The sequence below is a fragment of the Arvicola amphibius genome, chromosome 11, assembly GCF_903992535.2.
Source record: "Arvicola amphibius chromosome 11, mArvAmp1.2, whole genome shotgun sequence".
In the NCBI taxonomy this organism is placed as follows: Eukaryota; Metazoa; Chordata; class Mammalia; order Rodentia; family Cricetidae; genus Arvicola; species Arvicola amphibius.
This window is the reverse complement of record NC_052057.2, coordinates 37,046,595-37,118,683: the sequence shown is the minus strand read 5'-3', so window position 1 is coordinate 37,118,683 and position 72,089 is coordinate 37,046,595. Positions and strand designations below refer to the sequence as shown.

The window sequence follows — 72,089 nt, the reverse complement described above, 5'->3', positions numbered from 1 at the left end:
CTGGGCAAGTCTCTCAAAGACAAGGCAAAGGTTGAGTGCTTTCTTTCCTCACCGACTCCCTCTTTTCTCCCAGCCGAACAGCTCTAAGATGAAAATTTAGGTCTCACACATTTGAGCCCCTCTCATTTGAGAAGTGTTGTATTAGATCCCATCACTCCTGACTGGAAATTCAGATCATTGTCTAATTGAAGACGACATAAAATTCAGACAAACAAAGATACAGAAATGTTTGGGTGGGAATGGAGGTAGGGCCCTCGAGCCTGGCATTCTGTCTGAACTCCCCGTGGATCTGTAACTCAGCAGTTTGTGTTCTCACTGTATCCTGTGGCGTGTTCCTGGGTGTTCGGGTGAATTTAGAACTTAGTCACAACCCTGTGGGATCTTTCACCCTGAAAGGCTATTGCATTTTGTGTTAAGTGGTAAAATCTTATAGACAAGGCAGGTTTTTTTTTTTTTTTTTCCATTTTGGCAGAGGTGGTGAGCCCTAAGACGAAGAGGAGGACATAATTATTAAAGTCACAGACCTGCTAACACAGGTGAGCTTAAGAGCTTCAGGCGTGAGGCCTCAGTTGGGGACATTGGGTCAGCCTTTGAAACGTGCAAGGCCTCTTCAGACCTTAGCCAAGCTGGAGGCCTGGCTTAAGAAGCCTCTTCTGTGGTTCTCCTCGGGTCGGCCTAAGTGATACAGGATCTACATGCACAGACCTTAAGGACGGAGCCACTGTTCACTGTGTTTGCTATGGATGAAGGCCCTCCTATTCCAGCACTGGGAAGGAGGTGGTGTGATGTCGGTTATCCCTGTCACAGAAGCCAAGAGGAGGTACAGGGAGAACATGACCTCCAACTCCCGAGGCCCAGACTGATCAAGAATCACACTTAGCCACCATCTCATGTCGCTCCAAAGCCACCACTGTCTTGGCAACCATCATAGCATTCAGAGTTCTTGGGAGAGGTTAGGGTTCCTTTCAAAAAGTCAGGGAGGGCTTACTAATAATTCATCAAGAAGGGCCTGGATCAGTTACTGCAGGACCTGGAGGCGTCTCAGAGCTTTGCAGCTCCATCTTGCGACTGGCCAGCTCGGGTTCTGCAGGAAGCCCAGAGGAAGCAGCTTCATGGAAGATGCGGACTCTGTGAAGCTGGGTGCAGGGTGCCTGAGCTGCAGCATTGCTTGTGCTTGTGTGTGTTCCACACATCCTGTGACCCCCGTCAGCCATTCTCCATAGGGTCAGGTCATTGGCACTCATGGCGGGGACCGTCTAACAAAACAAGCTGCGTGAAGGGCCCTGCTTTTCTGTTATTGTCATTGTTTCGCGCCTTCGATTTGATTTGGTTTGTACCACGCACCGTCCATGGTTCATTCCAGATATGGCTCACCTCCTGATTGAAGTCTAGGAAGGGCCCTGCGCACTGACATTTGGAACTGAATTAACGCCATGTCTGCAAACAATAAGTTAATTAAGTCTCCAGAGGAGCCAACAAGACTCAACAAATTTTGAGACGCTGAAGAACAAAAGATTCCACAGCCATTGTTCCTCTACTGTGTGGAGGGCCTGTTCCGGGCTTCGCTTGAGAGCTCCGGTGTTAATGGTGCTTGCCCAGTCCCTCAGGCCCTGAGCAGAGATGTTGAAGGCACTAATGACTGGGGCCATCTGGTTTTTAGCAGCTGCTTCCAGTAAAGTCATCAAGAAATGGAGTCATTCATGACTGTGAATCCAGCATTTGGGATGCTGAGGCATGAAGATTGCTCTGAGATTGAGGCCAGCTTGGGCTGCACAGTGAGTCCTAAGCCAATCTGGGCTATAGAATAAGGCTTAGTAAGAGAGAGAGGTTGGGAGGGCAAAGAGGGAGAGGAAGGAAGGAAGAGAGGGAAGGAGAGAGGAAGGAAGAAAGAGAGGAAGGGAGAAAGTAAGGAAAGAACTCACTATTTATGTATGCTGGTTCTAAGTTTAGTTATGATAAGCTTCCCCACTGTTTCCACAGATAAACTCAAGGTCTTGAGGGCATCATTTCTGTGAATGTGATGGCGTAGCTATGACTATCAAGCTATATTCCTAGAAACCAAATTCTTCTTAGTCACTTGAGTATTTGAAAAATATTCTATCATCTGGCGATGTTTGGAGATAGAGACAGAGACCCACACTGGAGCACTGGACTGACCCCAAGGTCCAAATGAGGAGCAGAAGAGAACATGAGCAATGAAGTCAGGGCCGCGAGGGGTGCGCTCATCCACTGTGACGGTGGGGCCAATCTAATGGAAACTCACCAAGGCCAGCTGGACTGGGTCTGATGGAGCATGTAATCAAACCGGACTCTCCGAACATGGCTTACATGGAAGGCTGACAGAAGCCAAGGACAATGGCACTGGGTTTTGATTCTACTCCATGTACTGGCTTTGTGGGAACCTAGTATGATAGGATGCTCACCTTCCTAGACCTGGATGGAGGGGGGAGGACCTTGAACTTCCCACAGGGCAGGGAACCCTGACTGCTCTTTGTACTGGAGAGGGAAGGGAAGGGGGAATGGGGGAGGGGGAGGGAAATGGGAGGAGGTGAGGAGGTGAAAATTTGTAGTAATAATAATAATAATAATAAATTAAAAAATATGCCGCTACCACCAGGGATACACTTGGATCTAACCCTGGATGGAATTCTCCAGAAGCACTAAGTGGTAGAGCTGTTTATTCATAGTTTCTCCTTTCTAAACTGGACTCAGATCACAGCGTGTTGAGGATGAAGGGCTGCTGCCTTCAAATACTGAGCGGCCGTCTGAGAAAGCTTCTTTGTTCTCAACATCTGCGTCCATTTCAGCACTTGGAGTGCTCTGTACAGGTGACAGGACCCAGAGGGACAAGGTGATCTTCGCCTTCTCACCAGTTCTTGGAAAACAGGCTGAGGCAAAGGTCATTCATTGGTGGCGTCTGGGGTCCACACCCATCTCTCTTGCTAGGTCACCTGACTAACCTGTCTTTACGTTTGGGGCTCCTCGGCCCCTGCATCTTCACTGCACACGTGGAGAAACGAAGTTTCAAGGAGGGTAGAGTAACCCTGCCCCAGGTCCCACTAATAGTGAAGGAACAAGGTAGCCTCTGCTTCAGGCTCGAGGAGGCCGAGGAGTCTCTGGTAACATATGTTCTCATCCACGGAGTTTAATGCTTTTGAGAGGCTCTGACTCAGCAAGTTTCAGACTGGCTGGGTCCCACCTCCGAAACCACCATGTACATTTGGCTTCAGAGAACTTACGCAGAGGGTTTGCCCCGGGAAGGATAAAACTTAATAATTTTGATGCAGCTTAGAAACAAGAATTGACCCATGATATACCGACCTGAAAATGTATGTTTCTTTTCTCTATTTCCTTTTTTTGAATCCCAGGGTCTTCCGTAGCTCTTTTCCTGAGATGGAGTTTAGCAAGAGTTGTTCTTTATGGCTATTCTAGGAAACAACCTGGTCAGATTGGTCAAAGAGGAAGAAAGTGAACTGAGACCCTGTGTGGGATACTCAAAAAAAGAGAGAAACCACCTAGAGAGCCAAGAGCTGGCATTCTCTGCTTGTATAGAAGCTTCCAAGACCCATGAGCAGGGAATATGTAATGTATATCCCTGCCAGCACTCCTTGGCCTGTGCCTAGTAAGTGACCAGAGCTATACAGTGGCTTAGTAGGGATGGTAAAGCCATAGGCAAGTCAACCAGAGCCTGACTCCATGCCAGCCAACCAGGGAGATGATATTGGAGAAGCTTTATAGTTCGTTTCTGGCTAGATGACTGACTGCCAAGTATAAAATATTTTCAGAATGTCTAGTGTTATCCAGGGCACCCAACAGCCTGCACTGCAGGGGCACCTTCTCTTGTCCTGATTTTCTGGCATTTCTGTTGCTGAGTGAGAGGAGCCATTGTAGTCAAATTGAAGTGAGCAGGCCCACAGAGACTGTTCTGAGAGACCAATTGGGCTGCCATGAACCAAATGTTTGAGGCCTCCATTTCTTTTTGTTTTAATTGAAAAAAAGATTTATTTGTTTTTCATTTTATTTGTGTGTGTGTGTGTGTGTGTGTGTGTGTGTGTGTGTATGTATGCCTGAAGAGGATATTGGTTCTCTTGAAATTGGAGCAAGAGATAGTTGTAAGCTGCCCTGTGGGCGCTGAGAACTGAGCCCAGGTCTTCCGGAGGAGGAGTTACCGCTCCTACTGCTGAGCCCTCGACCTCCATTTCTATGACTGGAGTCTTTGGCAAATGGCTAGGTCCGGAGGGCACAGTCTTTAGAGATATAATTTGTAGCCTTTTCCCCCTCCGTCATACATAGAACAGATAAAACAAACAAACAAAAAAAGGCCCTTATCATTCATGACCCAGGACATCAGTCTTCCCTCACCAGGCTTATCTTCTAGGGTCTTGATCTCAGCCTTCCTGTCCCCCAGAACTGAGGTCTGAGTGGTTCGCCTGCACTGTCTTTCTGCCCACAGCAATGAAGGAAACTTTAGAGGAAGATTTTGTTTCTGACCTGACGGGAATCAGAACAAACATACACAAATGCTAAAACTACAATTTAAGAAGTTGTTTCTGAAAGTGTTTAAACTTTTCTAGCATTTGAGATGTAGGGATTTCCTTCATTCTGCTCCACTGTTTCTTCTGTAGCTGTTATAATAATAAAATATCCTGATAAAAAGCAATTAGCGGCGGAAGAGTTTGTTAGCGCTCACACTTCCAGGTTCCGGTCCACTGCTGCAGGGAAGTTGGGGCAGCAGATGCTTGAGATGATGGGTGGGTCCTATCATATCTGTAGTCAAGAGCAGAGAGAGATGGGTGCATACCTCCTGGTCAGCTCACTTCCTCATCTCTGACACAAGTCAGGGGCCAGCCTTTCAAATGGCTCCTTTGTCTTCAACTCAATTAGCCCAATTAGGAAAAATCCTTCACAGGCACACCCATAGGCCAACCCGACCTTGGCAATCCCTCATTGAGCCTCTTTCCTGGTGCTTCTATGTCATGTCGAGTTGACAATTCAAACTAACTGTCACACTTCCCCGATGTCTAGGGATGTGTCTGCTGGCTGCCGGGAAAGCTGGGTCTCCCGAAGTGGCTTGTCTCTGGAAAACACACTGGGACTGGATACATATTTGTCTCATACATCTCAGTCTTGGCTTCCTTTACCTTTCTTACTTTTCTGTTTCCTCTCCTTCCGTTTTTCTTATCCAATAAATATTAACGTGCTTTAATGTGTCTTCAAGTTGCTTCAAAAATCTTCCTGGAATAATTAAAGCATGATTGAAGAATTTGTTTAAAAAGTTGCTTGGCAGGTTTTTTTTTTTTTTCTATTTCCATTTCCTGGATGTCCAAATGCATAAAGCCATTTGATGACTGTTGCCATCTGTGCTTTTTCATACACAGGACCCTTTGCCTTGCCTGCCTGAGTAGTTCATGTGGGAAAAACAGCTCTGCCTTCGTAATAAATTTTCTCAGAGTTTTGTCCTGTTGAGTCATCTAAAGCTTCTAATGTGGACTTTCTTACAGCAATGGATTCACAATTTCAATATTTTTAATTTCCTGGGAATTCTCTTCCAAAGGGGAGGGAAAACTAGTCAGAGCAACAAACAAGGACACGGGCGAATACAGGTTAAGGAAAATTTTACCTCAGGAAGGCCCCTGCCTCAGATTGCCTCATTCTGAGAACCCATTTGGTATGTGGAAAAATTCATAACCTGGCAAAATCAAAGTATTCCTGCTCCTCCAGGCTGTGTGCCAAATCAAACCACTCTTTTTAATTACAGGTGAATAATAATACCCTTAAAATATCTTGCAAATGACATCAGCTTGCTTGGGCCCTGTGGCTGAAGGCAAGTATCGAATGAAGGCCTTAATTCAGCGTAGCCAGCTGTGTCTTGTTGCCCTTCCTGTCCGAGGGGGCTGGGCAATCTGGCCTGTTTTGTCAAACACGTTGACTGGAGGTGGAAGCGGCTTTCAAACAAATGACACCTGTGTGATTGAGTGCCCTGTTGGCAAGGCAGCTGGGGCTAGGTGTGCAAGCCGGAGATGTGCCATTTGCTCGACGGTTAGAGCCCACGTGTGAGAGCATGCTTTGATTTGTTCCTTCACCCAGGGCCAGGGCCGGGGAAGGCCCCTCTCAGCAACCCGAGGCTGGTGTGAAGCTGTTGTAGTGCTAATGCTTTTGAAACTAGCTTTGTAGCAGCGAGCCTGATGCCTTGGTTCCAGTGTGGGGAGCAGAGTACGCTGTGAGCTAGGCTTTCCCAGGGCACAGCAGGTCTTGGGGACATCTGGATAGGAGCTGACTGCTGGCTGTTATAAATAACTCGACCTTTTCTAAGAATGAACTAATTGCCCTTTCCTGGGAATATGGGAAAAAGCACTGCTGCCCTTTGCCATGGCCTGTGCTTGCTGCAGGCTTGATTAAAATGAGTCTCACGTGGCAGAGTGCATCTGGGTCCTATCTCAGAAGGCTGACCTGTGTCCCTGGGGGCCTGGATCCGGACACCTGGACTGGCCATTCAGCCCTGGCTCCAATTTGCTGGGAAAATAGGCTTCATCCCACTACAGGGATAAAGCCACAGCTGACAAATTAGTTTCCCAAGATGGAATGGAGACTGCCTTAGCTAACCCTCTTTAGGCTAGAGTAACTGAAGGTATTTCTCAAGTGTTTTCTGGGAGAAATATTATCTGTACTTCCCAGACCAAACTATAAAAATACAATGAGGTCTCTGTGAGGGATGGGAGGACAGGATAGCAAAATTAAGAGAATGAGGAATGACGGACTGGATAGATATTCACACCATGTCTAGCTTGGAATAGTGAGCTCTTTCCCAAAGCTGAATTTATTGCCACACTAACAGTGTATCTAACAAAGCTTAAAACAATCCTTGAAAAAGAAAGCCATTTTGTTATAATTTTTAAATGCAGGGCAATTTTCTGTGAACTCATTTAAGTTATTAGCATTTCTTTAAGATGCAACATTAGCTACTAATATGCACGATTAAACCTTAAATGCAATACAATTGTGCTGAGACATTGTTTGTAACCTCTTCTTCTATATCTTCAGAAGGAGGGCACCAGTAGTCACTAGATGGTATTTACAAACCGGGGGGGAAAGCAGAGAAGAAAACAGCTGATCCAGGAGCTGCCTTTGTTTGGATCTTTGGATTCTCCCAATAGCTTTAAAGTCTTCATGCAGACAGCATGACTGATTTCACTCAGCAAACTCAGTGAGTGGCTAAGCTGTTAGCTAATATGTGCCTCGCATGAGCTCGGGGGACATAGTTCTTTGGGTGAGAATGCGAATGAGTTTGTTTAGGCCAGAAGGGAACAAATTGTCCCAGGGTTGAGAACAACCCTGCTTAACATAACATAAAGCATGTTATGTCTATAGAAAGGAGAAATCAAAGCATGAAATGGTACAGTTTATCGCATATATGCAATTTATGTGTATTATATATATTTATTATATATATTTATTACCCACTTTGCACTGTCATGTTTCTTAAATATTTACATGCCATCAAGTGCTCCCCTACATGTTTATAAATACTTAGTGAAGGGTATTATAATTATAAGAGCAACAACTTAAAATGCAAAAATATACTAAAAAAGCCGATAGAAACATTTTTATAAAGAATGTTTAAAGTAACTGACTAATCTACTCTAAAACCATAAGGAGCAAAGGACAAGCAGGAACAGCAGACGGAAAAAGACAACAAAGAGTAGCCAGTGTAATTCTAACCATGCTCATGGCTACACTAAATACAAATAGATTAAGTTCTCTGATTAAAAGGCAGCAATAATGTATATAAAACAAGACCCAATTATGTATATACTACCTCCAAAAGACACATTTTAGCTAGATGGACACACATGGATGAACCTACAAGCGCCAAAAATAATAGCAAGGTAGAGTGGCTGCATAAGCTCCACATTACCATGGTATTATTTACATGTGTATGTTATTTTTTTCTTTGAAAATAACTTTTTTCATACAATATATTCTTATTGTGGTTTCCTATCTCTCATATCCGTCTAGGTCCTCCCCATAGCCCTACTCATCCAACTCTTTCCTCATTCTACAATGTCTTCTTTCTGTTTCTCTTTAGAAAGCAAAAAGGCCAAAAAGCACATGAAACACACACACACACAAAAGAACAACAACAACAACAACAACAACAAAACACCTCATAAAAATAAAAACAAAAAAAAACCCCAGAAAGTATAATATACAAACAGAAGACCAGTAAGGTAAAGAATGCAAACAAATATGGAAGCAAAGCAATATGAAACAGAAGATTCTCCAGCGAGCCCACCGAGTTCACTTTGTGTTGGTCATCTACTACTAATGTCTACTCTTAAATGAGACTACCATGGAGAAAACTGATTTTTCCTTGGCAAGCAGTTGCCACTTGGAGATAGCTTCTTGGTTAGGAGTGGGAGCTCATGTCTACTTCCTCCGCTCAGCACTGGGAGCCTGTGTGACTTGAACCTGTGATGGCCCTGTGCATGCTGCCACAGTCTCTGTAAGTTCATACGCGTATCAGTGCCGTTCTGTCTGGAAGACACTGTTTCCTCGGTGTTGTCCATCCCCTGTGGCTCTTACAATCTTTTCACCTTATCTTCTGCTTAGTCCTCCGAGGAGAGGGGTTTGGTAAAGACATCTCCCTTAGGACTGAATGCTCTGCAGGCTGCCCAGTTGTGGGACTATGTATTAACCCCATCTACTATAGTAGAAAGCTTCTCTGATGATGGCTGAATGATTCCTTGGTCTATGACTGTTGCAGAATATCTTTAGGAGTAATTTCATTGCTCTATTTCTTTAGAAGAACAATGGGATTTGATTTTCTCCTCGGTCTATGGTGCATCTACTTTCAGGTTCTGAGTCACCGAAGCGGTATCAGACATGGATTTTTATCTTATGGGTGGGCACTAAATCCAACCAGAGAGTGGTTGCTTACGTATACAACGTTTGTGTCACTATTGCAGGTCACCAGTGTCCATCTCAGGGTTTGTAGCTGGGTTGGTGGTTACCTGAAACAGTGAACAGAATGAAGAGCCAAGCTAGAGACTGCAGAAAGTCCTTCCCAACTACGGATTCGACAGATGGTTAATATCAAGGATTTATAAAGAACTCTATAAACACCAAAGACATGACAATTTTCCAATTCATAAAAGTGCAACCATTTTAACAGATACTTTCCAAAGAAGAGCAGCAAATGCTTGGAAAAAAATGTAGCGTGTAGAATATCTTGTAGCGTTATGAACTGCAGTTGTAGGGGGTGACGCTTTAGTTAGGCACCTGCTCAAACTCTCTGTGTTCTTCTGTGAGATATGTGAGTGTTATCTTCAGCGGTCCAGTGTTAACCACTGGTTTGTAGAGAGCGGCCAATAGCTTAGGCAATAGCCTTTGTTGTTTGGGGTTTTCATAAGGCTGACAACTCATTTACATATAACCCATTCCTGGATCAAGAGGTTTCCCTTGATGCTGAAAAAAGTCTGGTTGTGGCTTGTCTTCCCATTATGTGGTGACTTCATTTAGATTTCTTGCATATCCATGTGTGTTTTAAGGAGCTTCTACTGTATTAAGAGTCCATAAGGTTCCTCAAATGGCCCCTAGTGTTAGCTGTGCCTCCCCATGTTCCCTCCCTTACGCTCCTCTTCTCCCTGTAGTTAATCCTCCTAGCCTGTCTTCCGTCTGTCTTGTGATAACTATATACTCTATTTCCCCTCCCTTGAGAGGTCCTCTCCTCCGCCCAGTCTTTTACGCTATGCTGTTTTGAAATACATAAGCGACAACTGGCAGAAAGAAAGGAATGGAGGGATAAAAATAATTAAAAAATGCAAACACAGGTAAGACTTTCTGGAAACGACTCCAATAGCACAGAAAACAATCCCAAGAATTGACAAACGGGATTACTTGAAATTGTAAAATCTCACAGCCAAGGAAGCAATCAGCAGAGTGAAGATCAGTCTAGAAACTGTAGACAGTCCTTCCCAACGATTCATATGGCAGATGGTTACTATTGAGGGTTTATAAGGAAATCTATAAATTAAATACCAAAATGTAACAATGTCTCCAGTCCACAAAGGGGCAACAGATTTAACAGACATTTTCGAAAGAAGACCAATAAATGCTTGAAAAAAAAATGCCCCATATCCTTTGCCTTCGGGGAAACATAAACTATAAGCACACTGAGAGTCCATCATACTTCAGATGGCTTTTATCAGAGAACAACAGCCACCCTTGGTACAGCCGCTACGGAGAACAGTAAGGACGTTCCCTAAAGACGGCAGCCCTGCTCTATGAGCCAGTGCGCCACTCCCAGAGTCTGGGTGAACCTGACTGCTGCTGTGTTTACAGTGCCCATGGATGAGCTGATAAAGACAAAGAGGGCACTGAAGTGGGGGAGGAAGAGGTCTAAAGGGATGGGAGAGGCTACAAGCGAGGATGATGAGGGAAGAAAAAGAAAGTAACCCATGCTTTCTTTCAGATGGGTAGTCTTGATTCATACATGCTTAAGCGTACTTTTACATGAGTACACACATGTGCACACACAAGTACACTTGAAAGCAGGGGAGTATCTGGGAATGTTGGGGCCAGTAAGTGGGTTTCTACAGAAGAGAGTGGGCAGGTGAATATGCACATGCATGAAACCAGCAGAGTGAAACTCATGATTCTGTGCACTAAATGAGTGTGGGGACCACAGCAGCACGAGCTATCAGATTTTTCTATCTCCGTGGCGCCCCAAGATCACCCATGCTTATCAAACTGATTGGGCAGGATATACACTAGAAACAGTTTCAGTTCCTGAAACCACAACCCACATCGTTTCTGGCATCCGAGTTTCTATAAATTACATATTGTACATCCAGAGCATTGCTTTCATATTCTTTCAGTGGCACGTATTTCTTTTTATAAGAAAATATAAAGCCATTCAGCAAAAATATTCTATTCTAAGTGTTTTCGAGGACTAGGACCCAAGTTTTAAATCCGCTCAGTGTATTTAACACTTCGTATAGAAATACCACGCGCTTCTCATCAGTTATGCTGCAAGAGCCAAAGCAAATCTGTTCTTCCTTAAACTGCTTATGTGGGGTACTTGGTCATAAGCAAAGTTACTAAGGCATTAGCACATTGCCTTTCTACACTTTTGCTTCCTTTGCAAAGAAGTGTGTGTTTGTATGTAAATGAAGTTGTGTGTGTGTCTGTATGTAAATGTGTCTGTGCATGTGTGTATGTGTGTGTTTGTGTATGTTCATGTGTGTGCATATGTGTGCATATGTGTGGATGTATGTGTATGTGTGTGTATACAGAAAAGGGAGAGACCATGTCTTTGTCCTTAATTCTGCTTTCTTACTCAGTTTGGCACAGCTGCTAGAGACAAATTTCATTTTTTTTGGCCCAAATCTGTGTTATAGATATGATCCCAAGTATGTATAGAATAGTAATGACAGAACTCATTATATCTAAGAGTATTTCTTTAAATAAGCTAAGGTCAGTACACGGACCCTGAATTCTGCCCAGGTCTTTCATTCTTCATCATTGGGCACTTGCCTTGTAGTGTCGTGAACAGAAACCCGTTCTCTCCCATCAGACAGACAGGACTTATTTTCCATTTAGAAGTGAGGATGCAATGTGCATGTCACGAATCTACTCAACAAATCAATGAGAGACCTTTAAAAATAATTTTATTTTCTATTTATGAGTAATTTGCCTGAATAACGTCTATGCACCACAAGCATACAGTCCCCAAGGAAGCCAAAAGAGGGCACTGGATCCCTTGAGCTAGAATTATGAACAGTTAGAACTACCATGTGGGTGCTGGGAGCTGAACCTGGTCCTCTGGAAGAGCAGCCAGTGCTCTTAACTGCTGAGCCATCTCTTCAGCCCTCACAAATGTGTCTGAAAGGAACCCCTATGTTTCTGACTTTGTGTTGTTAGCTAGAAATCAGCCCTGTGGTTAGGTGGGCCTCCTGGACAGTCCATGGGGTCAGCAGCTTTCTCTGGACACATGGTCTGTCTCAAACAAACTTGGAGTAAGAAGAGCTCTACTACGCAGAAGACGTTAGAAGATGTTTGCTCATACTAAAAAGTGTGAATGATCTCTTTAGTGGGAATGGGAGAAAATACAATGAAAACGGCACAAAACAAAGACACCCCATTCTATTTTTAACAGACAGCAACCTGGGGAAAATATCAGCCATTGTTTCAAAATGCCATAAAGGGTAAAGTGGAGACAGATTTTTTTTCAATTTCACATTCATGAGAAAAGCTTCTTCCTCTCCTCTCCTCTCCTCTCCTCTCCTCTCCTCTCCTCTCCTCTCCTCTCCTCTCCTCTCCTCTCCTCTCCTCTCCTCCCCTCCCCCCTCTCCTTTCCTCCTTCCTTACTTTCTTTGAAAATGAAAAAAAATGCTAAGGATTCTCTCTCTCTCTCTCTCTCTCTCTCTCTCTCTCTCTCTCTCTCTCTCTCTCTCTCTCTCTCTCTCTCCTCTTCCTCCTCCTCCTCCTCCTCTTCCTCCTCCTTTATATTCCATTGTGTTCTGCTGCATTTCCAGCAGCTGCCGTGGAGCAGAGGGCACCTGTGCAGGACTCTGCAGGATCCTCAGATGGGAGCAACAGCTGCCTCTGGTTCTGACCCAGGCTCTGCATTTCCTGATTGGCCAAAATGGGAACAAGACCCTTGCAAGAAGCTGCCACTGCTGCCAGGGCCACCGAGCCACCACCCAAGGTACTATGCACTTGAGAGCTGTAAGCCAGAATGAACAAACCCCTTCTCAGTCACGTCTCCCAGGTATTTTGTCACAGGGAGGAAAAAGAAGAGACACAATGTTTTTATTTATGCAAAAAATTACTCAGAAATCCTATGCATCTGGATATTATCTGTGTGTCCAAGACTCCCGGGCACTTTGAGTCAAAGGCTGTGTTCCATTGTGACAACAGGCAGCGCGAAAGTGTGGTGTGGGCACCGAGCCAGACAGCCCTGGCCCTCCTTTGGGGATCCAATTGTGTCTGGAGGCTCGGCATTAGATACATGCTGTGTGAAAAGAAGATACTTTGCCCTGTGTCCCCCAACTGTCTTGCAGATGTGGGGCAGAATTGGTGACAATTTTTTGTCGCCAGCTGCCATAGTATTGATGGGCACAGCCAGAACATTTTTCTGCCGTGCATTTGTTATTTTTAACCTGTATTGGCTAAAATGCTTTCTGCTTGAAATACCAGTGAGGGTTAAGCCTATGGTGTTCTCGATTTCCCTTGCTTTGATTTTAGTACAGGACCCAAAGATGAAAATCACACTGGCTTTAATTTATTCACCTCATGAGTTTAACGATGCCTTAATAGCTTGCACCTGCTTATCATTTTCTCTGGATGGCCAGAGAGGATATGTGGATTCCTTCCTAAGATTTGCTCTGAATTCTTCATTTATTATTATTAATAACGTTTTGAGAATCATAATTAGAAGAAATCACAGAATCAAGGACCCCAGCCCTAGCTGTGACATGAGGAACTGATTTCAGCACTAGGAAAATATGCCGAGGGATAAGCCCAGCAAAGACAGGGCGGGGCTTCCGCGGACTGTACAAACAACAGCTGGCTGCATCTGCTGCACCCTCTGAGGTGGGAGGAGGTGGAAAAACATTGTTTTGAGTGTTGGGCCGTTTCCAGTCAAACCATGATGTCACCAGGGTATGTTTTGTCTGTGACTCTCATTTGCATATGTTTCTTCCCACGGAAACGAACAACGCAAAGGAATGTTCTCGGATACATTGCCCTTCTATGCTCTGAGCTCTTAGGAGTGTGTGAAGCCGATATCATGGGCAAAGAATTTCATTTGCAAATTTCCTCCAAGCCAGAAAGAATGGGCAAGGAGAGACGTGAGATGTAAGACGCCACAGGCTTCACTGTGCGCTCACGCAAAGAAGTGGTTGTTTTACTCTCCAAACCACTGACTGATGTGTTAACTGCGAACGGAGCATTTCCCGCCCTGGGGTTTACGTTTCGTTCATATTTAGAAGTCGAGAGTGAGCCCGTGAGCTTATCTCTTCGGTCATAATGGTCCCACGCTTCCATCACACACTGAAATGTCTGCGGGGCTAGTGTTGGAGCACAGTTTCGGCACCAATCAAAGACAGAGGCGAGTTAGTTCGTGAGCAATAGAATGAAATCAGGAGGGCCTGAGCTTGGAATTCTTTCCACACAGGAGTCTTCATTCCAAAACTCCACTCGCCCTGCTCACACCGCTGGAGCTAGTTCAAGTTGGCTCGCCAGGGTCTGCTAAGCCAGGGGATAACGAAAGATATGGAGGGAGAAGGTCACGTGAAGTGCCTGAGCAATCTGTTTCAAGCTTATTTAATGTTTCCATAAATCCGATAAGTAAAGACAATAATTTTTCTACTTATGGATGATTTTAATTTCTGGTAATATGAAAGACTACGTTATATAAACTAATAGACCCACTGAAGACAAATTAAGATTCTTGGGTAATTTTTAAAAAATCTTAAAAGCATCAAGTATTAGTATTGTCAAAATAAAATATAAGAACCCCAGAGTGGCACTAGTAAAGCTACTTTTATCCTGAAAGCCTTGGTCAGAGAGAGAGAGAGAGAGAGAGAGAGAGAGAGAGAGAGAGAGAGAGAGAGAGAGAGAGAGAGAGAGACTAAGCCTGACTTGGGACTTTTGAAACCTCAATGTCCTATGCCTAGTGACACAGCTCCTTCAACAAAGTCGCACTCCTACTTCTTCCTAAACAGTAACTAACTGGGAACCAAATATTCAAATATAAGAGCCTATTGGAGTCGTTCAAACCACCTCACACAGTCTGACAGTTTCTTGTTGCTGTTTTCTGCTGCCCCTGCTGTCCTGCTGTGACAGTTTAGATAGTAATGCAGCCTTTCCCGAAAGTGGTCCAGGCCATTGGGATGATGACAATCAGAGTAAAGTTGAATTTTATTCAGGTTGTGATTTTAGCAAAACACAAACTCAAGCCTGGAAAGCTTTATTTTCATGTCATTGAAATATCTCCATATGGAGAAGTGTCAAGACATAAAAAGTGTTAGACAAAAATTTAAGGTTAGAACCGCATTTGGGATCCAAAGATCAATTTCATTTATCACCCTATTTTCTTTTATTAAATACAGATTAGTTTTTAAGTAACAAATCCCAGTAACAAAGTAGCTACCAACTAAAACTCATTTTCTTACAGTTTTGAAGGCAGACTGTCCAGGATCAAGGGGTCAGCACGGCTGGGTTCCCTGGCTTACAGACTGCTACCTTCCTCCTGTCCTCACATGGCCTTTCCTGCCCACAGCTCATGCCTGGCACCCCTCCTTCTCATTAGGATGCTGGTCACAGGAGATCAGGACCCACCCAATGACCTCATTCAACCTAATTCTCCTCTTAAGTCCAAGGGAACACAGTTTTGCTGCGCAACTGTTTTTCTCTGAACCTCGTGTCTAAGCTTCCTAATGGTCTCCAAATGGAATTCACCAGAGGTTGAAAAATCCAAACTGGAGCAGCGACAGAGCATTGCTATCAAACCGAGGAACTAAACATAGGTGGAGAGCAGTTTGCTCCCAGAGATAAAATTGGCCATGCTGCCTACCTTTCCAAAGCCAAAGGCATTGGCTTAGTAACTCTCAACTCAGCAGTCAGTTTGGGGAGCAGAGGAGAGGGCAGAGTCCATGAGTGCAGTGATCATGTATGTTTACACAGGCATGTGCACATGTATGTGGAACCTTGATCACTCTCCCCTGTGCATTTTGAGGCAGGGTCTCTCACTGAGGTCTCTGTCCTCACAGCACTGGATTCCCAGCCATTGCCGTCCTGATCTGATTTTTTACGTGGGTTCTGCTCTGAATCCAGGTCCTTAGCTGGCTTGGCCACGGATGCTTTAGACCCAGAGCCATCCCCAGCCTGTTATTTTGTTGTTTATCCAGCATGTCTTATTGGATGTATTGAAGACAGACACACTACATGTTGGTTCATTAAACCATCAAACCACAGATAACTCATTTGGGAAGAAACCCCAGACTTGGAGCTGGACTCAGGGATTGGATAGACTCCAGACTGGCCTCCTGGACCTGAGATTATCTGGCCTAGCATGGGAAGAATGTGACATGTCTGCTTTGCGACTGAAGGGGAATTCTTATCAAAGGAGTATGACTCGCTATGTGTCCTGTAACATTCAGGTTACGCTGTGTCCCCAAATGCTGTCCCACACCTCTCATGAGTTTTGAATGTCTTTTACATCAATGTATGTGAAAACCTGTTTACAATTATCCAAGCTTAATATCTAACAGTGCTATAAAAATCATCTCTACATTCTTGCATGGTTTTCATATGCTCTGTGTGATCCAGAAACAGAACCAGCATGGAAATTGAGAGATGATTGCACTTCGCATTGTTTGGAACATTGACAAAAACAGAGTAGCGTTTCAGACAATCCCATCTCATCAGAGAATGGTGACTGTGTGTTCAGAGGGTCAGTCCCCTGCATCAGTCCCCTGCCATTCTCAGGCTAGTACAAGCAAGGCATGAACACTGGATTGCTTCATTCTGTCTCCTGGTGTGTTTGTGGCTGTGTTAAATTCGTACAGCAGACCCCATCTTCATGTCACAGACGGCTTAAAGCTGTTCCTAACGGTGGGCTGTAGCAGAAGAGGTAAAGAGTTTCTTGTTAGAGAAGGCAATTTAGGCACGTCTAAGTTGGAATATGGTGAATTTTAGAAATATTAGGGAGTAGGGAGGGGAATAGGTTCTTAATAGGGGTGAGCATGGAACTCTGCTGGTAGAGAGCTTATCCAGCGTGAATGGAGCAGAGGTAGATCCTCTGGGATAATTTACAGTAGGCGTGATGCTGCAGGCTGTAATCCTAGCTCTTGCAAGATGGCGGCAGGACGATTAGAAGTCCAACGTTATCTTCAGTTCTGTTATCCTCATAGCCACTCCTGAGCCTCTGTCACAAAGAACAAATTCAGGTTATTGATAAATATTTGACCAAGCAAGCTGTAGTCTTCATCGGCCATTTGGGGAAAAGCAGTCTCCAGTAGAATTCCTCCTCAGACAGCAAAAGCAGCCACGTGTCTGTGGCACACGCTCAGCTTTTCCCACACGCTGTGCGTTGATAGGCACGTAGCACGGCCCCGATTCTCTGTGATTTATTACCTTCTACTTATCTCCTTATCGAATCCTCAGTTTTCTTATTAATTAATAAAACAGAGAAAAACAATGCCTGCGATTCTGGAAACGAAAACCCACCATAGCCGTCCAGGGAACCTGTGGGGTGTGAAGTTACACAAGGACTTTTGTTCTACTCTCGGGGGGCCTCTTCTCACCCAGGGAATCTTTGCACAATCCCAGGTACAAAACAAAGCAGGGATACAAACCAAACATTTACTAAGGAGGTTTATTTTAAAACAGGTCTTTGCTATGCATATAATTTTGCCATTTATTTCTGGCAACTACAGTGAATTTGCATACTAATGAGATGGATTTGCTCATTTGTTCAAAGATCCAATCCAAAGATTTACTAATTTAATGCTTGCATTCTGAGGAATGGTGGCAGGAAATGCCTTTGTTTTCTGTAATCAAACCATTTTATTTTTGTAGGCCCGCAAACTTTGTAGGTCTAGTCAAGACACGGAACTTCAGAACATACTCCAGTCTGAGACCAGGTATTACAGGCTACATCTTGGCACACACGTTTCTCCATTTAGATTGATGGCGGCTGTGGGTTTGTCACTTAGAGCCTTTACTATGTTGTGACGTACTCCTTTTCGTTCTACTCTCTCTAGGACTTTTATGATAAAGGCATATTGGATTTTGTCTAAGGTCTTTTCTGCATCTATTGAAATGGTTATGTGATTTTTGTCTTTAAGTCCATTTTATATTATTTATTACATTTTTTGACTTAAACGGGTTGGGCTATCCTAACATCTTTGGGATGAAGTCAACTTGGTCATGATAGATGATCCTTTTGATATACGCCTGTGTTTAATTTGCAATTATTTCATTTGTTTTATTAAAGATTCTTGCATCTATGTCCATCAGAAATACTAGCATGTACTTTCCTTTCTTCCCTCCCTCCCTTCTACCCTCCCTCACTCCTTCCCTCCCTCCCTCCCTTTCTCCTTCCTTCCTTCCCTTCCTCCTTCCCTGTCTCTCTTCCTCCCTCCTTCCCTCCCTCCCTCTGTCTTTCTCTCTCTTTTTTCTTTCTTCTCTCTCTCTCTCTCTCTCTCTCTCTTTCTTTCTTTCTTTCTTTCTTAATATATCATCACCCAGTTTTGGTATTAGAGTTATTCTAGTCTCATAGAAGGACTTGGGAAGAATGCATCCTGTTTCTATTTTTGTGCATAATTTTAGAAGGATTGGCTGTAGATCTTCTTTGAGAATCTGGTAGAATTCTGTTGTCAATCCATCTTAACCTTTTCAGCCAAAAGGTTTTTGTTATTGTTTTTATCTCCTCATTTATTATGGGTTAAGTTGTTGATCTCATTTTGATCTCGTTTCAATGGTCTGGATGATTCTAGAATTTATCCATTTCTTTTAGATTTTGTAATTTAGTAAGAGTACAGGCTTTTAAAGTATTCCCTTATAATATTTTGTATTTCTTCTGTGTTTACTGTAATGTTTCCCTGTTCATTTCTGATTCTGTTAATGTGAGTCCTCTTTCTTCCTTTTGGTTAATTGGGCTAAGGGTCTTTCAATATTGTTTATCTTCCCAAAGAACCAGCTCTTAGATTTTTGATTCTTCATATTGTTTTTCTGTTTCATTTTCGTTAATTTTTGCTTTTTTATTTTTATCATTTCTTGCCCTTTACTAGATTTGGATGGATGTGGTTTATTCTTGTTTTGCTAAATTCTTGAATTGCAGTAAGCTATTCATTTGTGTTTTTTTCTGATTTTTTTATAATGTAGGCTTATGATATGTCTCAGAGGTTTGTTGCCTTGAGTTTTTATTTTCATTTAATTCTCAGAATTTTAAAACTTCTTTCTTGAGTTCTTCATTGATCTACTAATCATTTAGTAGAGAGTTGTTTAATCTCTATGAGTTTGTATATTTAATAGAGACTTGTTTTCTGACCATTTAAAATTTTATTACACTGTGGTCAGATAGGACACATAGTTACTTCATTTTTTTCTGAATTGTTTAAGATATGTTTTCTGTACCAGGATGTTGTCTGTTTTAGTGAGGCTGCCAGGTGCTGCTGTAGAATGTGTATTCCTTGGTGTTTGGGTGGAATATTCTGTAGATATCTGTTAAATCCATTTGATATATAATGCCATTTAATTCTAATGTTTCTCTCATTTTTTGTCTACACTAACTGTTGAAGACAGTGCTATAAAATCAGCAGGTCTTCTTGGGCTGAGGTTAATCTGTGCCTTCAGTATGTAGTAGTACATTGTTTATGAAATCAGGTGCACCAGAATTGGTGCATGTATGTTTAGAATAGTAATGTCCTAGTTAATTCTTCCCTTGATTAGAATGAAATGTCCCTCTTTATCTCTTCTGGTTAGTTTTAGTTTGAAGTCTAATTTTTCACATAATAGGATAGGGAATCCTGTTTACTTCCTGGCCCCACCTAAGGGAAGAGCTTTTTTTTTTTTTTTTTTTTTTTAATATCCCTTCGCTTTAAGGTAGTATCTATCTTTAAACCTTAGTTTCTTGTAAACAACAGAAAGATGGATTTTGTTTCTGTTTTGCTTTTCCTATCTTGTTTTTCTTTCTATCTTCCCTTTTATTAAGGATAGACTCCTTCCTATGCAATAGATCCATATTACAGCTTCCCTCCCTCTTCTCTTCCCAGTTCATCCATAACTTCCCTCCCATCTGGATTTACTCCCTTTCTCCTTCTCGCGGGAAAGAAACAGGCTTCTAAGAGATAACAACAAAACATAAAAGATAGAATAGAACAAGCAGCACCTCACTGAACTCGGACAAGGCAAACCAACAGAAAGAAAAGGGCCACATTTGAAGGTACAGGAATCAGAGAGTCAAGCGTGGTAGTTCACATGTTTAATCCGAAGATTTAGGAGGCAGAGGCAGGCAGATCTCTGTGAGTTTAAGTACAGCCTGGTCTACAAAGCGACATCTAGGACAGTTAGGGTTGTTACACAGAGAAATCTAGTCTCAAACAAACAAACAAAACAACACCCCAAATAAAACAAACAAATAAATGAAATCTTCAATTTCTTTCTTTAAAGACTTGATTTTTTTTTTTATCTTTCACCTGCTTGGTTAGAGTTACCCCAAGATATGTTGCATTGTTTGAGGCTATTGTGAAAGGTGTTGTTTCTTTGATTCCTTTTTCAGTCCATTTGCCATTTGTATATGGGAGAGCTACTGATTTTTTGTGAGTTAAATTGTATCCAGCTGCTTTGCTGAAGGTGTTTGTCAGCTGCAGGAGTTCCCCGGTTGTTTGGGAACATTTGTTTATGCTGTGTGAAGATGTGTTACTGGGATTGGTTTAATAAGGAACTGAATGGTCAATACCTAGTCAGGAGAGAATAGGCAGGATTTCCAGGTAAAGAGAGGAGTTTGGGAAGCATCTAGGCGCTCAAGAGATGCCAGAGAGGTGCAGAGCAAGTCAGATGTACAGAATGGGAGAGAGATAAATGACACGTGGCAGAATGTAGATTAATAGAAAAGGGTTCTTTTAAGTTATAAAAACTCAGATGTTTATTGTTAGTATCTTCAAGTTTATTGAGTGCTTGTGTCTTCATTAAAATCCTTGAATTCTTTGAATCACATTTATGATTGTTCTTTTAAATTATGTATTCTGAGATTCATATAGGCAATTCTTATGTGAGAACATTTCTATGGCACTAGTGGGTTTGAGACATACTGTCTTAGCCCTTCCATGTTGTATGTGTTTTTGTGAAGCGACTGGGCATGTGGACTTCTTTTGCTGGTTGTGTTTGATGTGACAGTCCAGTCTGCCTTATGTTGAGTTGGTTCAGGAGCTGGGTAATGGCAATGGAATTCACCATATAAAGCTGTAGCACAAATAATAAAAACCCAGAAACATGTACTGGGGTCCAAGATGAAGATTAGAAAAACAAAGCAGCCAGCCACTGACTTTTAGCTTACTTGGCTCAGCCCAAAATGGGCGATCCTGCCTCCACGAATCCTCAGACTGAGACTGAGCATGAGACCTGTCTCCTCCATTCTTATATTCTTCTCTAGTGCTGGGATTAAAGGCCTGTGCCACCACTGCCTGGCCTGTATGACTGACCAGTGTGGCTGCTTTGCATTCAAGCAAACTTTATTGATTAAAATACAAATAATATTCCAGTATATAAAGCTGCTTTGTAAATCATTCACCTGGAGCCGGGCTTCAAACCCATTCTCTCTTTCAATTTAGGGACAACTGCTTAAGTCTACCCACAAGTGGAACATAGGAAGAGCAGGAGGAGTGGAGAGAAGATGGGGAGAAAAGAAGGAGATAGCAGAATTGTAGGAAGAAGAGGAACAAGAGAAGAAAGAGCAAGTGAAAGAGGAAGAGGAGGAGGAGACATCCTTCATCTTGTCTCTTGTATCCCTGGGTTCCACTGAGCTATTATTATTATTATTATTATTATTATTATCTAAATTATTTATTCTTCTGTCATATATTAATGCACCAAAAATAAGAGAAACACCTTTATTTTCCACTGCTTTTTGTTGCTAATAGCCCCATTCAAATGCTTCCCATACCTTTAGCATAGAAGTACCTCCTAAACTCATGATAGCTCCAGTTATTTCCCCAATACAATCACTTGCAAACTGGACAATCTCCTATAGTTGCTTATTTCACAGAGAACAGAGGCCAAAACACACACAGGCTACACCCCCCATTTCCCCTGGAGCTGTTGATTTGGCAGGCTCACATTCTGCAGAATCATAGATGTTTTGATTTATATCAGCTTGGAATTTTTAATATATGAACCTCAGGCTTTGACAATATTTGAAACTGACTGGGTAAGCTATGAGGTTTTCTACAATGTTGCCCAGGGGAGTAAAAGAAAAAAAAAAACTAGGCAGGCAAACTTGAAAGCGAAAAAGCAGAAAACAAACAGTGTGAACATCACTGTTTTTAGCTCCTTCAACAAGACCATTACCTTTCCTGTTAGCATTTATTTTCTTCTGAAATGGTGATATCCATGAACTTCAAGCCCATAAAAGGTGTGAAGGGAGTCAAATCCCCTTGTAAAACTCTGACTCGAAATTCCTTCTGGAAACATCTTGAACAGAGTGAAAGTAATTAGTGTGGAAATCGTGTTCTGCACGCAGCCAGGCAGCCTCTGCCTTGGTGCTGATGTTTGCAACACTAGAGGTTGGAGTTTTCAGGAGCGGCTCTCTTCCTGAGCTTTTGTCAAGGAAACCAGGATCTTGCTGGGTAGCCCAGGCAGGCTTCAAACTCACCATCCTCCTGGCTCAGCTTTCCAACGGACTCACTCAGGGAAATCAGGGATCAAATGCAGGCACTGCTGGGATTGTGTCACCATCCCAGCTCAACAGAGCAGAGCAGCACTGCTGCCAGGCAGAGCTTTGTGATTCCGAAGCGTAATGTGCGCTTCCACTTAATCATCCAAACCAGGCCGCTCTGGGGCATAAACGTCACTTACATTTTGCTCTTAACAACTAATTTGCGCTTTGGGCTGATCGTGAGAACCTCATTGTGAGTTAAGGAAGTTGGCTGCCTGAGAGTCTTTCTCTTCCTAGCTTGCCAAGGGCCAGTTGTGAGGAGCAAACACATCCTGTGGTTATCATTTTAACATCCAGTGGTGAGATTTCCCATCATCCATGGCACTTCTCCCCGGCATTGCTATCAGTGGATGCTTAGTTCGAAAAGATGAAGGATGCATTGGGCCAAAAGGAGTTGATTGGCTGACTGATGGCTGGGCTAGGATCATGGCTGACTCTTTCTTGGCCTTCTCTTCTGGGTTTGTGAGCCCCCTTGTGGACCTTCCTTTCTGTACTGTTGCTGAACAGATACACAGGCAAACCTGATTTTGTTCTGCCCAGGCAGTAAATATGATCCCAATACAGGAGTCCTTTCAGACAAGAAGAGGGTAAAAGCCTCCCTTCAAGAGAGTTACTACGCCGCCCTAGGAGATGGCTCCTATGTTCTGTCTTTGTTTACTTTGCATTGCTAGGTTTACTATAGAAGCCTGTGGCAGACAACGAATTCATTTCCCCTGGCCAGAGTCTATGGTGGCTTCCCACTCTGTTGCAGGAGCTCCTTTTGCTCCTTCAGCCAATAGCCGTTGAGATACCAGCCCATTGGGGCATGGTCTCTCTTTTTAAAAATACGGCCACTTCCCTCCGCTTGCTCTCTGGCTTCTGGCTCCGCTTCTGGTGATTAGGCTCCCTTCCTGATTGCGCAGAGGGCTGTTGTCTGGGACGGTGATCTGTAAGTTTTTCCCCTTTAAATAAATAACCATTCTATTAATCATAATTCCAAACTGGTGTGAGATTGTTTGTGATTTACACCTTCACCGCTCCACTCTGAAATTGTCCCCTACAAGCGATCACACGGAGGTGGGGGTTCACGCACGCCTCTTGGTACAGGAGCCAGGTACGGGACTCACATTGTCCCACAGTGGCTTTGTTTCATTTGGGTTTTGCAGAGCAGTTTACGGCAGTGTTTCCCCAAACTCCTGATCGTAGACCTTAATTCCATTGTGACTCTTTGGTTTTCTTCATCGTCTCTGTCTGCTTTCCTCCATCAGCTCCACTCGGGGCTCCTGTTTCTACTCCCAATACCATTCCAGTCTCATTTTCTTAGTCTATATCGAGTTAAGTCAGATAGACACATAGGCTCTTATCTTGGTTTCTTGTATTTATATTTTTCATTATCTTTGTCTTTTCAGTGGAGACAGAGATAATCCCATAGCTTTCTTTCAAGACCATCTTCTCCCAAGCAAGGTCTCTTTCACTTATAGTTTGTTCTCATTTGTGTGGACATTGCTTCTCTTCCAGCAAATGGATCTCCCGTTTTGTTTGATGGCTTCTTCCTTCCTTTCCTCTCCCCCCTTTTCACTCCCTCCTTTTCATTTTCTCTCATCCTTTCTTCTGTTTGGAGGCTAATTTCATGGTCTTCTGTCTTGCATTGGTGACTTTCCTGGAGTGGGTTTTACAGTTTCATCAGAAACACAGGACGGTGCACGGCTTTGAGGTATCAGAGCACTGCCTCTTAAAGGTACAGCTTATGAAAAGCACATTTGTAGATATATTTAAGAATTGTTTTCTTCCAGAACAGGCACCAAAGCTACAGAGAAACCCTGTCTCAAAATACCAAAAAAAAAGAAGAAAAAAAAAAGAAAAAAGAATTGTTTTCTTGCCTAATGGTGGTGTATGCCTTAAATCCCAGCACTAGGGAGGCAGAGGAAGGTGGATCTCTGAGAGGCCAAGGTTAGCTTGGTCTACAGAAAGAGTTCCTGGACAGCCAGGGCTAAACTGAAAACTCTGTCTTGAAAAATCAAAACTTAAAAAAAATATTTTTCTTGAGTTCATTCATGCATCACTTCTGCGGATCTGGAAGACCCTGTTTCCTCGGAGTCATTCACCACTCACGACTCTTGCAATCTCTCTGCCTCCTCTTCCACTTAGATCCCTGAACTTTGAGGAGAGGGATTTAGTGAAGGCTTCCCATTCAGGACTGAATCTCTCATTCAAATCTCCCAAATCTCTCCTTCTGCACAGCTGTAGGCCTCTGTGTTAGACCCATCTACTGCAAGAACATGCCTCTCTGATGTGGGCTGAGAGGCAAACCCTACCAGATGCTCACACAAGACCTAAACAGGTTCAAGCGGGGGGGTCCTAGCCCTGAGAGGGGAAGGTGGATACAGGGTCCCACCCCTAACCAACAATCTATTTGCAATTGATAACTGCTGACAAAAGAAATGTGATTTTCTTCCAATGGATCGCTGGGTATATCAGTCACACTTGAGGACAGCCTCCATGCCCACGAATAGCTGGCCAGCACCAAAGTCTATTGGTCTTCTTGTGGACTTTTTGCTTCATTTTACACTTTTTGTCTTTTGTGTTTTGATTTGATTTTCATCTTTTTGTGGGGATTCTTTTGTTTTGTTGTGTGTGTGTGAGGGGGAGAGAGACAGAGACAAAGAGAAAGAGAGAGAGAGAGAGAGAGAGAGAGAGAGACAGAGAGAGATAACATAAAGTTGGGTGAGGTGACTTGGGAGAGGGGAAGCATGATCAAAATATATTGTATGAAGAATATTTAAAAATAAAATCAATTGAACATATAAAAAAGAGGAATCATTTTCTTTTTGGGGGTTGATGGTGAGTTGTTTGATATTTATAAAGAAGGGCCTAGAAAATGAATGTTAATCACGTTGACCTCACTTCTCCGAGAGAAGAATGAGAGGAGTCAATGGCAGCTCCTTGTCTGTGAGAGCAGAGGACCCTGAGCCTCTTCAGCTGCCCTGGGGACAGGGGTAGTTCGGTGGCCTCAGTGATGTTGGGATTTCAGGTGAAAAGAGTGGCTGCAATCTCCTAATGTTCAGGCACACGTGCTCTTGACACTTTGCTTCATGAGCTCAGAAACAAGGTGGAGAGAGTTGACCGCGGTAGTTTTGTGTTCATGAACTACACAGGCTGACCGCACAGCTCTCCTGTAAGTATGTCACCAAAGGCGTAGGTGCCATCTTCAGTATTCCAGAACCCAAACTAAGCCAGTCCCCTAGGTAACTAATTTGCCCCACCAAACGTAAGCCAAATTTTGTCAACCCTATGCAAATGCTACCTGTCTGGGACCCTGGATTGTTGATTTTTAAGTACCAAAACCAAAAAGAGTTTTTCATTAATCTTTCTTAGAAATGCACAAATAAATCCAAAAAGGCCTATTACCACATCTGATAGGCATTTTAAATTGTGTTCGGATCAGTGACACACATAAACTTTATTCCTAAGAATTTCTAGAAATTTTGCTTTGCTTACAAGTGGGCCGATAAATTCATTCAAATTCCATGTTGTGAAATTGTGAAGTATCTGACATCTATCGGTCTTGGCTTTGGACAGAGAGAAAACTCTGCCTGGAAATGTAAAATGGTTTTCTTCTTGGTAGCAGAAGGCTTTCGCCAGCTGTTCGATCCTGCGGTTGCAGTGCCAGGGGTAAGAGAGCAACCATACATAGGGCTAAGCGAGGAATCGTGCATAGGGGTAAGAGAGGAATTGTGTATAGGGGTAAGAGAGGAATCGTGCATAGGGCTAAGAGAGGAGTAGTGCATAGGCCAGCGAATCCCGGAGAGCTGATTGTGGAGCCAGTACACTGCAGTGTGCCCTGGAGTCTCTACACTTCGGATCCACACACTTTCTGCTCTTTCTTCATCTGACATCGCAGCTCTTTTAAGATACACCTGGTGACAAGGACATTTAGTGACTGTAGGATCACTGTTTGATCACTAAGATCTTAGTGATGTGTCAGAGTGAAGAGAACACTGCCCCTGTCCCTGTCCCTGCTCCCTTTTTTGATCCCTTCTTTTCCCCTCCATCCTCTTTCTCTCTTTTCTTCCCTTCTGTGTCTTCTCTTTCCTTTCTTCTTTCTTTCCCTTCCCCCTTTCCTCCTTCCTTCCCTTTTATATTCTCCCTCTCCCTCCCTTCCCCTTCTTCTCTTCCTTCTGTCCTCATTCATTTTTTCCCTTTCTTTATGTCTTTCTCTTATATAGTAATGTCCTAAATGAGGCCAGGCCAATGAGCTGATCCTGGGATCACTGCCCTGTTCCCGTCAACACTGTTCAAGGTAGATGTGTGCTCAGGATCCAGGTTACTAAGGTTGGTGCTCCTGTGGCAAAGGCACCCTGGGCTGGCTGGGGGAGGGGTCTGAGCCTGGAGGTGACCTCACAGTGTCAGGGAGACAGAGGAACTCAGCTGTCAGAAACAGGAAGTTGGTGAAAAATTGAAGATGCCCCCGGAGAGGGAATGAAGAGCAGGCGGCTTTAATTGTCAGCCCTACAGTGACAGCAGACAAGAGAACCTCTGCTCTCTTGACATTTAAAAGATACCAGAGATGCCGATGGCCGCATTCCAGAGCTGCCTGAAGGTCTCCCTGTCAGGGCGCTCAGACCTAAGCCCGGAGAAAGGCAGGTGATGGTGACAGGCACACCCCTGGGTTTCCCTGATGATCCCCAGAGTGCGCTATTTAGAGTCCTGGGCCTTTAGGAATCCTGTTTAAACTTTGATTTATCAGAGTTTGAAGCAGTCTTCCAGCTGCAACAGAAACGGAGAGACTTCCATTGATAACTTGAAAGGGAGACGAGGGAAGGAACTGTCTGTCACTTCAGGGTCAGAATGCCTGATTTGCTTTCAAATATCCATCAGGATTGGAATGCAGCCTTAGAGGGCAAGAAGCCAAAACCCCAGGTGGGAAAACTCTTAGGAGGCAGAAGAGAACAGCCCCCTAGTTCCTTGGAGCCAGAGACACTTTCCTTAAGATGTGATCTTGGGCTGACTCATTCTGAAACATACTAAGTACGGGGCTCGCTACTGGTGATTTAACCACACTGACATCTCACGTAAGAGCTTGGGGTAAGGCCTGCATGTGGAAGGCAGGAATTTATATTAGTTAAGTCTGCTGCTAACGGTGACAACGACAGGGTCTGATTTTTTTGGTTTTTTTTTGGTTTTTTTTTTTTTTTTTTTTGCATGGCCTTTGGCACCTGGTGTGCCAGTCTTTCCAGATCTTTTCTTTTCTGGGCGGGCCACTCCATGGCAGATTCTCCACACCAGTCCCTAGCGGTGGCAGCAGGACTGATGACTTTAACACGCCCCTCGTCGCTGTCCCTCAGTTCTCCATCTGCTTTCTTTGTTTGTGTTTCCCCACCTTGCTCTTACTGACCCTGGGATCAGTGTTCGGGGCTGCTTCAGTAGAACCCAACCCCCAATCATCCCATCGGGGGATGCCACGCCCCCCCACGTGCCTTTGCATGGGTTCCCAGGTACGCTTTGCCATGGTCCCGGGCAGATGCGGCTTCGCTCGCCGCCAGATTCTCTTTATCACTGTGTGCTTCTGAAGTCTGAAGAGCCACGGGTTAATCTCTCCTATGTGGATCCACACAGTGGTGGTGAAGACGGTGCCTAGGAACGTGGAAGGACTGGACTTTCTCTGTCTGCTCCACTCAGACTCGGGTCTCTGCGTTTCTTCTTTGGAATCTCCTGCCCAAGCTTTCCACTCCCTCAGCCACCACTCTGGTTCTGGCCATGTGGCATTTGGCCCACCATAACAGTGTCACCCAGTCAACTCTCCTGGCCATCAATCTTAGTGCCCACCGAAGTGGAAAGATCATTCTGAAAACTGGACTTTTGTTTGAGCTCTCCTTCCTTGACCCTAATGCCTGGTGCTTCCTTCCAGGTTTTCCGCTTTGGTCCAGATTCTCTTCCAGGCTGCGTAAAAATGACACTTGGAGGTGGGGTCTACCTCCGTGAGCAGAGCTGCTGGGAGCTGGTTGCCCGGTCCACTCCTACATCTATCTTGGTAGCTGAACAGCAGCTTTCAACAAACACAAGCCCTAATCCTTGCGACCTGAGTTACTTGTGTGGCAAATACAGGGAAGTGTGTTAAGGATGTTGACATGGCAGAGTACCCCAGGCGTCTACTTACTGACTTCTCCCAAATGGAAGCGTTGATGCCCCGCCCCTCCAGCATCTCAGAGTAGGGCTGCATTTGGAATCAAGAAGGCAGTAATTAAGTGAAAGAGAGGCTGCTGAGCTGAGCCTGGCCAGGTCTGCCTGGCATGCCCAGGGGAGGAGCAGGTCAGCACAGGAAGACAGCTGGATGCACGTGCAGGTGTAGACCCCTGAGAGGTGCTTTGTGAGGCCCTGGGGAACAAACTGACCTCTGTCGTGAACTTCCAGCTTCCAGGACTGTGGGAATACAGGAGGCTGCTGTGTAAGCCACACAGACAGCAGGATGAGATTTTACCGTGTCAGCCCTGGCAAACACACACAGGCTCCACCAAATGTCCCCAAGAGAGCTGTGAGGAAGGTCATGTCTATAGAGGAGAAGGTGAGGCCGTGGCCGTCTCTAACTTCCTGGCCTTGGAGACTGGAATGATGAAGCTTCCCGCCAAGGAATGTTGGAGGCCCCTGAAGATAAAGAGGAAAGAAAACCTTGCTCCTCTGAAGAATCTACTAGTAGCCAGACCCTGCTGTCCCCTTGACCTCAGCGCAGTGACAAGGGCATTCTGAGTTTGACTCTCCAATAACGCAGGAGGATAAATTCCTGCTGTTATAGGGGCAATATTTGTAGTAGTTCTAGCAGCCACAGGAAAACTTGCGTACACCGCACCACACCACAAGCAATGGCTGCTAATGTATCCCCTTCTCCAAGGTGCAGCCATCTCCTCAGTAGCCAATCCCGGATACTTCCTGCTCTGGCAGACTTAAGTCTGACACAACCTGAGCACCCACCCGGGTGCTCCTAAATTCTCTCTGATCCCTTCCCCAAGCAGAGCAAAGGCGGTTTAGATACATGCTGACTCCATGGGACACCTCTCAGTGTTTGATCCATCGAGGCTAGAATGACAGATAAATATTCCAGTGCCCGTACTCCATCTGCTCCTGTGACCGGACTCCAAAGAAGCAACACAGAAGGACACTGTGCCTTTCATAATACTTCAGTTATTTTTAAAACGACTTAGAATAAAAGAAAAAGAAAGCTGTTGTGACTTCATAACTTGCGTCCGTAACCAGTATATATGGAGTGATTTTGTGTTTTCATAAGTAACTACGAATTGACTGGGTTTGTTTTTGATCTATTTTCTTTTTGCTCACACCAAAAATAACCTCTTTGTCCTTATTTGTGAAAATTTCACGAGACGAAGGGCTAAGGAGGACCAAGTGCCTTTGTCTGTTGTTCTGCTGGTCCCCGCCAGGCTGCCCGTATCCACTTCTGAAGGTGACCCGCAGGAAAGGGAACATTTCCTGTGAGGCAGAGGCCTCTGCTGGAGTCTGTGCTGAGTGCAGGCCACATCTGCCTTGGGAAAGCCAGCAGGGCTCCTCAGGCAGTATTCCCACCCCACCTTCCCTTCCCAGGCTGTGCCACAAGAGAAGGGTTTGTGGGCAGAAGGGAAGAAAAGGGGAAGTAAAGCGGTGGGAAGGCAAGCCTCGAGGATCTGGGGTGGGGCGGGATGAGGGCTGCTCCTTTTTTGTTGCTGGCCCTGGGCAGAAGCCTGAAGGAGATTGAATAACCTAAGAAAACACTCCCCTGCCGCATGTCTCCTTTGCTCGGATGCACTGGAGTAAGTCAGAGTGAACACTTCGGAAACCGGATTGTTTAATATTGCGTTCAGTAATTTATAATTTGTGTATAAGATGAATCTGAAAGCCATGCAATTTCACCTCTGGAGAATGTAGCGCTAAGTTGTACTTCATGTGCAATTCATTCCAGTCAGTTGTTGGCTGCTGGGTTTTTCTCCCTGGCTTTTCGCCAGTATTCCAGGCAAGGATTTGTGAAGATACATTTTCATAAAAAGAAAAAAAAAAAACAGGAGTGAGACTGTTGCTCGTGTATCTTTTGGGGTTTTATGAACTTAATAACAATATAAAAGACACAGTGAGAAAAGACCTGACTGCACGGACAGCTTCAAATGAGGTCTCAGGGGTGGGGAGTGTAGTTCAGTGGGCACGGTGCTTGCCTAGCACACGTGAAGCCCTGAGTTCGGTCCCCGGGACCACATGAACAAGGTGTGGTGAGGCGCTCTTGAGGCGCAGGCAGGAGGATTGGAAAGTTGGGGTCGTAGTTGGATATACTATTTGAGTCAGCCTGGGCTACGGGACAGCCTGTCGCCGTACATCAATCAATTACTTGATTAATCAAAGCATGCTTGCTAATTGGTTTATATAGGATTGTACGTGGTGCTTGCTGGGCTTCGTTTTAAAAGCATTTATTATTTGGGTGGTGCAAGTGCCTCTGTCCTCCTCTGTGTGTCACACACAGAGAAGCCCAGAGAAGACAGAAGGAGGTGCCAGATCCCTTGGAGCAGTGTTTGTGAGCTGCCGGGGGAGGGTGTTGGGAACCAAACGCTGGTCCTCTGCCAGAGCAGTAAGTGCTGAGCCGTCCTTCCAGCCCCTAGGCTTCATTTTGCGTTTGCCAAACTGCGAGTAAAACCTGGGCTGACTTCGTCAGGTTTTCTGAATATGGAAATACGCCATAATTTAGGGTGGAATCAGCTAATCAGTCCTCAATCAAAATTATTCTCATTCCTATCTTTGAAAGGACTCAACCTGATTGAAGACAATTGAACAATACGTTGTCAGGAGACTGAGTATGATGGGTGAGTGTGTTAAACCATAGGGTGGCCATGTTGAGGAATGCAAAGAAAATCAGGATTGCTATTTAAGTCTGATTTTCAAATGACGACTGAGAATATTTTTAAAATAAGTATGGCCCACACATGTAAGGCACATGTATGTAATGGCTGTAAGTAAAACACATGCATGTAAGCAAGACACATGTATGTAAGTCGGACACATGCGTGCAAATAAGACACATGAATGTAAGGCACATGCCTGTAAGTCAGACACATGCATGGGTCTCACACTGAAATGTTGGTTGCTTATGTAGCATTGAACGGAACTGGCAGCCTTAGACCATGCCTGGCAGCCCTGGATGGGTGCAAAGCTCAAGGCAAGACACACACATGGATCTGTCTGCTCCTTATTATCCTGTGGTCTGGGGAGGGGCTCATGTTCATGATGTGATCACTCCTTGCTGGAAATGAAGGCTGTGTGGTCTCGTTACCACCATATTCAGAGGTCTTTCCTCACACCCCGAGGCCTGTCCACAGTTTCTACGACATCCAATGCTGAGAGCTTATAGAACCCAATACACTGGGTCCTATAAGCTCCAATTACTTGATTAATCAAGGCATGCTTGCTTAATTAACAGGCTGAGTTGTGAGGGGACAAGAGTCCGATACTCAAGACCAGATGAACGCCATGCACAGACATTTCAAGTTAGCTTCCCCTCCCTCCTCCTCCTATGCTCCTCTTCCTCCCCCCTTCCCCTCTTTCTCCTCCTTCTTCCCTTTCTCTCCTTTTGTTCAGACAGGGTTCTGGTACGTAGACCAGTCTGGCGCAGAACTCACTCTTGCACTCCAACCTCACGAGCGCTAAGATCACAGGTGTTTGCTAGTGCATCATGCTAAGCTCCTATAATTCTTGAGACGGAGAAACATGTCACCAAAACATACCAGACTGTGCTTTTTAACAGTCCACCGTGAGTAGAAAGGATACCCCCATCAAAATGATGCTATCCAGACAACAGAGATCTTCCTGGAAATCGCTACAGTAAACATTCAGAAGCCATGCAACGGATATTTCCTTCAGGACCGTGCGTGATGTCTCGAAGGGGCTGATATAGCCTCTGTTTATTGTTGACGATGTAAAAGTCATCTTCATAGCTCAGGCGTACTAGGAAAGTGGCTCTCAACTGATGTTTCTGCAGCTCGGAGGAGAACTGGGTCACAATAGCAACCCAGGCTCAGGAGTCTGAACTTGGGAATTTCTGTTTCCCTTTTCTTCTTTCAAAGGTGGGTTCTGGGAGATGAAGTAATTGGTCAGCCAATTACAGTGCTTACTATGTAAGGGCTTTATTGAGGATCTGAGTTTTATACCTCCAAACCACATAAAAAGCCATGCACAGTGGCATACGCCTATGACCCTAGCCCTTGGGAGGTAAAGAAAGGAAGGTCCTGGGCTAATTGGGAGTCAGCATAACCTACTTGGAGAGCTCCGGGCCAGGGCAGGATGCTAGACCTTGTCTCCAAAAACCAAGGGGGATGGCTTCTGAGGAATAACACCTGAGGCTGACTCTGCCCTTCACAGGTGTGTGCAATTGAGGGCAAACACACACGCACAGGACACACACAGACAACATGCTCTTGATGGATACAGTGAAATCCAGGCTATTCTGACCTACTAGGTCTCTTCCAGTGTGGTGAGGGGTGGGAGGAAGAAGGCAGGGAAGGAAAAGAGGGGGGAAGTAGGGAAGAGAAATAAAAATGGTAAGAAGAAAACGAGGGAAAGGAAATAGAGAGGAAGAAAGAGATGGAAGGAGAGAAGGAGAGAGGGAGGAGGAGGAACGGAGGGAGGACAACGTCACTAAGTTATATGTTCTATCAAAATACTAGAAAATTGATGATGTGATTGAAATAGATTTTTCTTTTGTAAAGGACAACAGGCCACCAAAGAGCAGGCTAAGACACTCCATGTGTTGTCTGTGGATAATGAAGAGAATTTCTAGGCCAACTTTAAAAACAGCTTCATTTTCCCTAACAAGAAAACCCTCCTCCTAAAGCAGGTGCCCCCTTTCAAAGCAGCCCTTAAAGGTGACCTCCCTGGGCTACAATCTTGTCTTGCTGTTTTTGTTCATGGATGGATGTGCGTTCTGATGGATTTTTCTTTGAATAAGAAATCTTGATGTTGCTCCAGCATTTCAGATCTGTCTCCTTTGCCGTCATGCATGTGAGGTGTTTATTTGGAGGAATATCTGTAATCTTAAATCAGTTCTCACCCTGTCTGTCATCTATGTAGCTATTAACAAACTCGTTCCATCTTCGTTTGGAATCTGGTAGACACAGACACCTTAAGAGGTGAGGGTCCATGGAGTTCTTTGAAGGGGGCTGAGTGATGATTCCTCCATTCTACCATGTCTCACTTCCATGCCCAGGGTGAAGCCGACTACCGTCTTCCCAGTCTGCCCACCAGGATGCACAGAGGGTCGGCGGTGATGTCCTTATGCAGAAACTCTGCCCAGGCTAGCACCTGAGTAGACTTTAGAACTTGACGCCCATGTGACTCAGACACAGGAGAGCCTGTCATCCAGCTGCTCCAGGCTTTGCTTTCTTTCACCCCTTAGCAGTTTATTTCTGCAGTCCCAGGGAACCCTGCCAAGCCTCATCCAGAGGGATAAGCACCGTAAATCCCTAATTCCCAAACTAATCTTATAGCAGGGGACATGTTCTGGGCAGCCTTCCCGCTCAGCTAACCCGGCGGGGCTTATTTCTTCCTGAAGTGTGCGCAGTGTCCTGCATGTTTCCCTATTCAAGGTTAATGATCAACTCTACTGCTTACATATTAAAGCACAGAACCACTTGCCAGGACAGCTCCTAACCTGGGGCAGCTGGCTTGCTTTCTGTCATGAGAACTAGAAAACCAGCTTGTATCTTAGTTAACGGGTAGAGTTAACTCTACCATGGAAACCATGGGGTGAATATTCCCAAAGACAGGCACATCCCTCGGACCACACAAGGGCCACATGTTAACCTCGTTCCTTCAGAAGCAGGGCATCCAGGGAGCACCTGTTCTAGAATTCTCTAGGCACTGGATTTTTGACCTCTTTGTTCTTTATTACAGGCTCTGCCAGAAGAACGGAAGATCCCAGGATATCACCCTATGACTCACGAGCCAAGACCATAGAAACAAAGAATAGATATTTCCATAATTACAAGAAGATTTTATGACATTTTTTTGTATCAGTTGTTAAAACAGAGTTAAGTAATCTCTGGCTGGGTATTATAAATTCAGTTTCGTTTTGTCAGTCCCTGGTCTATAGATAATTATTTGAAGAAGAATTAATCACAGGAACTGGGGCTGAGCTAAAACAATCTTCCCTGTGCCATCATTTCTATCACGACTTGGGTCAGCTGAGCAAGGGTTGTTCAACCTGCCCCGTTTTCTTTTCTTCTTAGTGGACAGAGTTTGTCTTCCAGACGTGTAAGTCATGGGAAACTTACTTTTGGTCAATGTGACTTGTCATTTCTATGTGCTTTCGGAAAATACTTCTCCGGCCTCTGATTTTCTGCTCCCATGTGTGAAGCATGCAGGTTCTAGCTGTATGGATCTTCTGTTTGTTTACCAGTTCATCCTCTGTGAAGAAGTGGCTAAAAATTAAAGCCAAATAGTTCAAGAATTCCAGGGAGAAGGACATGGGGCCAGCAGCTGCAGAGGGCAGGCAGCCACCCGAAAGCACTGCCCTTCCCCAGGGGGATCCCAGGGTGTGGTGAGCAGTCACTCTCCCAGATGGCCTGTTTTCTGCCATGAGACCATAACTCTATGATGGCTTGAAAGATGACACATGTAGCCTTTGGATAAATAGCTTTCCTAGAACTTTGAGCAGATGAAAATATTTTTAATGTGTGGGATGTTTTTCTTATCTGTAGTTAGGTCAAAACAAAGATGACTTTATTACACTGTGGTATATAGCACTTACTTAAACATTATTGTCAAAAGACTGCTTTCAAATTGTTTAGTCTTATATGTTGTTTTCCTTGGGGAAACTGGGAGGATAGAAAAAAGCAGAAAGTAAAAGAGGAAGAAAAAATAATGCCTTAAAAAGATACAAAGACAGAATGATATAATTATATTGTAATCTCAAAAGTAAAAGAAATATTTTTTTTAAAAAAAGATACAAAGAATTCTGTATTGTTGCACAAGAGAACTTCACATGTAGTCGTTGGGTGTGTTTCTGACCCCTTCACATGTTGTTGTCCGGTGTGTTTCTGTTCCCTACTTTCTAATCTCTGATACCTTTGAAGTTCCAAAGAAGGACATGTTTGACTGACATTGGCATGGATTTCTGTGTTCCCACACTGTGCTCGGTATCTCAAACTAGAGTCACCTGGGAAGAGGCACCCTCAGCTGAGGAATTACCTCCATCAGATTGGCTTGTAAGGGCATTTTCTTCATGAGTGATTGACATGGGAAGTCCCAGTCTAGTGTGGGCAGCGCCACCCTTGGTAGGTGGTTCTGAGGTGTCTTAGAAGGTAGCTAAGCAATTTTTGGGGACCAAGCCAGCAATCAACATTCAACATTCAACAATCAACATTCCTCTATTGTCTCTGCTTTAGTTCATGCCTCCAGGTTCCTGCCTTGATTTCCCTCAGTGATGAACGACGTGCAACCTGTAAGCCAGACACACTGTTTCCAAAATTTCTTCTGGTCAGTATTTTTTTAATTTCCTTCCTTCTTCCCTCCCTCCCTCCCTCTTTCTCTTTCTCTTTCTCTCCATATATATATATATATATATATATATATATATATATATATATATATGGACTGCATATATATCTGTATAATACATGAACACGGTGTCTTTAGAAGCATGAAGAGGGCACTGGATCCCTTGGGTCTGGACTCATAGCAGTCATGTGGGTACTGGAAATAGAACCCCAGTCCTCTGGAAGAGCAGCCCACGCTCTGCTGAGCCATCTTTCCAGCCCCTGTAGAAGCTTTGGACCAAGGTACATTCCTCATGGTTCCTCTTGAATCATTGTTAGAAGAAGAAAGAAGAGGTTTTATTAGAGAAGTGTGTGTGAGTGTATAACCCAGTGTCTTCACAGACAGCCCTTCAACAATAAAAAAAAAAAAACCAGGCTCCACCGTCCACTTTACAAAGACTTCTTGGTTAATAGTTTGTGTTTCAAGCACACTGTTCTGCACACTGTGCCTTACAAAGTCTGTGCAATGGAAACACCACTGTGACATCACTGTTGCTGGATTTCTGGAAAGTAACACATACATAAAGTCTTGACAAAGTCAAACTCTTCTGTCGAGCTGGGAAAAATGCAGTAAAATGTCCGTAGATTATACCCCAAACAGTCTACTCTGGAAGACTACACTTTCACTTGCCAGGCAGTGAATAGTATGAAGTGTCATTTAATATTGGCTGTTTCAGTTTTGAAGGCAATTTCAGAACCTCAAATAGTAGATTTTTTTCATTTAAGCCTCGTGTTCCCCAGAAAGAGAACCAGTTTCCCCTGCAACCAGATCGTTTTCAACCAAATTTCAACTATGGATTCAGGATCCAGAGTGGTTGTTTTTTCTTTGCTCTGTAGACCTTCTGGTAGAAATTGCTAAGCTAGTAGACGGGAAGGAAAAAAGAACTATAAAAGAAGGGAAGGTAGAAGACTGTTTAGTAGTCAAGTTTGGAAGAAGTCTGTGGGTGATTGGCAGTTGGCAGCCCCCATGTTCCTAGGCGAACCTCAAGCCATGGCGGAGCCTGATTCAGATCTGCGCCGTGCTCCAATCACAAGCGCTGCCCATGGTCAGTGTGGGACTCGTCTCCGTCCAGAGATCAGAGAGACTAGATAGCCACAGAACTTCAGAAGGCTGTGTTTGTGTTGGTGCTGTTTGCTCCCCAACTCCGTCCCGGGGAACACTCGGCCAGGCCTCTGCGTATCCTCAGCTCTCATGCTGGATGGAGTAAATGCTCAGTGATGTCACAGCCCATGACCACAGGATGTGATTCCGTGTGATCCAAGGTAGAAACAGAACAAAATTAGAACAGAGAGAAAGGCAGTTATAGAAAACAGAAACACCATATGGTAAAGAAGACATTTCTTTTTGTTCACAGAAATGCTTTGGTTACAGTACTCGGGCTACTGGTGGTCAGCCACCATGTCCAACCGCGGCAAAGAATGTGGCGGGGCTATCGTTGACAGTACTACAGACTCAGTCCTATGCTGTCCTGGTTTTTCTCACATTGGGTTTAAACAGAAATTGCACCTAATTTTAAAGTTGTTTAAAGGAAAAGAAATGACATGAATTGCTTTTGCTGAATTGAATTCCTGCCTGTAAGAAAAGCTGAAAGCCTCAAATATCTTCCAGAATCCAGTGACCTGAGGGTAGAGAACCCTGGCTATGTCCAATAAAGCCAGATTCCATTGAGGTGGCTGGAGAGGCGAGGAAGAATGGCACCAAACCTGATGACCCCACAGCCCACACATCTCCCACTCTGGTGGGAGACTACAAGCTTCTCTGACATGCGTGCCATGGTGTGTGCCACCATGTAATAAAGAAATGTAAAAAAAAAAAAAATAAAAATAAACTACCCTTAAATAAGCTAAGAGTTTCCCATTGTGTGGAGATTTTGTGTGTATTTTCAAGAGTCATTATGTAAAATAAGAAAAAAGATTTTTAATACTATTTTGTGCTCAGAATAATGCAAAAATAACTAGAATGTTATATTCACGATTATATTACAACAATAATTAAATTGGAAGACACACCTATTAATAATTATCTAACACAAGCAATATAAAATGCATATTTAATTATATTTCTAACACATATACTTTTTAATGTAAGCAATATGTGCGTTTTGTTTGCTTCCAGAGCAACAACCATCCAGTGATTTTCCATAAAGCAATAGAAAAAATATGCTCTAAATATTTCAAGATGCAGTACTTTTTTATAGTTATTTTGGCTCTAAGTCTCACCCCCTTTGGTTATTAACTAAATGAAGTGGCCTAATTGCATATTCTTTCAAATTTTGTTTTTTAAATTTTTATTTATGTGTATATGTGCAGCTGGGAGGAGAGGTGGTGTGTGTCTCTGTCTGTGTGTGTGTAACCATAGAAGCCCAGAAGAGGGCTTCTAAGCCACTGGGGCTGGAGTTAGGGTTGTGGACAGCTGAACAAAGGTGCTCGGGACCTAATTTGGGTCCTCTGGAAGAGCAGGAAGTGCTCTTAACTGTGTCTCTCCAGCCCCTAATTCTGTTTCCTAATAAGTGGAGACAGGCAATTTTTAAGGCTCACCATGATTTCCTTGATTCTGTTAACAGGTCCTGAAATGTAGCGGCTGTCCTCTAGGAAGAGGAAGTAACACAAGTATTCTCTTCTTAACGGCTTTCGGAACAGAACACGCCCATCAATACCTTGAGCTTGTGGTTTACCCTGAAACATTTATGTGAGTTTTCCCTTTTGCAATCTGTTTTTATAGCTGGCATTTTGATCTTAGGTTTTAAGGACACTTTAGACTTTATTATACTTTTTTGAATAAGAATTTATAGTTTGCCATTCTTTATACATGGTTGTACATCCGATGATTCATCGAGACTTGGATAAAAAATATTTGAAAAATCTTTCGTCTGTACTGAACATGTACACACAGTCCTATTATTCCCTAAAAATATAGTGCAAGGCAACCAGGAGGGGCCTCACTCAAGCCAAACATGGTGCTTTTCCACTGAGCTGTATGTCCAGACCCGCCTGAAAGCACACGGGGAAATGTTTGTGGGCTTTCTGGGAATGGGACATCATTTGAAGAAGGTAATTGAGAATCCACAGATTTTATCGTCTACGGACTATTCAGGCACTAACCACCAAAGAGACTGACATCTTCAAGACATCCCTGTATGCTCTGAAGAACACTGACATCTGTGGAGTGTCTGGTATAGACTCCCAAGGATACTGACATCCATGAGGTATCCTATATGAATCTCCAAATGACACATCCCCACAAGGTGTCCTGGTCCCAACTGCCAAGCATATCAAGGGACAGTAAAGTTCCTTCTGTTGGTGTTAAGAATCTGGTTCACAAATGGAAAGAGTGTATTGGACAACTTTATTGTGATTGTTAATCTCGTGGACCAGTGTTTTGAGTTGTTGGCCTTTTTTAGCATCACTGGACACTGGGAGAGCTCATCAGCTCTGCTCCAGGGAGGAGAAGGAAGTGTGGCTTCCTTCAGAGTACAGCTTCCAGAGGCCAGGCTTTAGAGAACCCTGTGATTAACTACAGTCTTTAGATAGCAGCTGGATGCTAATCTAAAAGGATTAGATTCTGGATAGCTATGACCAGCCTGAAGGGTGTTCACTTGAGTGTTGACGTGGACAATCAGAGCTGCCCTGACCCCAACGTGATTAACTGGGAAGTCTGTGCCTTCAGATGTCATAACTTCGGGACTGTGTAGAGGGCTCTTGGAGGAACTGTCTGTTATATCGAAGTACATAATAATAAAATCTCAAGAATGATGATCTTCCAAAATGCACAAGCTATGTAGTGGCTAAAAGTTAAAGAATTTAAGTCGGCTATGGCCATAGCTACTCTGTGTCAACTTTAGACAGACCTGGATCTATTTAAGAAGAGGGAGTCTCCCTTGAAGAAATGCTTCCATCAGATTGGCCTGTGGGCGTGTCTGTAGGGAACTTCTTGATTGTTGGTTGATACGGAAGGGCCTAGCTCACTGTGGCTGGTCTTCCCTAGGCAGGTGGCTTTTAGCTGTATACTAAAGTAGCTGACCAAGCCTGGGAGATCAAGCCAGTAAACAGTGGTCCTTCACAGTTTCTGTTTTAAGCTCCAGCCGTGAGTTCACTCCATGGCTCTTCTAGCTGGTGAAATGCAGCCTGTAAGCCAGACAAACCCTTCCCTCCCCAAGTTGCTTCTGGTCAGTGTTTGCCACAGCAACAGGAAGTAGAAGAAAACGGCTATGAATCAGATACTCCAAGTCTTCAGGGAAGAGCAAACAGGGCAGTGTCACGGAGAGGGTAGACTAGAACCGTGTTTCTTTTGCCTCACTTCGTGGAGTGTTCAAGATTAAATAATGCGATGGAATTTCCCCTGGTTGTCCGGTTGAACTCCAACAGCACCGTGCTAACAATCTGTACTGAGAAGTATCTATTAAAGGAGCAGCCAGCGAGGTTAGTGGAATAATTCAGGCAATGCAAAAGACTGAAATATTAGGCAAAACATTCCAAAGTCATTACTTTGGGCAGTCAATATGAATGACCAGGCCTCACAAAAAAATGACCAGTTTTCCAGCAAAGGGCCCGCTATGGAAATAGCAACAACACTCAGCCTCAGCACAGCCTGTTCACCAAGCACGTGTGCCACAAACTGCTAAGTCATTGCCAAATGCCTTTCTGAGCCTGTGCCTATGCCCAGGCTGTTTCTGAAGATTGGCTGGGAAGGAACACAGCACCAAGCACACCACATACACACTGTGTAAAAGCGGTGTATTATGCTTCAGCTTCTTGCTTTAACAGGAAGGGCAGCAAGAGAGGAGGCGGAGAACAGAACCCCACTGTTTATAGAGTTTTTACTTAGACAGAGCAAAGACACAAAGCATGTTTTTGGCGCACTGCTCTGGGCCTCCAGTGATACGGTCCAGAGCACCCCTGAGGCTGACCAGGAGGACGGGTTCTCAGACTTGCAGTGGGCGGAACGGCTGGCGTGGCACACAAATGCAGAAGGCTTTGCCTTAACCGTTAATGTTTACTCAACAAATCATAGAGGATGAAATACTATGGTGACATCCAAGATGAAGATGGGACAACAGCTTCCTGCACTTTTAATATCAACTTTGTATTAGATTACTCAAGTCAGTGGTTTCAAACAACTTACACAATCCCTCCCTCATCCCCTTCCTCCTTCCCTTCTCCCATCTCCCCTCTCCTTCTTCCCCATCCCCTTCACATCTCTCATTCTCCTTCCCCTTCACCCTCTTCCTCCCTTTCCCTTTATCTTCCTTCCCTTTCCCTTTCCCCTTCTCCCTCTCCTTCCTTCCCCATTTCCTTCACTTTCCCCCTCCCCTCGCCCCTCTCCACTCGCTTGCTTTGCCCATCCCTTGTTTTCTGAGAGAAGCTCAATTTGTAGCAGGCTGACTTCAAGCTTTCAGTCCTCCGTCTTCATCACCACAGCCAACACTTGAGATTACAGGAAATGACCATTTCTGATTTATTTATTTTTGATGGATCCAACCGAAAGCCAATCTTTGTTATGGCTATTTAAAACATCCCTTGGAATCCATGTGTTTCCTATAAAGACAGTGGCCTGTGGACTCTGCCTTTCCTCCCTCTGAAATAGCTAATCTGATCATCAACGGACAACATTGCAGTTTCAGAGGGAAAAGCAGGTGGAGGGCTACGTCCGGAACTCTTCTGATGGCATTTAGCTCAAGGGCGAAATTACTGCAAGACTGTTAGTTCCCTGGCTGGTCAGGAGGCCTTGCTCCTGTAGGTGGGTCAAGCGGTGGTGCAGGAGCAGCTTCCTGGAAACAAGGTTGGCTCAGTCCCTCATTTCTTGTATGTGACTGTAGGTCCTTCTGCCATGCCGCCGCCATGCCGCCGACTTTCAGGTCCTTGTGCCACGCTGCAGCCCTGCTGTCTTTCCTTCTGCCATGCTGCAATTCTGCAGGTCCTTCCTTCCGCCATGCTGCAATTCTACGGGTCCTTCTGCCATGTTACAGTATAAATGAAGGCCTTTCCCAGATGCTAGCTCCTTGTTGATGGACTTGCCAGCATTCAGAATCTCGTATTGATAAATTATTTAGTCAGTTGCATTCTGAAATAGTAACAGAAAACATTAATGACACAGAATGAAAATGGACAGGTAATGTGATGGATAATCTTGGTTGTCAGCTTGACTACATGTGGTATCAGCTAAAATCCAAGTAGTGGGCACACCTCTGAAGGATTTTTTGATTGGATCATTTGAGCTGGGAAGACCCTCCCTAAACTTGAACCACACCTTCTGCTGGTAGCTTATATAAAAGGCCATGGAAGACAGAAAATTTACTGTTTTGTCTGCTTGTCCTCACTCCCAATGGCGAGTTATCTATCCCATCCCTCATATTATTTACTGTATGCCATCCACTGCATGCTACTTACTGAAGGCTACTCACTGCATGCCCATTGCATGCTGCATGCTACCCACTGTATGCCACCTGCTGCATGCCACCCACTGCATGCTACTTACTGCAGGCCACTCACTGCATGCTTCCTATTGCATGCCACCTGCTGCATGCGACCCACTGCATGCTACCCAGAGTATACGACTCAGTGCATGTCACCCTCTGCATGCCACCTGCTGCATGTCAAGCTCGGTTATTACACCTGCTACATGTCCCACTGCTTGAGCGTTCACTCTGCACAGTGATGACATCACAGCAGATGACTTCTGAGGACAAATTATTCAAAACATTTTTTAATGCCTCCACCCAAATTTATACTTTTAAAGAAGGCTCAGTGTTGTATGAGGCCACTTGTTTGTTTCTGGCTGCTCAGCCCCGAAATTACCACACAGAAACTGTATTAATTAAATCACTGCTTGGCTGAGTAGCTATAGCTTCTTATTAGCTAACTCTTACATCTTAATTTAGTCCATTTCTATTAATCTGTGTATCATCATGTGGCTGTGGCTTACTGGGTTAAGTTCCAGCATCTGTCTCTGGCAGGGCTACATGGCTTCTCTTTGACTCCATCTTCTTTCTCCCAGCATTCAGTTTAGTTTTCCCCGCCTAGCTCTGCTCTACCCTATCACAGGTCCAAACAGCTTCTTTATTAACCAGTGGTGTTCACAGCATAAAGAGGGGAATTTCACATCAGCTTAGTGCTATTGTTCAATGACTTTTATTTTAAGAGATGAAGTCACAGGCCATACTATTTCTCTCCAGTGAAAAATCAAAAGTGGCCTCCATTTACCGCTCTTTTTTTTTGATAGTTTTGCTACTTATGACCTGCGTCCTTCTCAATATCATCAATCATTGCTGAGAGGTTAAAATATGCTTCTACAGCCAGTGTCAAAATTTCATAGTGGAAAAGCCCCCACATGTCCTCTTCATTGAGATAATAGATATGTAGGGATGTTGGTGCCAGATGTCTGAGGTTCTAAAGATACAATGGCAGTCTCAGGAGAATTCATTTTTATTATATTATAAATTCATATTTATAATGCTAATCTAACGATAATATGTGAAGAATCAGGTAGCAGCTATACAAACAAGGATCAATATGAATCTTGAGTAGTTTTATCCAAATCACCTCTTTTCATTATTAGATAAGAAAAATGAACCAAGGACATTCTAGATGGTTAATTAACTCTTTAGCCCACCAGGTCTGATCAATATGATGCTGTCTTGTCATGTGACTAGAAAAGGCTCTCTACTTTTTGAAATCTCATAATTTTTTTTCATTAAGCGAGATAGTAACCCTGATCTGACACAAGCTGCTTGGATCAATTTTAATTCAGTGTCCGTGGCTGAGGGATTGAGTTCTGTTGCATAACGAGTTACTCTCTGATTCAGCTTCTCATTCTGTATCAAGGAACAATGACAATGTTCCCTTAAAGTCCCTTACCATCATGTTATCTTTAGGACTTTCTCATAGCAGGAAGAGCTGATCCTTTTATAAAATGAGAACTCTACGCAGGAGAGTCCATCCTTGAACTTTCCCACCCCAATGTCCATCTCTGTGGGTGTGTACTACAGCACCTGTTCTATGCCATGCTAAGGACCAAACCCAAAGCTTCGTATAGTCAGGGGAAGTGCTCTACTCATGGGCTTGCTTCCCTTGACTTCCTGTCCCATGAGCCCATCTTCCTTATGGCTGTTATAGCAAGCTCTGTGCTAAACTCTTGGTCCAGCCAGATTATCTAGGAAGAACTCCCCAGTTCAAGCTTCCCAACATATCACAGCTGTCAAATGCTCATTATTACAGTGTGCAAAGATTAGGGTCAGGGACATAGCTGCTTAATCTGTGACATAAAGCCGGGCGGTGGTGGCGCACGCCTTTAATCCCAGCACTCGGGAGGCAGAGGCAGGCGGATCTCTGTGAGTTCGAGGCCAGCCTGGTCTACAAGAGCTAGTTCCAGGACAGGCTCTAAAAAAAAAAAAAAAAAAAAAAAAAAAAGCTGCAGAGAAACCCTGTCTCGAAAAACCAAAAAAAAAAAAAAATAAATAAATAAAAAAAATATCTGTGACATAAAGTGACGTGTTAGAATTAGTTCAGTGGCAATCACAGAGCAAGAAAGGAGTTCTGCTTTACTTTATGTTTTTTGGTGTACACTAGGCAGACCTCTTTCTAACAGTGTGTGTGTGTGTGTGTGTGTGTGTGTGTGTTTCTGGACATTGAAGCCAAGGTGTACAGATTACCCAAGTGCTCATCCACTGAGTCACATCTCTAGCTCCTAACTGTGTGGTTTTTGTTGCTGTGATGTAGAAGAAGCAGGATGTGCAACTGTGATAAGAACGTGGTTCACCAACAAAGTTCCCTTCTGCACTGCTGTTCCTTTCTTTATCTTGCCACCAAGAATAGTTTTGATATGAAGACATGTCTACTCTAGAAATGGATTATATTTTTTGGAAAGGGTGAAAAAGGATTCTTCTCCCTTGGTTCCAGAAACACTTACCATCTTCTCTTTTCCGGTTTCTGTAAAAAGATGGAAGCTTATTGTAGAACACAAAGAGTAAATGTTGAAGATGGATATGCCTAGAAGTAGGAAGGGGTTGCTCTGATCATCCTAAAAAAATATGCCAGTATTTTTGATCTTTAAAAAATCTAAGGCATTGGCTCAGGAGGCAATATTTTTAACTCTGGTGGCCTAAACCACAAATTCCGACTACTTAATTGCATTCTGCCTGGAGTGTCCTCCCAAGTGTTCCAAAACCCTGGTGGTTTTCATTTCCGACCCTAAGCTGCTCAGGAGTACTGCGCTGCTATTGTTATTATTTAACATTCCTGGGAACAGACAGATGCCCTATTTGAAACAGGAATTTGTATTTCCTCTTGGATGAGCTAATGATCTAAAATCTGGATGTCATATTTCATCCCTAAAGTTGAACAAAAGAAAAGCATTAAAGGAAACATTAAAAAAAGGAAACAGTGAAAGAAAATATAAGACAAGGCATCCATTCTGGCTAAAACACAGGCCAGCTCATGTGGGAAGCAATCCACTTGTGTGACTTTGGTCTGGCTGATGTGCGAATCTGAGCAAAACCAATAAAACACTGTGTTGGTGTTGCAAGGAGATGGAGTTATTGTTTTCCCAATAATATGACTTGGACTTGTTTGAAGGAGGATCATGGGATGGGCAATTTCCTGATGGCAAGGGCACTCCCATGTAAAGGAACACTGTTATACATTACAGGGCTCTGGTCCTTATGTCTTCATTTCTTTAAAATCTTTTGACACAACAATCACTTTTTAACATGGGAATTTGTTCATTGTTTGTAGCATATAACAATTACAAAGTTCCTTTTAAAATCATTTGGAAATTCGGATAGTCAGAAGGCAGCCGAGAAGTGATTTATGCTTTTAATTTTCTTCTTGTTCTTCAGCTGAGAGGCCAGGTCTGTCTTTGAGACAAATCTTTTAATTTTGCTTGGATTTTATACTTCAGGCATGCTTTAGGCAAGTCCATCTTCTCCTTGGCCCTCTCTTACATGTTATGCATAAAAACATGGCATGCTTCTCTCATAAATATTTTGAAAAGAGTTGAATGCTTTTTCCATTTTGCATTTTCTAAGCAGGACTCTCTCTTCCTTCTAGAATGATCTGTTTCCCTTTGAGAGCTGTACTTGCTGAAGCTGAGATGCAACGAATGAGAAGCGTTGAAAGTAATGAACTTTTTAGCTGCTGACTGTGGAATAAAACACTAGAGTGAGCACTCAGCATGTCCAAGTGTTCAAAGCCAAGCGTGGTCAGAAGCAAAGAACGTTCTAGAACATTTTATCTCCACTGCTTTACTTGAGTATTCTGCTTATTGGGAAAGAAATGAGACATTTTCTATTTAATTTTTTGCTTGCCAGGGATAACAACAAACAAGGGGACACCATGACGCAATTCCGCGGCAGCACTTTGCCTGTGCTGTTGCAGAGCTGGACTAGGGTGAAGCATAGGTGAGAAACATCTATCCTGAATGTCCCTCCCTGAGCCAGGCCCATGAGCGAGGGATGTTACCAAGAAGTATCAAGAGCAGAACAAAGTCTGAACCACTCTGTATCCTTGGGAGGAGGCACACGCCCAGCCTCCTTCCCTACCAAAGGCCTGCCCAGGCCAGAAATCAGCACACAGTGACAGGGACAGCTCCTCCCAACTATGAGGAAGATGACTTTCCTCCCATGTAAAAGATATCCTTGGAAGAAAGAGGAGAATGTTAAAGATAGTTATTATGGGAAATTGGAGCTTTAGTGATTTTTTTTAATCCAAGATTTTATATTTTACAACAATCCCTTCAGAACATATACTTATCTGTCAAGTTGAAGTTTAGCCTTTACTTCCTCAGGGTGAAGCGATAGGTACTTATCTCTATTTTCTGTCTCAGACCAGATAAATATTCAAAAGCAGAAAGGGACCCCATTCATGCCTCACTTAACATCTTTTGTGTGTACCCCAGTTTTTGCAGGGTGCAAGTTTTGAGTTTTTCAACCAGTGCCTATATGATATAATCTCTGCTCCACTGAATATTTTATTATTGTGCAACTTTTTGTTGGCATGCTACGTTCCTTATAAGAGATTTATTTGCAACCTCCACCCATATCAGCTCCATGAGTTTGCTCTCTCATATGCTCACCTGCATCGCATGTGCTGTGAACTTCATCTCATATTGCTGGCTTTATTCCCATTCTCCATGAAAGTTCATCTCAGAGTCAAGCCTTCCTATACCATGCAGTGTAGCTGTTAGTGATGTTGTGTCTGTATTAGTGCCTCATCACCAGACTACAAACCTTGTAAAGACATTCGAAAACAATCTTTGCCTTCTACAAATGAAGGGACGTTGTAGAAACTAAATAGTATTTTGCCAAATAAAATTTTATTTGATTTATATATTCTTTTGAAAATCATTTGTTTCTAGGTTCACAGTTCAGACACAACACAAGAGGTCATCATTTATCCCTAGGTTATGTTGTTCAGGAACAATATGAGGAACCACCACTCATCTCCACTGGACTCATGGTATTCAGGCACAGCGTGAGGAACCACTACTCATACTTAGGCTAGAGTATCCAGGGTATAATATCAGGAACTGTCGCTCACTTCTAGGTTCTCAGTGTTTAGGCACAACGTGTACCAAGCATTTGTCTGTTTCCCATCCTGCAGCTCATCTGATCATGAAGAACTGACCTAAAAAAGTTTCCACTTTGGCTTAAAATAGACGACTAGAGTTTAGAGTGCAGTGTTCCAAAGCTGTTTCCTAAATCCAGATTGCCTCTAAGATCTTCCGTTTTGAGAAAATGCAGACATGAGGGCCTGCCCTACATCTCCCTCAGCATGAGCTGCTGTCTGTGATCCACGCCATGCGAAGCTGCCCGCCCCACTCCTTACTTTATTGTCAGACTTTCTGTTGTATTCTTTCTCCATCTGGCTGGCGTAACTTTCATGTGGTCTTGAAAGTATGTGTCCAAGAATGTGTCCCAGATCAGCATCCTGTTTTCTTTCTCATTTAAATTTCTATTTAGTAAGCCTCTGTGGTTTGGATCTAGTGAGTAGTGTTTTCTTTTTTTGGCAGGACTCCCTACCCACTTCCTTAAAATAATACCTCTGCATGCGTCTGTCCTTCCCTATCTCGCGTATGCTAAGGCAATATATTGTCTACCAACTGTATCTTGAAGGAATATTCTAGAGCGTGACCTCCTTTTGTGATGATAGAACCGACGTTTGAAACATGGATGGTCCAGAACATGTCATGTTTCCTTCCATGCCAACACTGTTCAGCTTCCCATGCCATCAACAAATGGAAAACTTTCCCATCATGCTCTGGGGCTTTGAGTTACAACAGTTCTGTTGCTTTAGAGAAACATAAACAAAAACTTCTTCAAAAACAAGAGCACACTTTATTTTTTTTTCTGGTCAAAACCAGAACAGAAGTATGGTTCGAATCCTTTTTAAGTCTTCTTTCCAATTGGTCAGTGAAACCCCTAACACAGATGAATGGATTCTGTTGACATACTACATAAAATTATTTGTTTAAATGACTATTGTATAAGCCAGATATTTGAAGCATAAAACTTGGTTGTTTTGGCATTTCTTAATTTGCTGACTTGGGTTATGTTCCCCCCCAGATCCTCACATATAATTTCCATTGCCTCTAAAAGGGGTTATGAACACACATCTGAAGGAGACTTGGCCTCTTGGTTTTTGATGTTTCAGAATCAGCTCCAACTTGAACCCCTCGCTTCCTTTTGGATCCAATCATCAGTGAGAACAATTCTTAAGCAAGATTTCCTGGGGGAATTTTGTGGTTTGAGGTTTTAATAATCTAGGCTAAAATTCAAATACAAGCCACTGCTATTTGGATAGATCTTTTAGCTTTCTTTATGTGAACTGCAGCGAACTTGACCAAATTTTAAAATATTCTGAGCAATACCATCTATGCAAGTAACACAGGGCACCTATGCTTTCTATTTATGGATATCTAGATACCTGTAAGTTGCATGAAAATAAAATTGCATGCATTTTATGAAAATATTTATTAATATGTTTTAGATTTTTTGATTCCATTATAGCAATGGATACTGCTACACAAAGGGGAAAATCTATTGAAAATTTATTTTTAAAATTAGATAATTGGGACTATTGAAATGGGATCTATTTAACTTTTTGATAATAAGCCGTGTTTGTATTCTAGTTCTCACTTATGAGCCATTTCTTTAGATTGATTTTTGTGTGTTTCCAAAATAGCTCTGCGCTTACAACACCAGATCTGCTGAAGAACGCTCTGGCTTATATATAGGTTCCAGTGTTGAGGCCACACTCTGTGGTCTTCGGAGATGGCACCTTTAACATGGGAAGGTACTTTCCTCAAGGAAGTTTTAAGAAGTCTATGTGGAACCTAGTAGCCGTGCTTGAGCAGAAGTTGGTCGACCAGATGGACACAAGTCTCTCTTCTACATTCTCTCTTGCACGTTTCATCTTTGTCATCTATTGCCATGTGACAGAAAAGAGAATGCCAGCCTAAACTCAGACCTTGCAGGCACCACAGCTTCTAACTTCCAGACCTGTGAACTAAATAAACCTCTGCTTGTTGTGGCTCTGGTTGTTGTTGATGAATTAAACTGTTGGGGTGTTTGGCATAGCAACAAAAAGTCAACAAATACAAAGGGTTAGATGATGAGATTCCTGGAGCCTGAAATCTGTTAGGTAACAACATCTGGGTATCAGTGAGGTCCCGTGCTCCTGTAATAGATCAAACTTCAGCGTATCACAAGGGCATAAACACAACACCGCAACACTTACCTCAAAGGGGATAAGGTGTGATTGATTCTGGATCGGAATATGAGTGACCACAGCCTGGGAAGAGATTTAGGATATGCTAAATTCTAGGATCTAGTGTGGTAACATTTTAATGAAGTAGTTTATAATACAGAACAAAGTCAATCATAAATCAAGGCTCTCTGAAATACTTCAGTGGAAACATTAAGTAGGTAGGTTGAAGCAAGGCAGAGCTGTCTTAGGATAGCCTCTGCCTCTGGGTAATGGAAAGCAGAGTTTTGCTAAGTTAATGCATTCTGAAATGTTTTCCCTGTTAGTCCCACAGGTGGGCAAGGAATGGTTGTTTAAGAGGCTAAAGACGGCCCAAGATGAACTATGAGGTTCTAGACCTGCAACATCCCAACTCCCCCACAGCTGAAGTTCTATTTAGTTAATCAGCATTTCAGCAGGCTCAATGGAAGGTCCAGCTTCTTCCTTAAATCCTCATTTGCAGTTTTTAATACTGGCGGTATTTAATTGGTAGAGGCTCACCTGTTGGAGGATTTGCAGTGAGAGACTAGGGCGGAACAGGAGAATGTATAAATGACCAGCACTCAATTTAGAGATAGGCCCTCACCTCAAGAAAGAAAACTTTTAGAATTAGAACAGGGTGGGTGACTTTGAAGGATCCTCAGAACACAATGGCTGTCAGTTCCAGCTCCAGGATGATAGGCTTGCCTCTGGGTCCGTAGCCTGGGAGGATGCCTGTCACACTGAGCAACAGGCCCTTGCTGTTATTCCTGAGGTTCCTCACTGTTATTCCTGAGGGCTCTCACCCAGCGAAGGAGTCTGTAATGCTGTCTACACAGCTCTGTGAAGTCAGAGGGTGGTGGCATACTTCAGGGAGAAGTACTTGTGGAGTAGAAGCAGGAGGTGGTTGTCTGCCTCTTTCAGCTTCGACAGTGACGCCATACTTGGACTGGTTTATATACATTGTCCACTTTAAAACCCAGCTGAAACTCGCCCTTTGAGAAAAAAAAAAGGTAATTTCCTACATTTCAACAGCATTTATGTGTTTATTTTAAAGATTTGCTTGCTTTTATTTTTTGTGTATGTGTGACTACCTGCCTGGTGGTACGTGTACCGCCGGCGTGTCTGGTGCATGAGTGCGAAAGGAGGACGGTGGAGCCTCTGGAGCTGGAGTGGCAGACGATTAGCAATCGCCTATCAGCGTGCTGGGGACTGAACGCAGGTCCTCTGCAAAAGCAGTGAGTGTTCCTACCACCGCCTCTCTGTCACCTGGCACCGATGACTTGGAAGTGTCACAGCATTTTAATTTCTGACTAAGATGACAGGCTAGAGGCTGCCCCCATGTGATCCAGTGAAGGAAAGACTCAGAATAAGAAAACGGACGAGTCCCAAGAGAGGATGAGCATCAGAAGTCTCCAGAGGAGATGCAAAGATACCCAGGAAGTGCAGGGGAAAGGATGGAGACAGAACGGTAAGAGGAAAGTTGATCACAGCTCCTGGTCCCTGGTGAGTGGTGGTTAATAAGCAAATGCCTCTTCCAGATGGGAATATGGGTAAAAGACATGATTAATTGCTTTTTTTCAGAAAATAAACACGCAGTTTATTTCCTAAATACATCTTCAAGCAATTTTCAAGGAAAGTGTCATACTGTTTATGTTCCTATTTATATATGAATCATTTATGTGCTATGCTCCAAATGTAAAAATAATAAAACTGTACCACGCAGAAGAGAATTCTAGTAACATACACAAGAGTAAATGTAAGTTTAATATTTTGCAAAGCTTATTTTATTCATTGGCATAATTATTTGCTATTTCTGTCTGAATAAATATTACTTTAAATATTAAAGTCATTTTCACAAAAAAAGAAGGACATTTCCCCTGATCAGGACAAGCCTATAGCCTTCATGTATCTGGAGTCCAGTTACAGGCTCTGAAAGGATGCTACATTAGATGGCAAAAAAAAAAAAAAAACAACCCATCATATTATCCTTCTGTAGAGAGAAGTTGTTTTTCAAAACTGAATTACTTGGGCCTGAGCAGAGTTTGTAAGTCCAGGTCAGGGAGCCTCAGTAGGGACCTGGGAGAGGTCCTTACTGTAGCTGGTAATATATAGACCAAAACCCCCGATGTTTTGTGATTTTTTTTTCCTTTTATGAGCATGGTTCCACCTCTTTCCACTGAAACTTTTTCTCAAATGTGGGGTAGTTCTGGGCTCTTTCCGGCTCTTAAACAGGGGAGTCTGAATAGGACAGGATGCTGCATGTCTGGGTGGGTTGTTCACAGAGTGGTTAGAGAGAAAACTGACATTTCCTTGGGTGACGTCCAAATGCCCATATCTACTGATCTTTATTTTCTACACCTTTCATGTTTCTACAGGAAAGACCCCTCCCACCACCGTCTTGAGTTATCATGGCAGCAACTTAAACTCGGAGAAGATGGTTGAGGAAGTTGTTGGAGTCCTCGGTTTCATTTCATTGCTCCTTTTGGGGCTGAGCCTCCTGGAGCTCAGATTGACTTGGAACCCAAGGATGACCCTGAATTCATCCTCTGCCTGTAGTCCCGGAATCCTGGGTATATAGTCCTGGAATCCTGGGTATATATCCACCCCTCTGGATTCATGGGACACTGGGACTGAAGTAAGGGCAGTCTGGTGCACATGAGGCTCTGTCCCCAGTCACTCATTGCTGGCTTTACATTGATCTCTATGACACCCACCACCATTCTTCTTGGTCCCTGCTGTCCTTATGTTTAGGGCTACCTGGTCCAGTAATTCTAAATAGCAGTGCCATGATCCTCTGGGGTAACTCTGGGGGAGATGATGGTGGTGTGTGTTATCTGCTTGACCTTGGACTGAACCAAGAGAAGGTGATCATGGCTACCTGCATACCAGGAGGCATGATGGGCATGGATGGGGGTGTATTTTATTACAGATTTTCTGCAGGATGAACGTGGCTACATGTGACATGATTCTGAATACAGATTTTTTTTTTTTTGCAGATTTCGCTTTTGTGTCTGTGTCTTTTTGTGCATTTCTGTCTGACAAATTATCAACCGTCAAGGAAGGACCTCTGCAGAGGAAGTTCTTCTCAGTGGGAGCAGGATTTGTAACTTCCCCCTTGAAGCTTCTTTGTGCTTCCATACTCCAAGCAGCAAAGGTGATGAAATTGTTAGTCTGTTGTCCTTCCGTGTCTCTCCTCCTCCTCCTCCTCACTCCTAACAAGGCAGAATTTGAAAAGAGTGAAGTGAGAAACGGCAATATCTGTCCCAATGTTAAATCAGATACAACAATATAGCATGTCAGCTCCTCCTGCTCTAATGTGGAACTGGCTTCCGAGGAGTGGGCCTGGGCCTGGAAGTCACGAGATGACTGATTACTGTTGAGCTGATTTGAGTTGAGTGACAGTTTCACTCAGTTGATTGGTTAAGAGAGCTTGATGCTCTAACAGAGGACCTGAATTTGGTTCCCAGCACCCAACCTAGGAAATCCATAACTTCTGGTAACTGCATTTTCAGGGGATCCAGTGCCCTCTTCTGGCCTCATGGGCCTCATGGGCCTCATGGGTATAGCACACACATAGTGGTAGACAGACAGACAGACACACGGACAGACACACAGACACACAGACACACACCATATAAATAAAAGATAATAAAAACTTGAAGTTCACATAACTTATTATTTGTTGTTTTAGTTATACTGTTGATGAAAGCAAAGGCTTCATACATCTTGGTAAGACATTTTCTGGTCTATATGCTTGAGCTGATGTTGGTTTCTATTTAAAACCCACTGATGTCTGTCATGGCAAAGAAACAAAGATACACATTTGTTTTCTGCAAGCCCCTCTCATGGTTTTCTATTATTTCCTATAATTCTGCAGTCAAGAGCACTAGCTGCTCTTCCAAAGGTCCTGAGTTCAATCCCAGCAACCACAAGGTAGTTCACAACCATCTGTAATGAGATCTGGTGCCCACTTGAGGAAGAGACCTGGTCAGTCGTCCTCATCAACCTAGACCATGAAACCCAATATGAACAAGTTCAACAGAACCGTCATATATGGGCTGCCCATGCATGCTTCAGCATTGCCAGGACATAGATTTTATTTTCAATTTCATTCTGGTGTGTCTTATTCAAGTGCAGATATGTTTATATTCCTCCTCCATGTAAGCTTCAAAGCTTCCTAGGGCATGTCCCTACCTTATCGATATGATTTCTGTCACTCTTTATATGGCTGAGTCAACCCAGGTAAATGTTCTGGGTATTTTTTAAGTTGGAGTTCTTTCAACTGGGGAAATGTTTGCAGTTAAGATGGTGTACTCCTCTCGTAGAAGACCCAGGTTCTATTCCCAGCACCCATATAGAGTAGCTTACTATAGTGATATCTTATTTGTGTTTTAATAAATAAAGCTTCCCTGAAGATCAGAGCATAGCAACAAGCCACTAGAGGCCAGGGAGCGGTGGCACACACTTTTAATCCCAGGACTCAAGGCCACCCTGGGTTGCATGGGATTGAATCTGTCTAAAAAGAGAAACAGACCTCATACTTTGAATCCCAGCACTAGAGAAGAATATAAGTTCAGTGTGGTCTGGGTGAGACAGTCTGAGGTTTGGTGGATCACCTCTTCGGTGAGCAATGGTAGAAGTGAGAACTCTCTAGTGGCTCACTGCTTTGCTTCTCTGATCTTCAGCCTTAACCCCAATAGCCGAGTAGTTATAATCCATGTTACAGCTCATGAGTGTCTACTGCCGCAGTGCCAGGGACAGGACACACTTTGGGTCTCTGCAAACGCGTGCACACATATACTCATAATCACAAATCAAAATGAGATGTAAACAAATGAACAAGGACAATGTCTTCTCCCCGCAGTGGGGAATACTGACTCCTCTAGGCCCACTGGCCCCAGACAAGATGTCTCCCTGACTTTGCCTTCCTTGGGAAGCTCACCTTGCTGCTAGACTGTTGCCTGCCCAGTCACCTCAGCTTCCTACCCAACTCCCAAGCTGCTTGTACAATGTAAGCATGCCTGGACCTGTCTTGTTTTCCACTCTTGGTTTCTGCCATGATCCATCGTGCCTCCCTGAAGTAGACTTGGGTTTTTAAGAGGAGAGGCCATCTTTTTGTCTTTCTGTGTCTTGCAGCTCAGATGCCCAGCACACGGTTTTACGAAGGTCTCTGTGTTAATTGCTCTTCTCATCACCATGACGAATCTCTGGCAAAGGCAATTTAAGAAAAGAAGGGATTGTTTTGGCTCATGGTTACACAGTCCAGCGTGATGAAAGAGGTAACAGGAGCAAGGGGCAGCTGGTCACATGGCATCCACACCCAGGACTCTGGGCAACAGCAAACGCTGGTGCTCAATTGCTTTCTCCATTTCATTCGGTTCAGATTGGCAGCCCCTGGAATGGCACCACCCACATCTAGTGTGGGTTTTCTCAGTTCAGTTAATACAGTCTAAAAACTAAGGATCCACAAAACCAGAGGTTAATGTTCAGTGTGATCCTAAATCACACGTCAATGACAGCCAAGATCCAATCACCACAGTGTCTCCCCCGGTCTTTTTATATGAAGTTAGCATTTCCAGGGGGTGGCTTTGTTTCCTCTTGATACATCTTACCTGATATTTGGAGAGTCAATTATTTTCTTTAGTTGAATCAAAACAAGATGAAAGATTACATTTTTCCAAAAAAAGATTTTATTTTTTTTTTATTTTTTATTTATTTATTTTTTTTTTTGGTTTTTCGAGACAGGTTCTTTTATTTTTATTTATGCATACTTGGGTATATCTGACTGCATGTATGCCAAATATGTATAGTTACCAATAGAAGCCAGAAGAGGGCATCCAATTCCCTGGAACTGGAGTTACAGGTGTTTGGGAGCCACCATGTGGGTGCTGGGAACCAAACGCAGGTCCTCTGCAAGAGTGGCCACTGCTCTTAACCACTGAGACATCTCTCTAGTTGTCTAAAGTGTTGCTTTTTGGGTGGTTTGTTTGGGACCATGGCTAAAACTCAGTTGTTGATTTTAATGTTTTATATTTATAGGATGATAAACTAGCTAATGGCAGCATTTGTCCATATAATTTAAATCTGCATAAAATTTATCAGTTTTCATTATCATTTCTTTCCCAAGTGTTCCCTGGTTTTCAAAAAAATACTTTTTACTATCTTTGTAGAGATTTTGATCTTTTTAAAACTTGTTTGTCTTCCTACTTCCATCTGGCACATGCTATAAAAGACAATAAAGTAATTTGGTTCAAGTTTATGCTGAGTCTGTCCCATGTTTGGTTAGACTGAACGCCAAGCAATGTTTGGCAAACCTGAGAAGTAACTGCTAATTAAGCAGAGTTTATTTAATGATAAAAGTAAACCCAGAGTGCTCCTCTCAGCCGGGTGTGAGGACCAGAGCTGTACTTGTTGAGCACGGCCCAAAGGCTACAGGTCTCCACTGAGGCTTTAATGAGCACACTGTCACCGGGCTGGTCTCCATTGCCTGCAACCTCAACTTCCTAAGTCATTAACACACGGCAGCAATTAGAGTTTTCACATAAGCGCTATTTGCTCGGTTTCAGAGCATTGTAAAGGCATGCTCTTTTGCGCCTGTCCTCTCCTCTTACCCAGGGGTCTCTTTCTCCTTGGGGAAGCTGTAGCAGCTAGCAGTTCCGTGCCTGCTCATATCTCTTTCTCACTAGGGAAACTTAGCACTTTCGCGGTAAGGAATAGACCTTCATATTTTGGCCACCGTCTGATGGCTCGCTGCTTGCGGAAAGTCATTTGGGCAAAGCACTAAGCTCAGGGGCCCGCCTACCGTCCTGCCTCCCAAGATGCTTTTCAGACCATTAGACATGCCTTCTGCGCCACACCGCACTGGTGAAGGCAATGGCTTTGAAGTCTGAGTGGTGTGAAGTGAGGCCAAGTGAGTGGGCTGGGCGGCGTCCACTCCACAGTCAGTCAGATCACTAAGTCCTCGCTGCTGAGAGACCCTTGGCTGCTCCACTTCCGGGCTGCTCAAAGGCTGCTGATCGTCAGCCCTCTTCCTGCCTGCCAGTTCTCCCAGGTAATCGAGTCTTTCTCTTTTGCCTGGGAACAAAATGACTTGCGCAATGAATTTACCATTCTGTACGATTCTCTTTTCTTGTGCCCCAAGCTGCTCTTAAAGAATAAAGCTGCACATTGGCTTCATTGCCCCATGTTGAGTGTCCTTTATCTGAAATGCTCAGAAACCAGTATTTCAGATTTTAGAGGTTTCTTAGAAGTTCAGAGTATTTGAATATACAGGTCGAGTTATTTAATGGATGGAACCATGTCTGGACACAAAATTCACATGTTTCATATAAATCTCATTTGCACAGGCTGAAGATAATGTAGTGTAATATTTTTCGTCATTTAGTATAGTACTTGAAACTTAGTTTTATGGGTGGAATTTTCTACTTTTTGCATCATGTTAGCTCATGAAAAGTTTCAGTGTCCCAAACATTCCAGAATTCAGACTTTCCCATCAGAGTGGCTCTAGCTGTAATTAAAATTGATATTTTTATTATTTAGCATTCGGTAGGACTACTTTACACATGTGTTACATCTATAGTGTCCCCCTTTTTATCCATGATGTTGGTTTCTGTATTTTGAGCTGCCTCTGCCCTAACTGTGGTCTGAAGTATTACGTAGGAAATTTAGACATAAATAACTTGAGCATTTTAAATTGTGTGTCACTCTCAGTGGCGGGATGAACTCTTGTGTCACGTGGCTCCGTCTCTCCTGGAACATGAGTCATCCTTCTGTCTAGCGTATTCTTGTGGTATACAGTGCTACTCAGAGTCCGTCTTGGTTATCAGATCAACTGTTTTGGTACCAACAGTCTCTGTGTACCTACGACCTTTGTTTTGCATAAAAATGGCCACAAAATATATCAGTAGTGATGCTTCAAATTCTGATGTGACAAAAGAAGATATAAAGGGATCCCTAAAAGGGAATCTGTTAACCTAAGAAGGAAAGAGAAAAATTACAGGCCGAGGTTCCTAGTGGCTACAGTTATCATATGATATTTTGAGACAGAATATTCCCATACTTTTATGTAGTTGTAAGTTTTCTTCTTTATTGTTCGCTATACACTTACTGTGACAATTAAAGAATTAAACTGAAAAAGTAGTGTTTATGGGGTTAGAAATGAGCTATGATTTCAAGTATCCCCCTGAGAGTCTAATGTGAGCCATGTGGATCAGAGGTGGACACTGGATTCAGAACAAAACAGTGATTAAACAGACAAAGCAATGCTTCCAGTGTTCTCTGATATCCTAGCATTCTGAACATCCGATGCCAGGATGTTAGACGATGGGGATGATGGACCATCAAGGCCAAGACAAACGGTTCTGGATATTCAATGCCAGGATGTTAGACAATGGGGATGATGGACCATCAAGGCCAAGACAAATGCTTATAAACTAGTGTCCATCCATGTTCTTAGGATGGGAAAATGATGGAATAGTTTAGGAAGACAAGGACCATGCTGGTGATTTGATTTTAGTGCATTTTGATTTGATAAGAATAAAATCAGGTTATTTAGCACATGTTTGGAGTAATGAACAGAAATACAAGTGAAAATATCTCAAGAAAAAAATCTAAAGTTTTCTCTGCCTTTCTCACATACACATGCTTGATAGATTTTTAGAGTTCCTGTGAAGATTAATGATGCTCTGTTTGAAACAAGACATATAACATGAGGGGCCTTGCTCTCCTTAGTGGTGGGCTGTGAATAGAGTGTCCTGTACTTCAGTACTTTTCAGTACTTTCAGTGCTGGAGAAAGCCTGTGTCACACATGGACTCTTCCCAGTGCTATACTTGTTTGTTTTGGTCAAGCCTAATTTTGTCTAACCCCAAACTGTGCCCCCAGAGACAAACAAGAGTGTGCTCTTGTTGGTTGATGCCAACACAAATAGCGCCCCTCGTCCCCAGCAGAATTGCTTTCTTTCAGGAACACTAAAGTCCCTGAGATGCTAAAAGGAGAGTCTGCTCCAGATTAAGGGACAGAATTCCCACTAATCTGATCTCAAGTCCTTGACATTAAAGATTCATACAACAGTCCACTCAAATCTTCCTTTGCGTAAATATAATTAATCTTTGAAAAATGACTAATGTGAGCCAACAAGATGGCTCGGCTTACCATTTTCCAAACCTAATGGTTTGGGTTTGATTCTCAGGTCCCATATGGTGGAAAGAGAGATTGGTTCTGTACTCCATTAGTGCTCAATGACACATACCCTTACACAAACACACATCTACACACACACACACACACACCCCTACACACACACACACACCGCTACACACACAACCCTTACACACACACACACACACCTCCATACACACATACCTGTATACACACACACCCCTCCACACACAAACACACACACACAACCCCTCCACATACACACCCCTCCACACACACACACCCTTCCACACACACACCTCCACACATACACACACACACCCTTCCACACACACACATACCTGTCTACACACACACCTCCACACACACATACCCGTATACACACACACCCCTCCACACTCACACACACACACACACACACACACACACACCCCTCCACACACACACACACCCCTCCACAAGTGAATAAATAATAAAAACATAAACAATAAAGTGACTAAAGCTCCATTATTTATATATACCACAACCCCACTAAGATTGCACAGGGTAAGCTGTGCAAGTCTTCCCACCAACTCAGATTTCAAGGCTTATTTTATTTTATTTTTAAACAACGGCATTTGCTTCCAATGAGAAGTTCAGCTGCATTTCCATCACAATTCCAAGCTTTGCACCCCTCCTCCCATGGCTGCCTTCTGTGTCTAGGCACGGTACAACTCAAAGAAGGCTGGATTTAAGTGGCATTCATGCTCTAGAATACACTTGTGTAGTTTTAGATTGGAGTCTCACCCCTTTTCAGCCGGCACATAGAAAGGAGTCTCATCTCCGAAAAACGTGTGAACCAGAAGACCGAGCGAGAATTCAAGTGTCAGATGACCACATTGTGTGACACCATTTCTGGGAAGACTGTGAGCGAGCTTAACTCACCACAGACAGGGAGCCAATGACAGACCAGAGCAACAATACCCCCAAGTCTGTCTTGGTAAACTGTGAATTTATTGGGGGTTACAGAAGTTTTGGGTGAGGGGTTAATTACAGAAGCAGAAATAACTCAGAAGCAGACATAACGTTACCCAAAGCTACACTAACACAATGATAGCTCATGAGAACTGGACCCACTGCACAACCTCAACAGATTGGAGACTATCTCTTCCAGCCATCTCCACTAGTCTGAGTGTGTCTCAGCAGTCCTTAGTGCTTATATGACTTTGAGGGGCAGGGGGCAGGAGTGAACTCATTGGTCAGGTTCAGGAACTTCCTGGGGTTTTTGAGTGGTTTACTTTTTTGAAGGCTAACCAGTTTCCCAAGGATGGACCATTTCACACACACCTCCCCGTAGTACATCCTGAGTCTTAATGAGCTTCTCTCCAAGACGGAGTGTTTTATCTGGGAGTAAATTCTGATGTGTGTGACACATTTCTTGACAAAGGTGTTAAAAGTCGATAGAGCCAAACAAAATAAAACAGAACAGAGAAACTTCACTGTGATGGTTGATTTTATTTGTCAGTTTGACGCTGACTGGAACTACCTGATTAAAAAGTTTCAATGAGGGACTGTCTGGATCAGGTGTGTCTGTGGACATGTCTGTTGGGGATTGTTTTGAGTGTTCATTGATCTGGAAGGATCTAGCTTAAAATTGGGTGGCACCAACCTCTGGACTGGGGCTCTAGACCACATGAGAGTAGAACAAGGAAGCTGAGTGATCGGCCATGTATCCATTCATTCATTGTGCACTGCTCTTAACCTCACGCACCATGCGAACAGCGCTCTTAGCCCTCTGCTGACGAAACTGCTCTTCAGTACTGAACTGTGACTTGGAACTGGGAGACAAATTAAACTCCATCTCCCCTAAGTTGTTTTTGTCAAGGTATTTTTTTGGGGGGGGGGTACTGAGACAGGGTTTCTTTGTGTAGCCCTGGAGGTCCTGGAACTCACGTTTTAGACCAGGCTGGTCTTGAACTCACAGAGATCCGCCTGCCCCTGCCTCCCAAGTGTTGGGATTAAAAGCGTGCGCCACCACCACCTGGCTTGTCAAGGTATTTTTATAAGCCACAGAAATAAAACTAGGGCACGTTAATTTGAGTTCTTAGCGGAGTGGCTGTGTAGAGCTTAGGTGAGCCGGAAGAGAAAAACGAACAGGTCACGGGGGCTGGGGAGTGAGGGGGGACTTCAGACTCTCTTGGATGTCTTCTAAATGCAGGGAGGGAAGAAAACTCAAACGTGAAGTGGAGTCAGTCCAGAGAAGTAAGGCCAGGAGACAGTCACCTCGGCAACACTCAGTCTGACACGGTGTCCTGCCCTTTGCGGGAACATAAACCAGGCAGTCACCATTTCCTTTGATGGCTCCACGCACCCTGTGAGGTGGCGTCCACCTTCGTGTTCCGTGTGTACTGACCCAGGTGTCCGTCTCTTCAGGGTGTGCATCAATTCACTGGGGTTCCTTAGAGCTGTGTAGATAGTCAAGGCTTTTGGTCTGGTTCAAGAAAAAGATGGCTTACCTTTCGGTGCTAATGACATTTTTTTTTTCTTCCTGTGAAAAATTAAGACTCAGATCAAGAAGAAAGCTTGAATTTTCTTGTAAGTAAGGGAGTGTGTCCCAGAAGGACAGCGTAGAGGCAAACCCCTGCATCTAAGGCTGGTCCTTAAAACACCTCATTGATTTAAAAAATGAGGAGAAAAAGGGAGCTGTATGAATTCTGCTTGGCTGGATTCTGGATTATTTTTATTGGCAAGAGTTTTGAGTGGCTGAAAGGTGGCCATTAACACAGCCACGGAAAGTGCTGACAGGGTGATTATAAGATTAACACCCGGGGTTACATTAAGTGTGTCAAAACCTCACTCTTACCTGTTGGTGGAAAAGACCAACAAGGGCGGAAACACTACAGATGTGAGCTGGTTCCTGACGCAGCAGTGCGCTTTGGGGTGTCTTGTTTGTTCAAGAGCCCACACTGGCTACTGAATTAACTGAGGTTTAAAGGAATTCATGTTTTATCCAGCAGTGGCATTTCGGGAGTGGAGGACTTACAAGGGTGGTACACAGGACTGGAATGTAAGCCGTGTTGAAGATAGTGCTTGCTGTGTAAGAATTGGGGTTCATGTAAGACGTTGGGTTTAGTGGTACACCCCTTTGTTCTCTTACTGGGGGACACAAAGACAGGAGGATGAGTGGGGTTCACTGGCCAGCTAACCGAGCCTAGCTGATGAGCTCCAGATTCCATGAGAGGCCCTTTCTCACAAGATAAGGAGATCAGTTGGGGAAGATATGCAATATCAATCAATGGCCTCCATGTGCATGCGCACACATGCACATACCCACAGGAACCGATACACACATTCTATATATGCACATACATACACATAACAAACTGTATATGACAGGCATCCTCGGTTTGAATGGCCACATGTGGTGTGGTGAGGAGTAACTGATACAATGCCGTTTGTTTTATAAATTTATTATTTATTTATTTACAGGTTTAACAATTCTTTACCTCAGTGACCACAAAATCTATTTTACATGCTATAATGTTTATGGCTCCAAAACAGAAAAGTAGCAACATTCCTGCCTCCAGTTTTAGGAAGTGCCCATGCAATGAGTTGTTCCTTTTAAATAAGCTGGGGGTTAGGGGATCACTCCAATAAATAAATACAAAAGTAAAATATCAACCTCAATTAAGTTGTTAAAATTCTGTTCTGTGTTCACCATCAGAATTGATTAGCTTACATACTGAGCCAATAACTAACCTTCTAGTTGAGTTCTGCTTGGGGGAAAAAATGTAAAAATTAAAAACAATAAAACAAGGAGCCATTCTGGAATGTTCTGAACCCAGAAGTTTTACAGTACATAAGTCAGTGAGAAAAAAAATGTGTACACACTTGGTGACGGAGGAGCCCCATGCTGGCTGACCTCACCGAGGCCTGCGAATTTGTACTCATAGGAAGCCTGCGATCAGTCTTAACTTCCATTCTGCGGGACAGCAGAGGATTCACTTGGGGAGAGAACATGTCTTCAAGGTGGTCCAAGGCAAACCAAGGTAGTCTGGGGTGAACTCAGGAATCCTAAGAACTCACTATGATAGGGAGCCTTTGGAAACCAACGGTGTTGTGGTAATGGGGGAGGGGGCAAGACATCTTGGCTTTGGGTCTAGCTGAAAGTACTTAAGCCAGAGCCTGTCAGTCTCTAGATACAGGCTTCCTTTGTGGCCTGTGACCCACAGGGGAAGGTTAGCTAGAAGACATTTCCTACCTGTGTACTTTTCTTAACCCTTTAGGACATTCTCAAGCAGTTTTATGTTATAAATTCAACTCATCAGACGTGCATTCTTTAGGTCAAGTGTTATCCATGATTTTTTTTTTTGTTTTTTTTTTTTTTGTTTTTGGTTGTCCTTTTTCGAGACAGGGTTCATGTAGTCTCGGCTGAACTTGCTATGCAACCGAGGCTGTCCTGAGCCCAGAATCTCCCTGTTCCCTTGATGATTCGTAACTTCCGTTGTTGTCTCTTGAATAGTTTAAACAGCCGATAGTGCCATGAGATCCCCCAGATTTGTGTTGCTGGCTTGTTGACTAGAGAGAGGCTGGAACATTCTGTATAGATGTTACCGACTGCTCGACAGAGACACCGGGGTCAATTTCTCTGGGTTAGCTCAAAATTCAGCATAGAAATACCCTACCTGGGTCAATAGTTCCTCAAGTGAATAATGAGAGAGAATATTAATAAAATCCATAGTGGGAAAAATTAGGCTCAGAGTTGAGACACTTTAGATTTTGTTGTTTCCGTCTTTAACTCTGAGCTGCCCCCTTCAATGTCCTCAGCTATAAGTTGAGGTGACAATGTGTTGGTGGCATCTCACAGCCCCGACTCCTTATTCCTGATGATCATAACCAGCACTGAAGACCCGCCTGAGGGAGAACACCAACGTGTCTTCATAAACTCTACTGTGAAAAGTCTGCTCCAGGACTAGATAATAGCAAATGTCCCCAAATGACCTGGCTGTGGTTGTGCAGAGAAACACACGCAAGAGGGACTTGAGGAACCAAAGCAGACGCTTCTTTGAAGATGAAATAAAAGGAAGTGGGGGCAGGATTCTAACGAATTGCTCTCTGGTGTATTATTCCCCTTGTGACCCAGTCAGGGTGGCTAATCCACTGCAGATTCAACCCTGTGGCATTGCTAGCAGCTGACGTCACTCAAAGCTCATTCTTTGTCAGATCAGGTGACTGGATAGGCAACGAATGGACTTTTGCCTTTGAAGAATTAAAAGCCAAAAATAATTTTAAAACTAAAAACGGCTTTTGTGAAAACAGATGGGAAACAACTGGGAAATAAATCTAGGGGGACAGAGAATGTGGACTGAAGAAAGAAGCAGCTGTGGAAACCTCTAGAATGGAGAAGATAGGCACAGGAGGCAGCGCCGGCAGGAAGGATGGGGAAGTAGAAACCAGCATGGGGAAGACCGTGGCTCCGAAGCTAGTCTCGGCAAGGGGACTAGGGGTGCAGGAAAACATGAGGCGATCCGCCAAAGGAGACAAGTCAAATGAGAGTCAGCATGGGAGCGAAGCCAGCATCCCTGGGGTTCCCTCTAGACACACCCCTCTTCTGGAAGATTCCTCTTAGGGTAAAGTAACCTTTGTCCGTTATTTTAAGCACATTTTAATCATCTGCATCCTGGGTTCAGGTTACATTTTAATGGAAGTCAACTTGGAGCTGTCTCCAGTGACAAGAAAGTGTTTTCTTTCACTCTGAGGTTCAGAAGTTTTTCCACAGCACCAGGGCAGCCTTTTTATTACCAGAAACATGGGCCTTTCTTGTGGTCTTCAACCACAGCAAAACTCCCACGGAAGCCAATGAGAGCTGTGGTTAAGTCAACTTTTGTGAAAAATGTTCTTTTTCTTCTCTTTTTTCCCTCTTCTTTTCTCTTTTTTTTCCTTTTCCTTTACAAGGTTTTGGATATGAAGCAATTCAACTTATTCTGCTGAATGCAACTTGATTTTTGTTCCATGAAAACATTACCACAAACAGGAGATTGCCTTATGTCTCTCTTAGGTATTCAATACAGTCAATGAAATCCTGAATATCCCTCTGCCCTTCCTCAAAGGGAAATCCATTGAATTCTAGCTTTGATTGTTCTCCAGTTGAAAATTTATTTTTATAGTGCATTGTTCCAAGAACTCTTTTCTCAGTCATGTGCTATTGAACCCTGTTTCCCCCTGAAAAATAAGAGGTCAAAAGAGAGTAGTTTTTTTTAAAAAAATAACTTAAATGTATGAAATATTTCTTTCATATAATTTAATATAGGTTTATACCAAATGATTAACAGTGCTGTTTCTATGGGAAATTCCTCGTGACATCTCTGTGATGTCACATCACTCTTAGGAGCCATGGACCATCCTTCCATCTCAGAGTTTCCTCATTATTTTTCATCATCGTTGTAAATTCAGATAACATAGATTACATAAGGTAAACATGGGTGAGGATTATTGTCTTATTGAAGTCATTCAGGACAGATAGGACTTGCAATTTAGTACTCTGAGGTGTTCTCTGTCTGAGTGGATCAGAAAAGTGACTTAAGTGTTCTTGGACTCTTGACATTATTTTCTGGTGGAGTGACATTAGCAATGTCCAAACCATGTCCTAAAACCATGCCCTGAGTTTGGGATGTAGCCCACATGCTGCTGCCTAAGTTCTTACATCTGAGTCTGTACTTTTCCCATGCCTTTAGTTACCTTATTTTCACCTCATGGCATCCCACTGTGGTGTGGGTAGTTGTTTTTATGGTAGCCTTTCCAGAAACCAAATCTCCAGGCATCACCTGGAATACAGGCCTGTCCACAGACACCTGGTTTTTAAATAAAGTTTGATTGAAATGGAGTTGTGTTCTTTTGTTGACTGACTGCCTCTTTGTGCCAATGGCATAACTGAGTAGCTTACAGAAGCTGTGGGGTTACACAAAGCCAACAACATTCACTTTTTAATTGTTTTAATTGAGCTATACATCTTTCTCCACTCCCATTTAAGAACAAAAAAATGTCATGTCAGCACATTGCCCAGACACAGTCTTATCCATGAAGCAGTAGCAAGAATATAAAACTCCATATGTTCTAGCTGAATGCTTGAGCAGTCTTAAACTGTTGTTTTCAATAATTCTTTCAGATTTTTATGTGGTATATTTTTATTATGCCCCCCCACTTCTTCCCTAACTCCTCCCAGATGTATCCCATATCTGACTCACTCCCAACTTTATACCCCTCCCTACCTCTGTCTCTGATGTCAGTTTACACTGCCCAAAAACTCTTTGGTGTGGGGCCATCCACTCGTACTTACTACTTACTAGGAGCCAACCCTTAAAGTAAACTGACCCCTCCTCTCCCCAGCAGCCATTGGCTGTGATTGGTTCCCCAGTTGGGGAGGGGTGCTCATGATTCTCTCCCTGATGACTGGCTTGATCTTGTATAGGTCTTGTGCAGGTGACTATGACTGCTGTGAGTTTATGAATATAAGTTGTTGTGTCCCAAAGAATGGCCTTCCTTAGAATGGTCTTTCTGTTTTTCACATCTGACTGGTCCTATCAGCTGCATGCCTCTCCTTTCCATTCCCTGATTTTGTCTGTATAGTTTGTTGTTGTGTGCTTCATATGATCTGTGGCCTGCCATAGTAAACAAACCCTGACCTGTTCATAGGTTTGCTGTGGCCATCGTCCTGGTACTTCCCATAACCTCCTGATCCAGCTAGACCCTCAAGCCCACTTCCTCTCCACTCCTGTGCCTTCCACCCCTACAGGAATTTACTCAATTTCTATACAGTTTTTCCCCAAGTTCTTGATGGAATTTCCAATTTTCTCAGTTCTTTTCTTTTCTGTAAACCCTTTGTGATCTTCTTTTCTCAAGGATCAACTCAAATGTCTGATCGTCAGAGCAGTGATGAGGTCATTCTCAACAGGCTAAGGTGACTGTGATTCCAGTCCAGCCTGGCCTGAGGTCATTCTCAACAGGCTAAGGTAACCATGATTCCAGTCCAGCCTGGCCTGGCTGGCACTTCTTTGATCTTTAAGGAGTAACTCGAAGCAAGCAAGACAGTGCTCCTGTTGAGTCTACAAGAGGGCTTGAATTCTTTTAGTGAATTTTATTTATGTTGTGATATTCAGATTGAGCCTGGGGTGTGCCAGGCAAGAGCCCTAGCATTGAGTGCAAATCATACCTTACGGTTTCCCAGGCAATTGCTATTGCTGTAGTACAAAGGTTTTGAAACGACATCCCGTGAAGCACTTTGCATTCTTTAAGAGTAGAGCAACGGCTTCCTAGTGTATTTATTCCAAGAATTTGGGAACAGCAGTAGACTTTTAAAAATCATCTACTATGTTAACTTGATTAACTGATACAAATTTGAGTGCAGCATTCCAAATTGGCTGTGTCAGGATGCCTGACAACTGCAAATATGACTTCATGTTCCTCGGAGACCAACATGTAATCTTTGTATCTCTGGTTAGGGGAACTCTGTTGTTGGTGTGACGAAGGTGTGTCAACTAATATTAAAAGGATAGCAGTGTTAATATGATTTATTTTCTCATATAACTAAAACCAAATATCACTCATGTTTTTTTCTTCTCTATCTTTATGCATTCACATCATTCATTTTTATATATGAAAAAACAAATAATGTGCAGAATTTAATGTCTTTTGGGTTATGCATCTAGTAAGGATCATACCTTGGAATCATAGTTAATTCTGAATAATTGCAAATCTTGGATTCTTAATACATGAAGTGTATCCATGTATCTATTAAGATGTGGCTCTATTGTTTCTGTGGGAAAACAAAAATGACTGGATTATTCTTCTTTCAAATAGAACAGTAGGAGTGATGGTAACACAGAGCCTTCCAGAAGTATATGAAAGTTGGGAGGTTGTGGAATGTCTCCCAGTGACTGTTTCACAGGTGTTCTAATTGAAACCACTTTATCCAAGATGGCTTTAAGAGGAAGGAATATCGGTCCCAGGTCACTGGGGTGAGTCTCTGATAGGAGCATCCAGAAAGCCTGGGATGAGGATGTTGATGACACTTTAAAAGGATGTTTTCTTTGCTTTAATCTTTAGCTTGCTCTACACACAACTGTTTTCTGGTTCTAGTGACTACACATACTGTATTAAGTCCTAGTTGTTTTAGTACTGCGCTGCCAACTCACATGACTGCATGCAAGGGGCTGCATGCAGTAAAAAAAATACCTACATGATTGTTCCATGGTAATGGTGCTGGTTTTATTAACATAAGAGAGAAAATATTAAGAGGCACCTGGAAGAGTCCTGAGCAGAGAGAGAAAGAAAAATACTGAACATGGCCAGCAGGCTGGTCATGGCCAGAGCTATGTGTGAGAGAAGGGATACTAACTAGAGGTGAAGAATAGAGACAGAAAGCATAGTGAGAATAACAGGAACTGAGAATAGTGAGAATAGACGGGCTATAAGGATAAATAGCAATAAAACCATTTACCAATGTTAAATCAAGATCAGATAAACAATTTATATAGACCTATAATGCCTAAGGAAATAGAAGCAGGCATTAAATTCTCCTAATCAAAAAAACCTCAGGGTCAGACAGTTTTAATGTAGAGTTCTACCTGACTTTCCAAGAACAATTAATGCTAATACTCCTTAAATTATTTAGCAAAATACAAATGCAAGGAACACTTGCCCAATTCATTTTATGAGGCCACAGTTGCCCTGATACCCAAAGCCATATAAAGAGTCAACAGTGAAAGAGAATTATGAACCAGTTTACTTATGAACATAGTTGTAAATATTTTCAATAAAATTCTTGCAAACAGAATCCAAGAACACATCAAAAAGACCAGCAACCACAATCAAGTAGACTTTATCACAGAGATTCAGGGATGGTTCAATATATGAAAATGAGAAAGCCACAGCCAGACATTATAGGGAGAGGAAGTTTAAATTGGAGGTCTCTATTGGCTCCTACCCCTTAGCTTGGAATCCCATAGAAGAATGGGAAGAAAGATTATGGGACTCAGAGGGGATGAAGGGCACCAGGAGACATGACCCACTGAGCCAACTAAGCACGGCTCACATGGGCTCACAGAGACTAAAGTGGCAAGCGTGGGACTTGCAGGGGTCTGAACCAGGTCCTCTGCATATATATAATGGCTGTTAGCTTGCTTTTTTTCGTGGGACTCCTGAAAGTAGGCACAAGTGTCTCTAACTCTTGCCTGCTCTTTGGACTCTTGCCCTTCCTTTTTGGTTTCCTTGGATAGCCTCAATATGAGGGCTTTTGTCTTGTCTTAATGTATCTTGTTTTGTCATGTTCGGTTGCTGTCTCTTGGAGGCCTGCTCTTTTCTGACGGGAGATGGAGGGAGAGTGGATCTGGAGAAGAGGATGGGTTGAGGAGTGGTCAGAGAAATGAGGGAAGGTAAACTATGGTCACAACATATTGTATGAGAGAATAATCTCTTTTCAAAAAAGAAAAGAAAGATGAGAACGTGGGGGTAGGGTAGAGGAGTTGTAAATGGTGAGGAGGCTAACATGGGCTTTGGAATGTGTAACAGGTACTGTGGTACTGAGGGGCCTGGAGGCCAGCATGGACTTTGATATGCTGGTAGGTACCACAGGTAGCCTTACATCCCTTCTGCCAGTTGTAAGGGAAGTGACTCCTTTTGCCAGATGCGAGCAGGTTTCCCAAGTTCCCAAGCAATGTTGGCTTTTTTCTAATGATCAGAAATCCTTCTATAGGCCAGGTTGAGCTCGTTTCTGGATATTTGGACTACCTTTTAGAGTTTAAGGAATTGGAGTCCCCTTTGGATCTGACAATGACACTGCTCTTTCTAATGCCCCTCATTTATCAACACCACACCTTATATTTTCTTATTTGCCTGGAGACTTCCTCTCTCATTTTCTTTCAACTCAAAGAAATTTTCAAAGAAAGTGACACATTTGACCTTTACCTACATAAACTTGAACTAAGAAATCAGAGTCAGGAAGCTGCTTCCACCTGAAGTTTGTCACTCACATGAAACACAACCCACCTTCCTGTTGTCTGGAGATAGCTCTTAGTGGGTGCCATGCAACTCATCTGTGGGAATCCCATGTCTCTTCTTACAAGACAGGGACCAATTGTACTTGGCTGTGAACTCTCTTTGGAAGGATGAAGAGAAAGAAAATAGCTACAAATGAAAAGAGTCTTCCACCAGAATGAGGAGGAGGTATTTGCTTGCAAGCTTGGCAGATGAATAGTCTCTTCCTTTAGAACAGATGAATGCTATGTTATCTATGCTAATAAATATGGTTTCTTCTGTCACAGTGAAGGAAACCATACCCATTGATCAGTATGAAACCTTTGAGTTCTCTGAACTTTAATTTCCTCTCATAAGGAAGCCCTGTGTCCTTCCTGTCATCTTGCAGACCATGGATTAGGAAAACTAAGACACACTTGATAATGTTCTGGCTCACTCTTTTCCTGTGTGTAATTAAGCATCTTCTATTCATAGGCTAATTTACTGCCTTGAATCCTGAGTAAAATCTGAAATTAAAGTCAAAATGGTCTGGAACCTTCCTTCTTGATGGATATCCCTTCTATAGCCAGGAGGTGCTGTTCAGACTAAGGGAGAGCTTCATCAGCATCTTCCTAAGCTATGGACCCTGTGCACAGAGCTATTGACTGGCAAGCAAAGTGAGTCCAGCATTGCAATCAAAGAATCTTTTATGGGAATAACCTACTGCTTTCTGTTTGGAATTGATGTCTATCTATAGAAAGACATCATGCCTGGTACTACACACTCAGTGACAAGACTGTAGCTAGGGAGGTCATAGGCTTGTTGCTTTACTAGATGGACAAGATGTACCTGTAAGATTCTTCAAAGTGATTGACACCCACTCTTTACTATCTTATATTCTGCTAATCTTTCCTGCTGTATTATTCCGTTCTCTGCCAACAGCAACAGGCGCAAAATGTATCTCTTAATTTCAGGTGAACTGCTATATTATTTGAATGCAGTTAGAACATGTCCCTTAAAGTTCCACGTGCTAGAAGGTTGGTGTGTGAGAATTCCTTCCATGGTGAGATATAAACAAACTCTATAATTCTTCTTTATAAGGTACCAGAGACAAACCAAAGTGCGATTCTGCCAAAGTTTATCCTGGAGAAAACCCAACGCATTTCTGAGGTTGATTTATACAGCAGGGGTGAAAAAGTGTCACAGGCAGGAAATGGGGAACCCTAAAGCAGCTGCACCAATAGTTCTTTCATCTCTAGAATGAATGACGGCTCGCCCTAGGGTCATAGATGGTATGATGGTTAGAGTCAAAATGGCCCCCAATGGCTCATATGTTTAATTCTTGGTCCCTAGTTGGTGAAACTGTATGGGAAGGATTAGGAGCTATGGTCTTGTTGAAGTTTGTCACTGGTGGTGGGCCTTGAGGTTACACTTGTGCTCTGTCTGCCTCCTACATTTGGATAAACATGTGACTTCTTGGTTGTCTCTGCCACCATGTCTTTTCCCTACCATTATGGACTCTAATCCTCTGGAACCATAGGCCCAATTACATGCTTTTTAAGTAAGTTGTCTTTGTCATGGTGTTATGTCACAGCAATAGAAAAGTAATTAAGACAGGTGGAGTTTCCCTTCAACATAAATTCCCCAGCCTATATATTTTAGCACATTCTCAGACTAAATGTATGTACAATTATGGTAGACGTGATTACAAGTTGTTAAGAAAAGCAACTCAAATCTCAGTAGAGGGTTAACTAACCTTCCCTGCCCTCTTCTTCAATGAGAAAATGTCAATAGTCAACAAGGCTTCTAGTGATTGACTCTTATAAGCAGATGCAACCAATATAATGACTATGCATCTGTTTTTCCCAGAGGACCATGCTCTACTACAGTCTTTAAGGCCATGGTGCTGAGATGATAGAAGCTTTTGAGAGAGGGCTCTAGTGAATGGGCTCTGTGTAGCTCCCCTTAGACTCTAGGTAGCTCATGTCAGTTGCTGAGAAAGCTAGCTGTTATAAAATCAGAGTACCTGCCTTCCAGCTCTGTGTTACATGATGACTTTGGGAGCAGCACAGACCTGGAGAAGAATGCAAGTAACCCAGTGAGTTAGACTGTGAACTTGGATCATGAGTTAGCTCTTTAGGTCAAACAAAGCAATTGTTCCAAAAACTGGTGATCTGAGTTCCTCCTTGGGGTCCGCATGGTGAAAGGAAGGAATAAAGTTCCATAAATTGTCCTCGGACCTCC

The 72,089-nt window shown here is 43.3% G+C and overlaps 1 long non-coding RNA gene across 2 annotated transcripts; it reads left to right on the top strand.

The window, feature by feature from the left end:
• The first annotated feature begins 36,084 nt into the window (after window positions 1–36,084).
• Window positions 36,085–49,505, top strand: LOC121677371. Of its 2 annotated transcripts, XR_006020927.1 has the most exons (5): window positions 36,085–36,222; window positions 38,544–38,668; window positions 46,024–46,373; window positions 48,537–48,672; window positions 49,156–49,505. It is a non-coding gene; the product is annotated as an uncharacterized LOC121677371 (long non-coding RNA). The 2 variants fall into 2 exon arrangements; XR_006020926.1 differs by lacking the exons at window positions 48,537–48,672; window positions 49,156–49,505 and having other exon boundaries at window positions 46,024–47,301.
• Window positions 49,506–72,089: the final 22,584 nt, after the last annotated feature.